Source organism: Panthera tigris, chromosome F2, assembly GCF_018350195.1.
Source record: "Panthera tigris isolate Pti1 chromosome F2, P.tigris_Pti1_mat1.1, whole genome shotgun sequence".
NCBI classification, from domain to species: Eukaryota; Metazoa; Chordata; class Mammalia; order Carnivora; family Felidae; genus Panthera; species Panthera tigris.
Genome location: NC_056676.1, coordinates 5,071,972 through 5,144,060, shown reverse-complemented (window position 1 = coordinate 5,144,060; position 72,089 = coordinate 5,071,972).

Genomic DNA, 72,089 nt, shown 5'->3' with positions numbered 1-72,089 from the left:
ACTGAGAGCTATTTTCTCAAGTCAGCAATTGCCATTATATTATGAAAAACCAACTTTCTGCCTTGTTTAATTCTAATCTGCTTTAATGTAATAGAAGCAGTCCCAAAAAGTTATGATTAAGTATAACTTTTGTCAATTAACCATATTTAAAGTTAAGAAAATAACTCAATATTAATTTTTTATTCCGTTTGTCTTTTTTGTTGCTGTTTCATTTTTTAAAATGTTTACTTATTTTTGAGACAACGAGAGACAGAAACAGAGCACGAGCAGGGAAAGGCAGAGAGAGAGAGGAAGACACAGAACATGAAGCAGACTCCAGGCTCCAAGCTGTCAACACAGATCCTGACGTGGGGCTTGAACCCACAAGTCGTGAGATCATGACCTGAGCTGAGTCAGATGCCCAACAAACTGAGCCACCCAGATGTCCCTTTATTCAGTTTGTCTTAAAGTTAGATTTAAAAATAATCTAGCACCTTTTCCAATTTCTTCTTATAATGACACAGAAGGGGGCTGAGGACCAATTCATGTGGTACACGTACGTGTGAGCGTCATGTATTTTATGTGCCAGTTGACGGGTCAAGTTGTGCTTTTAAATTACTAGAGTAAGAGTCTTAATTGTTTCTTTGAGTGAGAAGTGAAGGCAGGAATGAAGGTAGAATAAAAGTGAGAGATGGAGAGAAGAGATAATAACATAGCATGTTATTGGGCAAAATAAAATGTGGTGGGAGGGGGATGCCCTTAGGATAACTGCTCGGTCAGTCTTGTATCATTTTACTGAAAGGAACTTGAGATTTACAAGCAGAGTCCATTAACTGGACTTGTAACTCGGGTTTGGGATGAAGTTTGAGGTACTCATGGATCATCCCAGGGAATATGCAGTTATCTGTTTCATAAAGGAGATGTGCAGCTCAGCAGAGAACTTTATCAGGCCAATAGAACTGAAATATTGAAGAAAAAAAAACCACTCTTACATACCTCAAGGGGAAAAGCATTTGTGATATTGAATTACCTAACAAACTGCTAAAGTTACATGTTACTTTGTATAAATTCTTTATCATTGGAAAATATTCAGATTACTTTAGCAGTATTTTTCTTTCATGAAATCTAAGTTTATTTATATCTAATAAATTGAGGCCTGGCGTTGCCCACATATTGTAATTTTGTTTTGGCTTTCCATATATAAATTACTTATAATAAAAATGTTTCACCCTTGTTACTGATTGAGTTGTGCACACCCCCACCCCCCACCCCCGGAATTCATATGTTGAAGTTCTAACCTCCAGAACCTCCAGCTTTATGTGGAGATAGGATCTTTAAAGGTAATTGTTAGCCTGAGATTAAGTTAGAGTGGACTCTAATTCAATATGACTAGTGCCCTTATAAGAAAAAATTAGGACCCAGGCACACATACAGGGGTGTGGGGAAATAGGCTTCTACTTACATAAACGGATTAGAAAAAAAGATTATGGTGGAAAGCCGCCACCACAGGGTGAAAGCCCCTGAGGTTAGCTGGTGAAATAAAATATTGTGATGGGATCACAAGTAACTTGTTATAACCTGCAGGGAACTACTTTCCATCTGGTGCCAATGTACTGTGATGACAAACTCCACTTGCCCCCCAGACCCTTTGCTTCTTACACAAGTTGATGATTACTGTCTGATTGTTTTCTTCACCTTCACCACGTGGGTAATATCTTGTGAGCTCAACAAATACAAAAATGAAACTCTTGATCTGGGCTCTTGTCTCCTCCCAGACATCAGCCTCTCTCATATTCAATTCTGCGTCCACTCTCTTGCTGGACAAGGGAGAACTCCAGACTCATAGTCTGTGACACAGGGGAGTCCCATGGGAACATGGAGATGGCCATCAGCACGCCAAGGAGAGAGGCCCTAGACGGATCCTTCCCTCACTGCCCTCTGAGGGAACCCACACCTGATTCAGATTTCTGGCCTCCACACCGTGAGATAATACATTTCTGTTGCATACTTTCGAATGACAACCCTAGCAAACTAACATAACTAATATAACCTCCTATGCTCTGTTTATACTATAATGGATTAAGGAAAAATAACCTTTAGGCCAGTCCTGAAGTTGACTGTCATCTAAAGTCCATGCTGGCTGGGATACAAGCAGCAAGCTGACAAACCAATTGTTGTGTTACTTGCCCTAGTTTTAAAAGCGTTTAAGAGGAACATCTGTGCACTACTCATGTGTAGTTGCTGTTTCACCCACAGGCAGCTGTAGGACCCCCAGACAAACGTCCCCACATGGAGGTAACTGCAGTGTGCAGTATAGCCACAAAAGCAGGCAATCAGCATGTGCTTTTAATTTTCCCTGTGCCAGTGCTGGGGTGCCAGTTCTGAAACTACTATACCAAAAAAAGAAAAAAAGAACACGTTTCTCAGTCCATGTAAAAGAGCATTTGATCAGTTCTGAATAAGCTTGCCAAACTTGCCTGATGTAAGAGACACATTTTTTTTTTTGCAGGAAAAAATCTGTTTTGATAAACTTTCAAAACCAGTGAGACGTTGTTCACCATCATCCTTCAACAGTCCATCCTGCATTAAAAATTATTAGATCAGGTAAAAATGTGAAATAGTGAAGATTCTACCATTTTGTGATTTATGGCGTTCTCACTCATGTCTTCTCAGTGCGATAAATTTCATTAAATACTCAATAGTCACTAAGGAGTTGAAATTTGACAATTTTTCCAAATTCCCATTTCCTGCAGGCTGATTACTGCTGAGAGGAGGACATCCTGTAGGTATGAAAATTGATAATACTGCCCAGCGAATTTGGAAGTAGGTTTTCAAATAATTAAAATAACAAAAACAAATATGGATTATCATCCCTCCTTGCTATTAAAAGTATGTAATTCTTCATGTAGAGCAGATTTTTAATGACGCAAACTACTAAGAGTTGCCATATGTAAAAGAATCTCTTCTTTAAAGAGATTAGAGGGACGCCTGGGTGGCTCAGTCAGTTAAGCGTTTGGCTCAGGTCATGAGCTCACAGTTCGTGGATTCAAGCCCTGCACTGGGCTCTGTGCTGACAGCTCGGAGCCTGGAGCCTGCTTCAGATTCTGTGTCTCCCTCTCTTTGTGCCGCTCCCCCACTCATGCCCTGCCTCTCTGTCTCTGTCTTTCTGTCTGTCTGTCTCTCTCTCTCAAAAATAAATAAGCATTTAAAAAATGTAAAGAGGACAAAGGGCTAGTATCCAAAATCTATAAAGAGCTCACCAAACTCCACACCTGAAAAACAAATAATCCAGTGAAGAAATGGGCAGAAAACATGAATAGATACTTCTCTAAAGAAGACATCCGGATGGCCAACAGGCAGATGCTCAACGTTGCTCCTCATCAGGGAAATACAAATCAAAATCACACTCAGATATCACTTCTGACTGATGCCAGTCAGAGTGGCTAAAATGAACAAAACAGGAGACTATAAATGCTGGAGAGGATGTGGAGAAATGGGAACCCTCTTGCACTGTTAGTGGGAATGCAAACTGGTGCAGCCGCTCTGGAAAACAGTGTGGAAGTTCCTCAAAAAATTAAAAATAGATCTACCCTATGACCCAGCAATAGCACTAGTAATTTATCCAAAGGATATAGGAGTGCTGATTCATAGGGGCACATGTACCCCAATGTTTATAGCAGCACTCTCAACAATAGCTAAATTATGGAAAGAGCCTAAATGTCCATCAACCGATGAATGGATAAAGAAATTGTGGTTTATATACACAATGGAATACTATGTGGCAATGAGAAGGAATGAAATCTGGCCTTTTGTAGCAACGTGGATGGAACTGGAGAGTGTGATGCTAAGTGAAATAAGTCATACAGAGAAGGACAGATTCCATATGTTTTCATTCCTATGTGGATCCTGAGAAACTTAACAGAAGACTATGGGGGAGCGGAAGGAAAAAAAGTGGTTACAGAGGGAGAGAGCCAAAACATAACAGACTCCTAAAAACTGAGAACAAACTGAAGGTTTATGGGGGGTGGGAGGGAGGGGTGGGTGGGTGATGGGTATTGAGGAGGGCACCTGTTGGGATGAGCACTGGGTGTTGCATGGAAACCAATTTGACAATAAATTTCATATTTAAAAAAATGTAAAGAGATTAGAATATCACTAGTAATTCAAGGACTTGTACTTTCTCCTGTGGTCTTTGGTGCAGTATCATATTTCTACAGTTGTAGAGTGCAGTGTTTCACACTTTCCAAAATTACAGTATATACTTTATAATAGTTGCTATTAAGTAGATGCTTCTAACACTTTCTTCCTTTTTACACATATTCATAAGTTTTCTATCTCCATATTTCTCCCTCTGTCTGTCAATATAACTGTCTCCTCTCACTCTCTTTCTCCCCACCTCCTCTTTCATTTCTGTAGTTAAATAATCTCATCTAACTGATTTGCTTCATAATCTCGTATCAAGTTGTGTCAGGTCGAATTGGGCTGCAACTCCTGTGCTCTGGTTATGCCTATGTTAAACGATAGTGATGTGTGCTATCTCACATAACAGTATGTGTAGACACAGGGCAAGCTTCAGGTTGGTTAGCTCATTAGCTCAACTAGTCAACCAGGTGTCAGGTTCCTCCCATCTCTCTGTTCTGCTCTCCTAAATATCATCTTTATCCTCAACAGTTCCAGGCTTAATGCCATCCAGGGGATGGAGGCAGTCCATTTTTTCCTATGGCACTCCCTTAGGAACAAAAATGCTCTTCCCAGAAAGTCTGCTACAGAGTTCTCCTCACCCCTCTTGTCCCCTTCCCTGAATCAACTGTTAGGGGGAAAATGAGAGATCAATTGGGGTCACCTCTCTATCTTCTCCTGCCTCTCTCACTGTGGTCTTCCAGGGCTGAACAGATTGTCATTATTGTCCTGATACTCTTCATGCCCAAGCTTCTAGTTCTTTGGCTTCCTGGCATTCTTCCAGCCTCCAAGACTAAGACCACTGGGCTATCGCAGTGAGCTGATGTCAATTTCCCCTTGTGTCCACAAATGCCTTAACAAAAAGATCTTCCCAGCACCTTCCCTCAAGTCCCGATCACTGTACTTCAGACTAGTTAACTGCCTTGCCCATAAATATAGAGTTAATTGCCAAGGGATGTTCAGCGAAACACAGGAGTTCACCCAAACCTAAAGGTTGGCAAATTATAGCAGCCACAGATGTGAGGAGATGGACAATTCAGTGGTAAACAGAGAGGAATAAAACATAGAGGGCGTGGTACTTCTAGAACCCTCTCCCCAATAATTAATTATCATTCCTATTTGAGCTTATTTGAGTTTTGGGGTTCTCTTGCTTCAACTAAGAGTCCTGTCTAATCAATCACCCACTAGCTAAATCTCTCCAAGTCTCGTGTGCCTGCTGGAATTAACATCCTGTCAAGAAAAACTGCACAGAGCTGACAGACCCAGTTCTCTACAGACCAAACTGAGCAACTTGTAGGGCAAAAGCAAAATCCTTAAGAAGCTTCAAGGCAAGCCGAGAAGACTCAATGCTAAGTCCAAAATGGTGAGAGTGGGAATATAAAAGGAAAAGAGAGAAGAACGAGAAGAGAACAGGCAGGAGCTGAAAAAGCAAGCAAGGAGGTGCATGAGTATGCTAAACTGTCTTAGAGATACAGACTCAGGTTAAATGGACTTTCTTTTTAAATTAGGAGAAAACAGTGTTTTCCTCCCAAAACTGACGTGAGGTAATAAATAAGGTGCTGGAAACATTGAAAACTAGTAGATTTTTTTTCTTCTCTAGCTTTTGTCACAGTGAGATAACACATAAGGGAGTTGTTGAGGGGTAACGAATTCAACCTTCTTAAATTAATCAATGCTTCTCATTCCTTCTGCCTTTGTACAACATGGAAGCTGATGTTCTCTAGCATTACCAATGAGATTACCAGTGAAGAATGTACCAAAAAAAGAATGTCTCTTCAATAAATAATGCTGGGAAAACTGGACAATTACATGCAAAAGAATAAAACTGAACCACTATCTTATATGATAAACAAAACTAAGTTCAAAATAGGGGTTCCTGGGTGTCTCAGTCAGTTTAGTGTCCTGCTCTTGGTTTTGACTCAGGTCATGTTCCCATGGTTGGTTTTTGAGTTCAAGCCCTGTTTCTGGCTCTGAGTTGACAGCATGAAGCCTGCTTGGGATTCTCTGTCTCCCTCTCTCTCTGCCCTTTCCCCACTCATTCTCTCTCTCTCTCTCTCTCTCTCTCTCTGCCCCCCCCCACCTAAAAATAAATAAATAAATATTATTTTTAAAAGGGTAAAAAAATAAGCTCAAGATGCAATAAAAACTTGAATGTAAGACCTCAAAAAAACAAACAAACAAAAACACCTAGAAGAAACCACAGGCAGTAAGCTTTTTGACATCAGTGTTAGTAATATTTTCTGGCACACTCTTTTCAAGCAAGGGAAATGAAAGCTAAAATAAACAAATGGGATTGTAGCAAACTAAATAGTTTTGCATGGTAAAAGGAACCATCAACAAAACAAAAAGCAACCTACTGAATGGGAGAATATGTTTAAAGATCATACATCTGATAAGGGAATAGTCCAAAGTATATCAAGAACTTACAACTTGAGAGGAAGATGGTGGAGTAAGAGGAACCTAGGCTTGCCTCATCCCATGAACACAACTAGATAACTGTGAAATCATCCTAAATACCCCAGTAATATACCCAAAGACTGACAGAACAAACTCTACAACTAAAGAGAGAGAAGAGGCCACACTGAAGAAGGTAGGATGTGCAGAGATGTGGTTTAGGGAAGAAATAGATCACAGCTGCTGTGGAGGGGAGAGAGCTATGGTCACAGACAAGGGTGTGAAAGACAGAAGCACACAGGAGAATGTATAAGGATAACGTTTCCCCAAGCCATTGGCTTGGAAAATGAGAGGGGCTGAATTTCATGAGTTCTTGCAACCAGCAGGTCTTAAAGTCTAGAGTTTTAAAGGTCAGCAGCCTTGGCTGGAATAGATCCCAGAGGGCACTGCCCTGTTCCTGGAGAGAAGGCAGCCAACCCAGGGAGAGACAATGTGGAAACACTGAGCTGAAGAGTGCCTACAGCACACAGTGGGAGATTATTCACTCTTCTGGGAGCATGTCCCTAAGAGGTAGCATTCATGACGCACCTCTCTAGGAACAAAGGAGATGGCCAACACCATTCCCCTCCCCCATCCTTCAGCATAAACAAAGAGCAACTTGCAGGAAACAGTGCAGCACCAACAGTGGCTGCCCAACTTGCTTACACCAAGCCCCACAACCCTACACACCTTTGGGACAGCCATTCTCAGTCAAGTTTGCCTCAATCCCAGTGTGGCCGGTCCCACCGCCCAAAGACCAGCACAAACCCCTGCCCACACCATGTCTCCCAACCAGAGAGTTCTGCAGGGCCCCAGTTCCAGTGGAGGTGGTGACAGGTCTTGTTTCACAAGAGGACCAGAGCACCTAGGTAAAACTTGCCACACTCAGTCCAGGGAACAAACACTGCCCACTGCAGGCAAGAAGAGCCTTGCAGATGACTGGCCTAAGGATAGAGCAGCCACAATACCATAGTGCTCACATGACACACACCAGACACACTCCCTGAAGTGCTTAGCCCCGGGCACTACATGACCTCTTCTTCATAAGGCCATTACATTCAGGAGCAGGAGACAAAACTGGATTTTCTAATACAGAGAGGAAGGCAGAGACTTAGACAAAATGCAGAGACACAGGAATTTATCCAAAACTAAACAACAGATTAAGGCCATGGCCAGGGAGCTAAATAAAACAGATAGAAGTAACATGCCGGATGGAGAATTTAAAGCAACAATCATTAAGGATACACACTGAGCTCGAGAGAAGAACAGAAGATATCAGTGAGACCTTTCAAACAGAGAAAAAAGAGTTAAAAGGAGTCAGTCACAGATGAAGAGCACAATAAATGAGGTTAGAAACACACCTGATGCAATGAAAGGTGGCTGGAAAAAGCAGAAGAACAAATTAATAACCTGGAGGAAAAAGACATGAAAAACAATGAAGCTGAACAAAAAGAGAAAAAAAACAATTATGCAAAATGAAAATATACTTAGGTAATTCCGGGACTTCATCAAACATAGAAACATTTGTATTATAGAAGTCCCAGAAGATGAAGAGAGAAAAGGGGGCAGAAAACTTATTTGAAGAAATAATAGCTGAAAACTTCCCTAATCTGGGGAACAAAACATACATCTAGATCCAGGAAGCACAGAGAACTCCCATCAAAATCAACAAAAGCAGGCCAACACCAAGATATATTGTAACTACATTTGAAAATACAGTGATAAAGAAAAAAAAATCTTTAAAGCAGCAACACAAAAGAAGTCATTAACTTACCAGGGAAAACCTATAAGGTTAGCTGGACATTCTTCACCCAAAAGCGGCAAGTCAGAAGGGGCGGCATGATATATTCAAAGTGCTGAATGGGAAAAATCTGCAGCCAAGAACACTCTATCCAGCAAGGCTATCATCAGAATAGAAGAAAAGATCGTTTCCCAGACAAACAAAAACTAAAGGCATTTGTGATCACTAAACCAGCCCTGCAAGAAATATTAAAGGGGACTCTTTGAGTGCAAAGGAGAGACCAAAAGTGATAAAGACAAGAAAAGATCACAGAAAATCTCCAAAAACAATAACAAAACAAGTAATAAAATGGCAATAAATACATACCTACCAATAATGACTTTGCAAGTAAATGGACTACATGTTCTAATCCAAAGACATAGGGTGTGAAAATGGATTAAAAACAAAAACAAAAACAAAACCCAAGATCCATCTATATGCTGCCTACAAGAGACTCATTTTAAACCTGAAGACACCGGCGGATTGAAAGTGAGACAGTGGAGAATCATGTATCATGCAAATGGATGTCAAAAGAAAAGCAGAGTAGCAATATTTATACTGAACAAACTAGACTTTAAACAAAGACTGTAACGAGAGACAAAAAGGGTATTATATAATAATAAAGGGGACAATCCAACAATAAGATATAAACATAAATATTAATGCATACAACATGGGAGCACTCATGGCTTTGAATGACACACTGGACCAGGTGGACTTAACAGATACATTAACAACATTCCATCCTAAAGCAGCAGAATACACATTCTTGTCAAGTGCACATGGAACATTCTCCAGAATAGACCACATATTAGGTCACAGAACAGGCCTCAATAAACGAAAAAGACTGAAGTCATACCATGCACCTTTTCTGACCACAAGGCAATGAAACTAGAAGTCAACCACAAGAAAAAATTTGCAAAAACCACAAAAATAAGGAGGTTAAACAACATACAACTAAACAATGAATGGGTCAAACAGGAAATCAAAGAAGAAATTAAAAAATACATGGAAACAAATGAAAATGAAAACACAATGGTCTGAAATATTTGGGATCCAGCAAAAGCAGTCCTAAGAGGGAAATATAGGAGAGATCCAACATGGCGGAGCAGCAGGGGGACCCGAAGTCCCCTGGTCCCTCAAACACAGCAGTGTTGAGGCCAAAGGACTTTGAATTCCAAGAGCCCAGGCTGTAGAGTGACAGAGACGTCTCCGGGGCCCACGGGGACAACCTGGTGGGCCATAGGTGCGTGATTGCGAGTTGAAAGAGATAAACCGAGCTGCGTAGGCACGGAGGGGAGGGATCCCCTTCTGCAGAGAGACAAAGGAAGAGGAACGGAGGCTGGGGAAGCACAGGACTGTATCTGGGGGAGAGAAAAACCACCGACCCGGCGACGAAGACCCAACCCCTGACTGCGGGGCCTCCTCCGGACTGGGGCCGGGCGCCCTGCCCTGTTCGTGCACCTGGGGAGAAGGGGGGCCAGCCCGGGGCTCGGGAACTAGTTCGGAGGCCCAGCCCGCGGTGGGAGAGAGCGGTCCCCTGCCCTGGAGTGCCGTGGGAAGAAGGGGCTTAGCCGTTCAAAGGCAAGCAGCCCTGCCTGCACCCGCCAGCCAGAGGCCATAGATCGGTGGCGCGGGGCAGCACTTGCCCAGAACGGGGGCACATGGAGCGGGGTCCTTTAAGACACCGGGGTTTCGATCCCAGCCAAGCACCAGGGAGGCTCGGGGGTCAGCGGAGCAAGACAAACCGCCTCGCTCGATCCCGCAGCACTGCGAGGACAGCCTTGATCCAGTGGTTTTGGACACCGGGTCTGGAGAGAAGAGACTGGGTGGTCACTGTTTTTCTCCCCGTCACCAAAAAGGCGGGGCCGCAGGGAACAGACAGCGCGCCCACCGTGGAGGCGGGCCCCGCCCACGCCAAACCACGCCCCTCCGCACCTGCTAACTGTGGATCTACCGGAGCGGGATTGTCGCCGAGGCACCAGACGGCCCCTCCTCCAGACCAGCGCTGCCACCGCTTCCAAGGCACCCAGCGGTTTTGCATTTCCTGACTTAATTCTTGGACAATTCTTATTACATATACATTTTTTTCTTTTCTCTTTCTTATTTCTTCCCTCCTTTAGTCTGGGTGTTCTAGTTGGTTCGTTTAGGCAGACACCTTTAATTTATTTTCTTTATACCTGTTCTACACCTCCTTCTTTATCTTCCTTTCTTTCTCTCTGCATTAGGCTGTATAGTCTCTCTTCCTGGTCAATTTTCTTTTCCTTCCTTTTTCCCTGTCCCTATCATTTCACTCTTTGTATGGGATAAGGCCTCTTCCATCAACAATGCTCCCACCCTGTTGTTTGGCTGTAGCTGGTGGTTTTGGTTTTTTTGTTTGTTTGTTTGTTTTCTTTTCCAAGGCTACTTCAATGAACAAATCAAAGCATGCCTGGTGAAGGGTCCAACACATCACTACCAGCAGGGAGATAAAGCAACCAGAGTCACAACAACAGAGAGCAAATAACATGTTCCAAAAAACACTTCCTGAAGGGCCAGGCCCTGGAGAATGTATGATCCCTCTTTAATATATTAGCGCTTACAGGTGCAGGACACATAACAAGCTTGTAAAACTCATAAGGAACAGAAAACTAGCCAAAATGATGAAACAGAAAAATTCTTCTCAAAAGAAATTCCAGGAAGAAATGACAGCTAAAGAATTGATCAAAACAGACATAAACAATATAACTGAACAAGAATTTAGAATAAAAGTCATAAGATTAATCTCTGGACTTGAAAAAAGCATAGAAGACAGAAGAGAATCTATTGCTGCAGAGATTAAGGGACTAAAAAATAGTCATGATGAATTTTTAAAATGTTGTAAATGACCTACAAAATAAACTAGAGGCGATGACAGCGAGGATAGAAGAGGCAGAGGGGATAATAAGTGAAATAAAAGATAAAATTATGGAAAGAGATGAAGCTGAGAAAAAGATTAAAAAAATCCTGGACCACAAGGGGAGAATTAAGAGAACTAAGGGATTTAATGAAATGTAATAATGTCCGTATCATACGAGTTCCTGAAGAAGAGAGAGAAAAAGGGGCAAAAGGTGTACTTAAAGAAATCACAGCTGAGAACTTCCCCAATCTGGGGAAGGAAACAGACATTGAAATCCAGGAGGCACAGAAAACTCCCTTCAGAGGTAACTTGAATCAATCTTCTGCATGACATATCATAGCGAAACTGGCAAAATACAAAGATAAAGAGAGAATTCTGAAGGCAGCTAGGGACAAATGGGCCTTAACCTACAAGAGGAAACACATAAGGGTAGTAGCAGACCTATCTACTGAAACTTGGCAGGCCAGAAAGGAGTGGCAGGAAATATTCAATGTGTTGAATAGGAAAAATATGAAGCCAAGAAGCCTTTATCCAGCAAGCCTGTCATTCAGAATAGAAGGAGAGATAAAGGTTTTCCCAGGCAAACAAAAACTGAAGGAGTTCATCACCACTAAACCAGACCTACACGAGATCCTAAGGGGGACTCTGTGTGTGGGATGTTGCAAAGTCCTAAGAGGGAAGTATATAGCAATACAGTTCTATATCAAGAAGCAAGAAAAATCTCAAATAAACAACCAAATAATACACCTATAAAAGCTGGAAAAAGAACAACAAATGAAGCCTAAAGCCAGCAGAAGAAAGCAAATAATAAAGATTAGAGTAGAAATAAATGAGATAGAAACTAAAAGAAATGTATATATATATCATGGATCAATGAAACCAGGACCAGGAGCTGGTTCTTCATAGCATTAATAAAATTGATAAACATCTACCCAGACTTATCGAGAAGAAAAGAGAAAGGACCCAAATAAACAAAATCACAAATGAGAGAGGAGAAATAACAACCAACACCACAGAAATACAAACAGCTATATAATGAAATATTATGAAAAACTATAACCCAACAAATTGGACAACCTAGAAGAAATGGATAAATTCCTAGAAAAATATAAATTACCAAAAATGAAAGAGGAAGAAATAAAAAACTTGAAAAGACTAATAACCAACAAGGAAATGGAATCAGTAGTCAAAAAACTCCCAAGAAACAAAAGCTCAGAGCCAGGTAGCTTAACACATGTACTCTACCAAACATTGAAAGTAGAGTTAATACCTCTTCTTCTCAAACTATTCCACAAAATAAAAAAGGAAAGAAAACTTCCAAATTCATTCTATGAGGCCAGCATTAGATAAAGATAAAACCAGATAAAGACATCACTAAAAAAGAGAACTACAAACCAATATACTTAGTGAACATAGATGCAACAATTCTTAATAAAGTACTAACAAACCTAATTCAACAATACATTTAAAAAATCATTCACAATGATCAAGTGGGATTTATTCCTGGGTTGCCAGGGTGGTTCAATATTTGCAAATCAATCAACATGATACATCACATTAATAAAAGAAAGGATAAGAGCCCTATTATCATTTCAATAGATGCAGAAAAAGCATCTGACAAAGTACAACATCTATTCATGATAAAAAAGAAAAAAAAAACACTCAACAATGTAGGTTAGAGGGAACATACCTCAACATAATAAAGGCCATCAATGAAATCATTCAATCAGGCAATATCATCCTAAATGGGAAAAAACTGAGAGCTTTCCCTGTATGGTCAGGAACAAGGAAGGGATGTCCATTCTTACACCACCTTTATTCAACATAGTACTGAGAGTCCTAGCCACAGCTATCAAACAACAAGAAATAAAAGCCATCCAGAGCAGCAAGGAAGAAGTAACATTTTTCACTATTTGCAGATGACATGATGCTATATATATAGGAAACCTGAAAGACACCACCAAAATCTGCTAGAACTGATAAATGAATTCAGTAAAGTCACAGGATACAAAATCAACATACAGAAATCTGTTGCATTCTACACATCCATAATGAAGCAGCAGGGAGAGATATTAAGGAATCAATACCATTTATAATTGCACCAAAAACAATAAGATAGCTAGGAATAAGTCTAGCTAAAGAGGTGAAAGACGTGTTCTCTGAAAACAATAGAACACTGATAAAAGAAACTGAAGAAGACACAAAGAAATGGAAAGACATCCCATGTTCATAGATTAGAAGGACAATTTTTTTAATGCCTATACTACCCAAAGCAATCTACGCATTGAATGTAATCCCTATCAAGATACCAACAGCATTTTTGACAGAGATAGAATAAATTTGTATGGAACCACATAAAACCCCAAATAGCTGAAGAAATCTTGAAAAGGAAGCAAAGCTGGAGGCATCATAATTCCAGTCTTCAAGTTATATTAGAAATCTGTAGTGATCAAGACAGTTTGATACTGGCACAAAAATAGACACATAGATCAACGGAACACAATAGAAAACCCAGAAATGAACCCACAACTACATGGTCAATTAATCTTTGACAGAGCAGTAAGGAATATCCAGTGGGGTGGGGGGAACATTTCTTCAACAAATTGTGTTGGGAAAACTGGACAACAACATGCAAAAGAATGAAATTGGACCACTTTCTTACACTATACACAAAATTCAAAATGGATTAAAAACCTAAATGTGAGACATTAAACCATAAAAATCCTAGAAGAAAATCCAGGCAGTAATTTCTTTGATACCAGCCTTGGCAACTTCCTTCTAGATATGTCTCTTGAGGAAAGGGAAACAAAATAAAAAATGAACTATCAAAATAAAAAGCTTCTGTACAGTGAAGGAAACAATCAACAAAACTAAAAGGCCACCTATAGAATGGGAGAGGATATTTGCAAATGACACATCATACAAAAGGTTAGTATCCAAAATCTATAAAGAACTTATCAAACTCAACACCCAAAAAGCCAAGTAATCCAGTGAAGAAATGGGCAAAATACATGAATAGACACTTTTCCAAAGAAAACATTCAGATGGCCAACCAACACATGGAAAAATGCTCAACATCACTCATCATCAGGGAAATACAAATCAAGACCACACTGAGATACCACCTCATACCTGTCAGAACAGCTAAAATGAACAAATCAGGAAACAACAAATGTTGGCAAGGATGTGGAGAAACAGGAACCCTCTTGCATTGTTGGTGGGAATGCAAACAGGTGCAGCCACTCTTGAAAACAGTATGGAGGTTCGTCAAAAAAATTAAAAATAGAACTACCCTATGATGCAGCAACTGTACTGGTAGGCATTTATCCAAAGGATACAAAAGTGCTGATTCAAGGGGCACATGCACCCCAATGTTTATAGCAGCCCTGTCGACAATAGCCAAATTATGCAAAGAGCCCAAATGTCCATCGACTGATGAATGGATAAAGATGATGTGGTATATATATATATATATATATATATATATATATATACATATATATACATATATATATATATATACATATATATATATACACAATGTAATATTACTCAGCGATCAAAATAATGAAATCTTGCCATTTGTTAACAATGTGGATGGAACCAGAGTGTATTGTGCTAAGCAAAATAAGTCAGTCAGAGAAGGTCAAATTCCATGTGATTTCCTCCTTACGTGGAATTTAAGAAACAAAACAGATGAACATAGGGGAAGGGAGGAAAAATAAGATAAAAACAGAGGGGAAGGCAAACCAAAATAGATTCTTAAATACAGAGAACAAACTGAGGGTTTCTGGAGTGGGGGGATGGGCTAAATGGGTGATGGGAATTAGGGCGGGCACTTGGGATGAGCCGTGGGTGTTGTATGTAAGTGGTGGATCACTAAATTCTACTCATAAAATCATTATTACACTATATGTTAACTAACTTGGATATAAATTAAAAAAAAAGAAAACTCAATATGCAAAAAACAAATAATCCAATTAAAACATGGGCAGAAGACATGGATAGACATTTTTCCAAAGAAGACATATAGATGGTCAGCATATACATGCAAAGATGCTCAACATCACTTACCATCAAGGAAATGAAAATCAGAACTACAATGAGCTACCAACTCACACCTGTCAGAATGGCTAAAATCAACAACAGAAGAAACAACACATGTTGGCGAGGATGTGGAGAAAAGGTAACCATCTTGTCCTGTTGGTGGGAATACAAACTGGTGTAGCCACTCTGGAAAACAGTATGGAGGTTTCTCAAAAAGTTAAAGCTAGAACCACCCCATAATCTAGCAACTGCACTGCTAGATATCTACCCAAAGAATACAAAAATACTAATTCAAAGTGATACATACTCCCTTATGTTTATAGCAGCTTTATACAATAGCCAAATTATGGAAAGAGCCCAAATGTCCATTGACTGATGAATGGATAAAGATGTGGGGTGTATACATATAAGGGAATGTTACTCAGCCATAAAAAACAATGACATCTTGTCATTTTCAATGGCATGGATGGAGCTAGAGAATATTATGCTAAGTGAAATAAGTCAGAGAAGGTCAAATGCCATGTGATTTCACTCATATGTGGAATTTAAGAAACAAGACAAATGAGCAAAGGTACGGGGAGAGAGAGAAGCACACCAAGAAACAGACTATCAAGTATAGAGAACAAACTGATGGTTACCAGAGGGGAGGTGGATGGGGGGATGGGCTAAATAGGTGATGGGCTTTAAGGAACACACTTGTCGTGATGAGCCCTGGGTGTTATACGGAATTGTTGAAACACTATATTCTATACCTGAAACTAATAGAACACTATACCGGAATTAGAAACTTAATAAACAAACAAAAAAAGAGGTACAAAGTTTCACTTATAAATAACTCATGGGGATGTAATATACAGCTTAGGGAATATAGTCAAATTGTAATAAATTTGAATAGTGACACATGGTAACTAGGCTTATCCTGGGGATAATTTTGTAATATAAAAATATCAAACCACAATGACATACACTTGAACTAACAGCATACTCTATGCCAACTATACTTTTTAAAAAGATAAATAACTGAAATATATTCTAGTCTTTGCTCTGCAACTAGCATTGGATAAACCACTTAGTTTCTCTGACTTAACTTCCTCCAACAATAAACTAAGAGTTGGATTCTGTGATCTCTCTGGTATCTTTTTCTTCTAAGGACACGTTATTAAAATTCTAATGAAACAATGTCAACCCCTGCATTCATCTTCTTGCTAGTCTGTTGTTTCTTGTACCTCTCCCAAATCTACTTGTTCTTAACACTGGCTTGAGAGCAGAAGGTACTACTCTAAAAGTCATCTGGTCAAGGCTACAACTTATAACGGATAAGTGTGATCAAAATGAAATTAAGATTAGAGTTGGTTTTTTAACACCTACTGGGACAAACTAAAGAAGTTCTATGTCCATCAAGAAACATTTTCTGAAACTAGTAAAGTCATTTAATCCAATAATTCCACATTAATATAATTTTCTATTCAGGGCTGAGCCATATGAAGGCTTATTTATGCATAAGTAGATCAAGTAAGCCTCTTCACTGTAGATTTTCAGACACTTCTCTAAGATGACCTGAGAGAAGTCACTTTAATAAAAACAGCCTATATTAGAATACAAAATTTACATTAGAAAAAAATTGCAATATGTGTTGAAATTCCTGAAAGGTGGCCATTTTCTAACATTAGAATGGATACACTTTAACAAATGGCACATTTCTTCTGATTCATACAATGAGTAAGAAATTTGGTTTTGTGACATTATCTATAGGGAGAAAAAATAATATTTGTATTTTCACTCAACTACCACGAGTTTGACTTTTAAAGTGCTATGGTAGACACCTTTGGTATTGGTCAAAGTTAATCATGTCCCAATTCTCTCAGGTAGGTAAATATTCTTTGAAAACAAACAAGGGGGTGGACATTCTGTGACAATGAGATACTAAAGGCATTCAAGGGTTTTGTATTAACCATTCATCTTCTACTCAAGAACCTACTAAATATTTAGATATTATTTACATTAGTTTCAGCCTTCTGCTAGACTCAGTTAAGCCATCTGCTGGAGATTTCTTATTCTGTTTTGTTTTTTTAAGTCTAAGCCGATTCTAGCCCCACCCTCTCTCAGAGGGCAAATACAGAGTTTAACATGTAACCATACGGCTGTTTAGGTGCTCTGAACACCCCCATATCACCTCTCCTAGGACGTTAGGGATGATCTGTTGTCCAGTTAATTATTCTGTATTTGATTGGTGTTCAGCAGACAAATCCCTATTTTTGGTCTAACAACATTTAGAAGCCAGAAGAATTACAAATTTTACTTTGGCACTATGCGCAGTGAATATTTCAGAGAAAGGTGTTAACAGCTCTTGATGTGATTAATTGAAGGTATATAACAATCAGTTTCCCAATTTCACTGGACTGTTTTCTGTGAGGAAGAGAAAACAGTCGTGCCTATAAAGGATGTCCATGGGTACTTGGTAATATGCGTTTTACCATTGTTACTGGTGCATTGAAATGATGAAGGGGAAAGTGGAGGGATAAGAGAAGCTACTTTTGTCTTGGCCAGGATTTTCTTTTCTTTTTTTAATGTTTATTTATATTGGAGAGAGAGAGACAGAGACAGAGAGTAAGTGGGGGAGGGGCAGAGAGAGAAGGAGACAGAATCCCAAGCAGCTCCAGGCTCTGAGCTGTCAGCACAGAGCCCGACATGGGGCTCGAACCCACAGACCGTGAGACGCTAAATCGACTGAGCCACCCAGGCGCCCCTTGGCCAGGATTTTCTTGTGTTTTCTCACCTGCAAATCTGTGAACAACAATCATTGACTTTTCGAGGGTGTTTCTTTGTTCATTGGCTTGGCAGTAATAACTCTCCCCCAAAAGAAACTGTGTTTTTCCTCCAGGTTGGAGGCTGGCTTCAGACTCATTGGAGGCTCCATCCTGTCACCCTGGAGTAAATTCGCCCTTATGCACACTCTAGTATGAATACAGGAGATGTTTGTTTAACTCTCACATTCATGTCCTGTGGACCTCTGGTTAGGTCCACTATTCTTTACTCAGCTTTTTTCAGTTCTCTATCTCAGAAGGGCGAGCCACCTTATCTTAGGTTTATTGTGTGTAGACTGAAACCCGTGTTGATGGCAACATAAAAATGCTTATAGAAGAGCATTTTTATTGAAGTATAATTAACATACAGTGTTATATTAGCTTCAGGAATACAGTACAATGATTCGACAATCCTACACATCGTTACTCAGTGTTCCAGTTAAGATCCGGTACTCTTGATCTCCTTTATCTAGTTCGCCCATCCCCCCACCTCCCCTCTGGCAACCAGCGGTTTGTTCTCTCATATCTTTGTTGTTGTTTGTCTCTTTTTTTTTCTTTGCTGGCTCATTTGTTTTGTTTCTTAAATTCTACATATCTGTGAAACCATACGCCACTTGTCTTTCTCTGCCTGACTGATTTTGCTTAGCATAACACTCTCTAGCTCCATCCAGGTCCTTGCAAATGGCAAATGTCATTCCTTTTTAGGGCTGAGTAATATTCCATTATAGCTATATCTTCTTTATCCATTCATTTATGGGTGGATACTTGCTTCCATATCTTGACTATTGTAAATATAATAGAATGTTTAAAAATAAGCAACAAATAACAGGTTATCGGTGAGTCTTCCCTTCACAGACCTCAGTAGCTGAGATGTCTGAAGGAAGTAGAAGGACAATGGTTAGAGCTATAAAAGCATCAGAATAGACTCGGGTACACTTTCTCTTTTAACTTCTGGGAGTTGTTACAGTGGCATTACAATTAGCTCCTGTAATAACGTCCTGTTGGACTTCCATCCCCGTGTTTCTGCCTCCCCTCACTTGCATTCTCCTTCCTCAGGCAGTTCTTGACAATTCATGCTAGGATTTGCCAAAACTCCTTTATTCTCAAAGATTCCTTGTTAAGCAGGCCCAGTGCTGATAATAACCAAAGCCTTTACTCAGCCTTGGTGAACCTAATCCTTAGCGTGTCTCAACTCATGTCTGGTATGAAATCAGAAAAAGCTTTCATTCAAGTCATAATGTTTAATTTTCCCTGTTTTGTGCATCTGTGCGTAAAACTTAAAAAAATCATTTTGGTGCACCCGGGTGGCTCAGTCAGTTAAGTGTCCGATCTCACTGTTTGTGAGTTCGAGCCCCGCGTCGGGCTCTGTGCGGACAGCTCGGAGCCTGGAGCCTGCCTCCGATTCTGTGTCTCCCTCTCTCTCTGCCCCTCCCCTGGTCATGCTCTGTCTCTCTCTTTCAAAAAATGAATAAAAAAAAATTTTTTTTTTAACGTTTATTTCGAGAGAGAGCGCGAGTAGGGCAGGGACAGAGAGAGAATCCCAAGCAGGCTCCGTGCTGTCAGCACACGAGGTTCAATCTCACAAACCATGAGATCATGGCCTGAGGTGCAATCAAGAGTCAACTGCTCAACCAACTGGGCCACCATGTGCCCCCAGAATATTTTCTTTTAAAAACAATGAGTTACACTTGGCCATCACATTGGTAAAGTAAAAAAGGAGATGAAACTAGTCTTGACCAGGGTTTTTGGAAATAAGTTTTCTATTACACCACTGTTAAAAGCATTAGTTGCTACTCTTCTGAAGGAAAACTTGTCAACTTGTATCAAAAACTGTAAAATGTTGGTATCGTAGATCCAGCAATATTATTTCTTTTTTTTTTTTAAGTTTATTTATTTTTGAGACAGAGAGAGACAGAGCATGAACGGGGGAGGGGCAGAGAGAGAGGGAGACACAGAATCTGAAACAGGCTCCAGGCTCTGAGCCGTCAGCCCAGAGCCCGACGCGGGGCTCGAACTCACGGACCGCGAGATCGTGACCCGAGCCGAAGTCGGACGCTTAACCGACTGAGCCACCCAGGCGCCCTTCCAGCAATATTATTTCTAAAAACGGCACCTAGTATAGATGTGTGCAGAGAGGTTCATTGCAGCATTGTTTATAAGGAAAATATAGAATTATCTTGTCACATAAGAGGATGGCTAGGTCACTCATGGTACATTCATACAATAAAACACTATAACCCATTAAAAGGTAACTTAAAATGATGTGCGCTAATCTAGAAAAAAAATTTCCTGATACACGCATAAGGAAAATTACAAGCTTAAAACAATATAAAACTGTAACAACAATTTACCAATGGTTAGCTCTGCTTAATGAAATTACCGTTGAAACATACTTCTTTTTTTAATACGGACATTAAGATTTTACTTCATAAACTTATATTTTGATATCTTTCAAGATAATCTTTAAAACTTTCAAGTTTGTTCCATTTTTTAAAGAAACATCGGGACTGTCAACATTAGCTACTCCATAATAACGTTGAGACAGATTATTGGGAAGACAGATATAACAAAAAAAGGAGACAACAAAGGCATGCAGAGTTGGAATTCACAGATGATTTAAGACTTATTTTCATATCTTCTCTTTTTAAGCAAACATGGAAATAAAATCAGTTGCTGAGTTTAATTTCAGCAATTTCTTGTGTTCCCTAACAAAACTGGAGGACTATGGTGAGTGAACCAGAGCAAGAGGAATCATATATAGCCCCAAATAACTCACCGATTACACATTTATTGACCTACTGACTTGGTCAAGTTTGGCTATAGGCCCTTGATTATCAACATTCATGTTAATCAAAAGATAGTGAGAGGCCCCAGTAATTTTGCTGGGGTGGTCACTGGAGCACATTGTGAAGGAGTGAAATGTAGACATCCACAGCAGTTCCTGTCACAGTATTTTCCACACCGCATTTCACCTTCATGATTATTCTCTCCGACTAGACTGTAAACTCTTAAGAGAAGGACACATCTGTTCTTCCCACAGTTAGAGCTCCGTTTCCCTCCATATGCCTAGTACGGCTACTTTGGCAGTTCGCTGTATTTGTTAAGGGAATGAATCAATGAATAACAAATGATCGTTGCCGCTCTTCCACCCATAAAACAGATCTCAAACACTCGGTTTCTGCTGCTTCTGATCCTGTGCTCTCGCCAGGAATCCCAAAGGTCTCAGAGAAGACCACGGGCAACTTCCTGTCCCTTCCCTCAGCCTCAGTGACTTCATCCAAGAGCAACTGTATCTGTCTGGGGAACTGCCTTGAGGCAAAGTAGTTGCATGAGCTCCTTGAGGACAGGGATAGTCTCACCATTCCCTTCAACCCTTATCTACCGACTGGAGGCCCCCCCGCACCCTAGGCCTGGATAAACATCACCTCCCTCTGTCCCTTCTCCTCCAGCTACAAGATTCAGCCAGAATGCCAGATAAATTTATTTGCAACAGAGAAGAGAAAATAAGTTGCCCTACCAGTGTTTTAATTCAATTCCACATATTTCATAGTCCCAAAATTGTCTCAGATGGAAAAATTGGTCTGAAAGTATTCTTTCAGCAATTCTCCAAACTACCATTTGGAGCCTGGATAATTATTAACGCCAATCTAATAATAAGAGGACAATCTGTTTGTAGATATTTTCCTGGCAGTAGTTCGATGGTTTCAGTCCACTTTGGATCATTAAAAAAAAAAAAAAAAAAATGTTTCATGCTTTTACGTTATTATCAAGTTGCTAATTTTTTACAGATACAAAATTCAATTTCATAATGACAGACTTTGGGAAATTTTTTGTTTTTCATTCTCACAATCCAATTTTCCCTGAAAGAAAAAATTGCATATTTTCCATAGAATTTTATAAGGGCTTTGGCTTCCTTAGATTTTAGGGTATTTTCCCCCCAGTACATTTTGAACTATTCTTTTTAGTGAAGCAGTATCAAACTAATTTTTTTCTCTGGGTTTAAGCATTGATATATGCATTTTTCTGTTTTCTGAAATTTTGTTTTATGAAATGAACAACATTCATAAAGTTACACCCTAACAATAAATTATACAAGGGTAAAATAAGTCATCTGAAACTCAGATTATGGTTCATCCTCATGATTAAACATAACATTACTGACATTGTTTTTCCAGCTTTATGCCATAATACCTTTCCGATTATCTCCACTGTGAGGAGAGTGTGTAAGTTCATAAAGCAACTATTTCTGCAGTTGGTAATTGTGATAATTGCACTCCCACTGGCTTTCTCCCCTACCTTGTATTGTTAGAGCATCACACCCACCCACCACATGATTATAGTTATCAAACACTTGTTATGTTTTATTCAGAATCCAAAGTCATTTAATACCACCTTTGCTGATGACTCCCAATTTTATGCCGTTAGTCTTGATGTAACCCTAAGCTTCGCATGTAATTCAATTGCATACCTGATATCTTACTTGACTATGTAATGGGTATTTCAAATTCAACAAACCTGAAACACAGTCCTTTACTAAAGATGTTATCCTCCTAGGCTTTCTGACCTCAGTACCCACCTTCCTCTCAATTACTAAACCTAAAAACCAAAAACTACCATAAACTCCACCTTATTGTCCATTCCCCTCACCCAACCTGAACGAATCTCAAGTTAACCCACTTTTCTTCTTGGCTGGATCACTAACAAGCTTCTATTTTTCACCTCTTCATTGCATTCTGCTCTCAGTGGACAAAATGACCTTTAGAGAACATAAATCAGATCATTCCACCCCCAGCTGTACCTTGAAACCCCTCAAAATCTTCTCATTGCAGTTAAAAAATACTAAGTGATTGATGTTAGCTTGTCATGGGCTGATTAAATGATAGTTTTGCATCCTAACAGACCCAGGAGACAGGCATCTAGCGGGCAAAGCGCAGAGTTTACTTTTGATAACACTGTTTAGAGAATGCTGCTGAGTATCGGCCAAGTAGGCTGCTGCTAGCCCAGCCCTGGAGTAGGCAGGGGCACTTCCAGATGGCCATGGGTCTGATGACAAGAGCAAGCAAGCCCATCACACAACACAGCACAGACGTGACACGTGCCTTCTGCAGGCAAGAGTATTCTCCCACCAAAGAGAGAGCTCAGAAGGGGCACGCTCTGCTACTTTTCCGAGTCTCACCATTCAGCAAAAGCGCTGGTTCCCTGGCGATGGAAAGAAGCAATTCCCCTCATGGAGACACGCTTCTTGGGACACAGAGTCTCCCAACACTCAGCATGGCTGTAAGACCATTCTCTGCCTCGCTCCTGTCCTACTCCTCCCCAGAGAACTCTTTTGCCAGGAGATCAGCCACAGTGATCTCCTCACGTGTCCTCAGTTATGTCAAATTTTTTCTTCCCTGCTTCCATGTCTTTGACTGCTTTTTGCCTGCGAAGGGTCCATCTCAAGCCTGAACACTTTTCATCCTTAAGGTCTCGTATCAAGTGGCATGTCCTCAGAGATGGCAAACAGAACCTAAAACAAAACCTTAGGAATATGCCCAAATCCATCAGAACTGCTTACTATTGGAATTATTCTTTTTAATCCAGCAATTTGATGCTTATGTAATACAGGCATAAAACATAGAAGCAGAAATGTTGAAAACGAAGAATTGGAGGGCGCCTGGGTGGCTCAGTTGGTTAAACGTCTGACATCAGCTCAGGTCATGATCTCACGGTTCATGAGTTCGAGCCCCATGTTGGACTCTGTGCTGACAGCTCAGAGCCTGGAGCCTGCTTTGGATTCTGTGTCTCCCCCTCTCTCTCCCCGTCCCATGCTTGCACTCTGTCTCTCTCTATCTCTCAAGAATAAATAAACTAAAAAAAAAAAAAAAAAGAATTGGAAAAAGATGTTAGGGAAACAAAAAGGTAGTGTAGAGATCTTTATACTAGACAAAAGGGACTTTGAGGATAAAGCATTAGGACAGATGTTGGGAGATGATACATAGTAATAAAAAGGAACAATTATGCTAGTAGATACAATGAAGTCATGAACTTGTATGCACAAAATGGCCCTGAGATATATATATATATATAGGGATAAATATTGATATAAATATAGATGTATAGGTATAGATAGGCTCAAAATCCAATGGAATCTTATGGAAAACTGCCAAAACTATCATCTTGGTAGGAGACTTTAACACATTCTCATCAGAAACTGATAGATCAGGGTTCCTGGGCGACTCAGTCAGTTAGGCATCAGACTCTTGATTTCAGCTCTCGTGGTTGTGAGATCAAGCCCTGCGTTGGGCTGTGTGCTGAGTGTGGAGCCTGCTTTGGAATCTCTCTCTCTCTCCTTCAAAATAAATACATAAACATTTAAGAAAAACAAAAAAAGAAGAAGAAGAAACTGATTGATAAACCTGGAAAAACTAAGCCATGCCACATTGGCTTCAAGACCATGCAGTGAGACAGGCTTTAAGGTGCCCCCGCAAGACCGTGAAGGCTGGAAGGTCAGTGAGGAAATGGGCAGCTGATTTGTGTCAGCACGGCAAGAAAAACTCTCGCTCTTAGTAAATGGACAAAAGCATTCCTAATAAAATTAGAGATGTGGCTAAGGAGATTTCCATGGCGAAATACCCCTGGCTTCTATTAGCTGTTTATAATAAAATATGAGAGAAATAAAATGAGCTAAATAAGGAAGTGGTTCATTTTCAAGTGAAATTTAGAGAAAATATAGAAAGACCAAAACCAAAACTGTTTTTCGTCCCTGGTCTTTTTTGTAGTGAAAGAGTCTCCACATTATAAATTTCCTGAGAGCAAAGATCAGACCCAGAAAATAAATAAATAAATTAATTAATTAATTAATTAAAGAGAGTAGCCCCAGGAACAAAACCCTGTAAGACATTTTGCTAAGACTTCAGGAACGTTAAGGCAAAACCTCATAGACTCTGTCAGAGTCACAAAAGAGCTCCATTTCCAAGTATCTTAAGACTGTACTTCATAGACTACCCAGGTAGATAGTAGGGCTTCTAAGAATTTTAATACGTCCCTCACCACTCTTTCAGCTCAAAGTAGCAAAAGACCTTTCTTGAAGGGATTTATGGGTATGACTGTTATTCAATGGAATAGATTTATAATTTGATATACTGCAAATATAATGACTTTTAAAAGGACTTATAATATATTGGACTAAAAGGGCCAGAGATGGTTCAAAATGAAAAAGAGGCTTCTAGGCCTCCAAGCTCCCATGGAAGAAAATAGGCTGTGTGGGAAAGGGTTAACTTAGCAGATCTGAGTTTCTCAAACACATCACATTCTCAGGAAATACCTGATTCACAACTTGACCCTGGCTTGCTCCTAGGATATGAGCTCGGGGTCCCAGAATATTCTACTTCAGAGTGCTTTTGTATACCTGATGCTTTGGGGATGGTTTTGGAGTGGCTAAATAGGTTATGCAGGCACTATATGCCTACATGACTGACCCCAATAAAAACAGTAGATGTTAAGGCTCAGATGACCTTCCCTGATAGTCAACACTCCTGGTATGTTGTTACATATCACTCCTGGAAGAATTAAGTCTGTCCATGTGACTCCTGGGAGAGGACACTGGAAGTTTGCATCTGGTTTCTCCTGGATATTGCCCCTTTACTGATTTTGATATGTATCAGTTTACTGTTATAATCCATAATCATGAGTATAACACCTTCTGATTTTGTGAGTCCCTCCAGTGAATCATGGAGTGAGGATGGTCTTGGGGACCTCTGATACAGTGGGCAGCAGAAGTGGGATTTTCTAGAATGACACTCACTCACTTGAAATATGGTGAAAGCATTGCTTGGGGAAAGGCAGGATGATAGTAGGAGGGAATGACAAAATTCTGATGTCCAAATGGCCACCAAGTCACCTGTAAACTAAGACAACTGCTGTGCTACAATCAGTTATTGGAAGTGAAAACTATCAATGGAATTTAGGAAGATAGACCCGACTCCTGAAGCTTTGGCTCACTGGATATGGAAGGCAATGCAAAACATGAGTAACTAAATATGCAATCTTAGTTGTGTTTATCTGTAATAGCTAAAATGAAAGCAAAGGGTTGTGTTGGGTCAGATCCTGGCCCTGTGCCAAACTCAGATGGTAACTGGTTTGAGCTACAGCTTTTAGTCTCAGGGTCACACTGAAGGGACAACTTATGCTGGAACAATAGATAGCACCTCTAGGACAGAGGCTAGTCTTGGTGGCGAGGGGAGGCAAAACCAACAAACTACTGATACTGGCAGCTTTCCAAAGAGCTTTTACTAAAATGGATCGTGACAGTGATTAACTTGGGAAAGTCTGGTTTCGAACACTGCAGAATGGAGGAGCATGTTTGGGTTGATTCTTTTCTGGAAATATCTAGGGAGGAAGGTATGGAAGAACAGGCTTACACAGCTATGCAGTTTTTCCCAACATCCCCTCAATGGGTCTAGGACCCAAGTGACAATGGGGGTGCTAGAAGTAAGAATGATCCTTAAGCAAGAACTTTAGCCAGAATTTCTAAGGGCTTATGTGGTGGATTGTGGCTTCCCTCTTACTGTCAAATTTAGGGTTGGCAACGAATACAGCTATATTACCTAATGATCGAGACAGCCCCCTAATTCTATACCTAACCTTACGCCATATCAATGTAACCTTACCCCATGTCAGTGGGAATAGACTAAGCGGCACTTAGGAGGCACTTGACAGACGAGCATCACTGCTGGCAACTCAGCCAGCACAGTGGTGGGACCTATGTTCCTTCCAAAATTGGAAAAGGTTGGGTAAAAATCAATGACAAATGGAGAAAAGGCAAAAAAAAGTAGCTAAGGGTAAAGGAATGCATAATAAGCTATGAAACAATGGAAGCCCAACATTACTTTGCTGCCTCAAGAAAAGCTCAGAGGAAGAGATGATATTCTCGGAGTTTAATTATAATAGATGCCTGAAAGGGTAAAGCTACATACTGCCAAGACCACACCTGCTTTTGAACCTGACAGGGTTAAAATAGAAGCCTGCAAACACGAGAGGGCTCACTCTAGGAGACATTTTGACCATACAATATGATCATGAACTAGACCACTTTTTAAATAATGATGAATGGGAGTCTAGTAATATGTCAGTAACTTTTGACTCTTATTTTTTAGGTCACATTTATTACAAAGGATATCATTTGGCAAGGAATTTCTGGAAACTACTCGACACAGAGCCATTGGGCCACATAGTGTACAATTCTTGGCAGACTGATCTATGTAACTATAAACCTTGATGACCAGATGCTTAGAAAAGTTCCTGGTTACAGTGGATAAAACACAGAGACTGCATGCCTTACATGCTAAAATGTGTTGTGCACAAAAAACATACCAGCTCTGTTCTTGTGGATGGAAAACTTGAAACAGAATAGAAAGGATAATGGGAATTAAGCAGTAGGCATCACACAGTGGATCTCAAATTCCCTAGGAAATGGTCCCACCCTGAGACAAGAAAGGCTGTGGTGGCCTCATAGCATACTCAGACTAAATTACATTTGGTGTGACTACCATTCACCTGACCCTAGCATGCAGAACCTAACATTTTTGGGCATAGAACTAGTGTCTAACTGCACTTAAGCCATTAGAATGCAGTAGCAACATGCATGGTGGAGGAAACAACACTAGCCCATGAGATAGGAAAGGGCTTTAGAGGGAGACTGGTGCTGGTCTAGGTAACCCAGGACAAATTGAATTTCCTTTAAGTGAGGAGAAGCACTCAGAAATGAAAAGATTTATTAACTAGAATAAGCATACTCAAGGGTATTCTCTTCTAGGAAGAAAACAATGGATGAAAGTCACCTGGGAAGATAATGAGGTTTTAGTGAAGTGGTCAAGCAAATCCAGCAGACAATGCTTCATAAAGTCAGGACCCAGCATTGGCAAAGGCTTGTCCCTGGCCCAACACGGTCTCTTGACTATTTTAACACAGAAGGAGTCTGAAGTAGCCATGGGACAACGGCCCTCCATCCTAGCTGCTGAGATCCAAAGGGCACACCTATGAAAAACTTATGGACCTTTACAATTATCGAAATTCTCTGAGGGCACTTGTAATTTACTTTGATGCACGATGACTGCCTTCATCCCAAGAATAGATCAAAATAAGACGTATCTTGTAGTACAGTTAGTTGGATTAGGAAACATTCTGAATACCACCTGTTTCCTTTCTGTAGAAAGGATGTGGACCCCACTATATAACAGCACACAGTGGAAGCCAGTCTCAGTACAAGGCTTTTAACTGAGACAGAAGGACAGGCCTTGCCCCCCAACTGACTTGGAATCCAATAATACCAAATCACATCCAACTATAATCATGCCTGTTCATTATAATTTCTTGTATATGAGCAAGGGATTATTTACTCTGTTGAGAAGGCATAGCAAATACATCTATAATTCTTACTGATGTGTTCTGTAATAAAATTGAATTTTACCATGACCACATTGCAGTATGGTGTAACATTGGCACTGTTGATAAAATTCAAGTAACTTCTGTAAATAATTGATCCAATAATACTGATACTGATGATCAAATGTGTTGGGAGATCAAGTTAAAGCCCCCACAAGACGTAATGCCAATGGAAAACCACTTGCCTAGGGAAGAACTGTATTTAGCAAACCATCAGCTGAATTCTATATGAAATAGTTCTGTACAAGTTTATCACAAGATACAAATAATAGATCAAGGGGGAGAGCAAATAAATCAATACAAAAATATGAAAATGTATGTAATGGCTTTAAAGGATGGATTAGTTGTTTCTTAAATCTATCCCTATCTCACCCTGGCCTCTCCAAATGTTAGTCATATTTATACTTATATTACTACTGTATCTCTTGTATAAATGTTCTACTAAATGTAGGTGCTCATAAAAATATGATTGCCTAGGGCAAGGACCAGGACAGGTGGGATATGCAGAAAAAGGTTAACTTAGGAGGTCTCGGTTGCTCAAAAACTGCACATTCCCAAGAAATATATCATTTCAGAACTGGACCCTGACTGGTTCCTGGGTAATGAGCTGTGAGCCCCTGGAATATTCTGCCTGATAAGAATAATTCTGTATGCCCGAGCCCTTGGGCCATGCTGTACCGGTTTGATCAGAGAGTTCATACTGATGATGTGATTTCTGGTGTGCATCTGATTTTCCTCTGGAGTCTGAGTAAGTGAGGTGTTGTGTGCCTAGATAACCGACCTCACTAAAAACTCTGGACAGCAAGGCTCAGGTGAGCTTTCCTGGTTGGCTACATTTTACTCATACTGTCACACATTATTGCTGGGAGAATTAAATGCATTGGGTCAGTTCACTGGAAGAGAGCGCCTGAAAGCTTGTGTCTGCTCTGTCCAGGACATCATCCCATGTCCCTCTTCCTTTTGCTGATTTTACTCTGTATCCTTTCACCATAATAAGCCATAACCATAAATATTACAAGCTTCCAATCTCTGTGAGTCCTTTGAGTGAATCGCTAAAAGTGAAGGTTGTCTTGGGGGCCTCCAACACACGAACTGTGAAAGCTGTCATGCTGTAAGCAAGGGCCATTTCTCATAGAAAAGATATGACTAAGAGTGGGGTGCCAAGGTCCATGGAGAAACACCCTCAGGTGGCAGAAGGGGAACTAGCAATCTGTGCCTGTCAGGGTTTCAGAATTGCTATGGATCAGTGACTGCCAGGGGCCTCTTATTTTCCTCTTTTCTGATTAGAGGTATCCAATTTTCCTTATCACAGCCTCGCTGAAGTCTGTTGGTAAGTGGACGACAGAGAATATGAATCTTGAGTTCACAGGTCTTCAAATTGAGAGGGTCCACTCCCAAGGAGCCTCACCTGCACCTGGACCTAATTTGGATAAGGAGATCAGTAACCTCAAGCATGAGCCCTAGATCGTAATAGAATGAGACATCTGGAAGACATTCTAGGGGATAAGTGTATAAAGTATATGGTGGAAACATGAATCATTGAGGGTCAGGAGGCGGACTGTGGTAGTCTGTTGAGTTGGTACCTCCACTTAACCACATTTCCCAGTATTCAGGCTTCCCCTTGAATCCAGGCTGGGTCTATGACTTGATTAATCAAAAGAATAGGACAGAAAGATATTGTGCTCATTTTGTGCTGACTCTTAAATTCTGGAAGCTTTGACTTTTGCACTTTGGAGATCCCTGAGCTTCCATGTGAGAGGTGTGGCCAGCCTGCTGGAGAAACCATTTGAGGAAACTTAGTGTGACACCATGTGGACAGGCCACAGGGAACAAGAGTGAGAACAAGAGCAAAGGACACAAAGGCTACACACAGGGAAACTGATAAACACAGCCAACAAAGAGATCTTGGTCTGAGGGTCCCAGCCAGCCATTGATGCCATCTCAGCTGAGAAACTAGAAACGAGTGGAAAGAACATCTTAGACATTCCAGTCCCAGAAGATATCACATGGAGTTGGATGAACCACCCTGCTGAGCCTTGTGTGAATCCCCAACCACAGATTCATGACTACATAAAACGGTTGTGGTTTTGAACTGCAAAGCTTTGGGGTCATTTGTTTTGCAGCAACAGATATACTTTAACAAATGCTCCCCCAACATTCCACTCTCATTTTACCAGCCAGTTCTTTCTTCTTGTCAAGAGTTAAAGCTGTCCATTTGATTGGTAGAGTATGGAACCTAAGTGCGGGTCCATTTCTGCCACACCAGTTCTGTGATCCAGTCCCTAACCTTGAAGTTCTATTTTCTCACACAGGAAATAGGAATAATATTGCCTTGCTGCCTCATGGTCACAATTAAGTAAAATTATAATAGTAAAACATCTTTGAAAGAACTAAGCTTATTCTTAAGTTCTTCCCACAATGGAAACTATTAATTTTTATATGAAGGGACTTCTTCCCCATGTGCCATTGTAGGACAGTGAACATGGTGACTACATGGGCCATGTTCAATAGGTGTCTGTTAGGTACTACAAGATGTCAATTATCCTGGCCATAGAATAAGAAGCCACAGACTTCCAAAGGATACAGTTTAGACCTACATATATTTTAAAGTGACTATTTTGACTACCATTGAGACCATAGGGTCTTTAGGCAGCTGCTTTTCGACAGCATGAGCAGGAACTTTAGAATTAGACGAACATGGACTGAAATCCTGACTTGGTTACTTTACGCATGATTTTGGATGTCACTTCACTTCTCTGCAATATACTTCCTTTTTCTGTGGAATGAGACTATAACAATACACATTTCACTATTGATATTGCTTATTTTGTTGATTAGATATAACATTGTGTTATTTATCAAGCTTCTATTCAGTTTTTCTTTAGTTTTGTCCAAAACTTCCATGAAAACAAAATATTTCTTTTTGTTTTTAATTTTTTTAACATTTATTCACTTTTGAGTTACAGAGAGAGACAGATCACGGGCAGGGGAGGGGCACAGAGAGAGGGAGACACAGGATCCGAAGCAGGCTCCAGGCTCTGTGGTGTCAACACGGAGCCCAGCGCAGGGCTCGAACCCATGAACCATGAGATCATGACCTGAGACGAAGTTGGATGCTTAACCGATTGAGCCACCCAGGCACCCCATAAACAAAATATTTCTAATAAAATAATTGTACTAATTACTAGCACTAAAATTTATATTCATCTACTCATCATAGGGACTGTTTTAAAAATTTACATAATTCCACAAGGAATGCACCTATTTTCCATTCCATGAATAGAAACACTAGTGGTTGTTTTTTAATTAACGTTAGAATAAATTCTTATTGCATGAATTAGCCAATAGATGGCAAGACTTCAGAGAAAACTGAACTTCTGCTGCTCCTGTGCAAAATACTATCTGCATATCCAAAAGATCCTTAACAAAGATATACTAGCTCCAGTTTGGAGTTTTTAATTCCAGCTTTGCCTATTTATATTTTAAGTGTTATGGTATCTTCTTTCAGTCTAATAATAATTTGTATTTTTGTATAATTTTAACAAAAAACATTCCATTGAGCATGAAAATATGATGATATGCTGTAGTACTATGTTAAAAATGCTTAGTGTGTTAACACTAGAGAAGATACATAATTCATCTCAGAATAGATGGTTCTTCGTTCAGGAAAATATGTTTTTTTTAGGAAAAAGATAGTCTCCAGAGTATAATCTGGAAAGAGATGGAGAACAAAGGAAGCTGATTTTTTGCATCTGAATTAAATGTTAAAGACACCAGGAGAGAGAGATTGAGTAACACAGGGACCAAGAGAAAAGACAAGCCTGTGAGGACCCCATGAGGAAGAGCTATTTAGGCAGCATGCCTCCCCCTGCTTCTTTTGGCCATTTTTGAACCCCCCTGCAAAATCTGTAGCCCCCGGAAGCATCTTGTCTTTTCAAATATTATATAATGTCTCCCTCTAGACCATGCGATCTCAGGTGTTTTAACGTGCTATAAGCCTGGGGCTCCGTTCTGATGCATATTTGCATAGTTTTGCAAATGCTGTGCTCCTTTTGCAGAATCTGCCCTCAAGTTTAAATCTACAAACAGCAGCTTGAGTAGGGTTTTGTAAATTAAAATAATTTTCAGGCACACTGGGACATTCATATCCTATATTATCCTGGCACTCTTGGCAAGAGCTCAAAAGTAATTGTACACTACATTAATATTAAACAAGCCCTTTAAAAATCTTTCTGAAGGTGGTGATACAGTTTCAGTGGCTTTCCCCCCACCCCCAGGCATTTATAAATATCAAATTGGTTTAGCAAAGAAGCACTATTAGAAGGCTTCATCATAAACTGCACCTCTTAAAATAATCCTTCAATATACCATGTAGTAATACCCAAATCTATGGCATTGAAACAGATGGCACAATTGTGCTATTTAGTACCAATGCCACTCTTGGACTGTTAATTCCTATTATAAAATTTGAGTCATGGAGGGGGAGATTATGCGACTGGTGCTGGTCAGAAGTGTGTTTTCATAAGGTCACATATTTATTATTTTTTTAATGTTTATTTATTTTGAGACAGAGAGAGAGAGAGAGATGACAGGCAGGGAAGGGTCAGAGAAACAGACAGAGAGAATCCCGAGCAGGCTCCGCACAGTCAGTGCAAAGCCCGACATGGGGTTCCATGTCACGAACCATGAGATCATGACCTGAGTTGAAACCAAGACTTGAATACTTAACCAACTGAGCCACCCAGGTGCCCCCAGATCACACATTTTTGACGTTAGCTTGTACAGTAGGAAACAGGGATCTTATCAAACTTATAGCATAGCACTGTCAGAAACACAGGAGCTTAGTTTTAGGAAACTCTGGGTTTGCCTCGGGTAAAATCAAAGCCTCCTGGGATAGGTGTCAAGAAGTTGGCTGACGGAACCCCAAATTTGCACCAACCTTCTGTTATTTGAGAGGCTCCTCTGAAACAAGAGGGCAGAATGAAATAATGAAATAATGGCAGAATGAAGCTGGAAAGCAATATCTTGTTTTCTGAAACTGGACAATATAAATAACTCCAATGCTTAAAAGTGGTTAAAACTATGCAAGAGCCTCTTACAAAGGAAGGGGCACAGCTTCATGCTACTTGTTATCCTGAAAAGAGAATATCAAGAAAGAAAGAAAGAAAGAAAGAAAGAAAGAAAGAAAGAAAGAAAGAGAAGGAAGGAAGAAAGAAAAGAAAGAAAGAAAGAAAGAAAGAAAGAAAGAAAGAAAAGAAAGAAAGAAGGAAAGAAAGAAAAGAAAAAGAAAAAGAAAGAAAGAGAAACAAAGAAAGAAAAGAAAGAAAGAGAAAGAAAGAAAAGGGAGGAAGTCAAAAGATACTAAGGATTTTTGAGTAGTTAACATTCGTCTTCTTTTCCAACCCACAGAAATGGTGTGTGTATGGGGGAAGAGAGTGAGTTAACAAACCTCAAAAATCTTAATACCACCAAATGTGCAGAAAAGAGGTCCAATGGGTTTAGTTCTTTGAGGAGTTAGCCCAAAAAGACGCAGAAAACATCTGAAAGCACAAATGCTCCTCACCACTTCCACTGCATGCTGGGGAAGACTGCCAGGATTTGTCTTATTTCATTTGGTTTGGTTTGGTTGAGTTTGGTTTTGGTGGAAATAGGAGGAAATGAGAAGATGTTGACATACCAATTATGGAAGACAACATTAATGTAAAAAGGCTAAATTATCACAGTCCTTGTATTCGTTTGCTAACAAAATTCCACAAAGTGGGTGGCCTAACCAACAGAAATGTACTTCCTTACGGTTTTGGAGGCTGAAAGTCCAAAATCAAGGTGGCAGCGGATTTGGTTTCCTACGAAGCCTCTCTCTTTGGCTTGTGGGTGGCTGACTTCTTGCTATGTCCTCACATCGCCTTTCCTATATGTGTGTGCATTCTTGGTGTTTCTTCTTCTTATAAAGACAAAAATCATATTGTATTAGGTCCCAAGCATATCATCTTATTTTAATTTAATTACCTCTTCAAAGGCCCTGTCTCCAAATACAGTCACGTTGTGGAGTACTAGGGGTTAGGAATTCAACATATGAATTCGGGCATGGAGGTACAATGAAGTCCATGATGGTGGTCTAAAATAATCTGTGATCTATCAATAGAGACTTAGTAAAAGGTGAAGACTTAAAGGAGCGTGAACAGAAGGTCTACTTTGGGCATGGATATGTGAGGAGCTCCACAGACCCATCCCACAGTGGAACTGGTGAAAAACCATAAAAAGACGCCATTTAAATTCTCTGGAAATAGTCCTAAGGTGAAACACTGAACGAAGGGACATTTATTCGAAAAAACCTACTAAAACTCGGTCAGAACAGCAAGAGTCTATGGCATTTGAAACATGACCCATTCCTCTCTCCCTTGTTTCCTTCCACTGAGATGGCAATTCCACTCCAGATGCAGGTAGCCGAGACCACAGGGCTCCTTTCTTCCCAGCAACCCTGCTCGATGGCTCAGGTATCTTCCTGGTAGAGGCAGGTTTCAGCATTTATCCTCTCAGAAACCTGGCAAAGAAGCTAAGTTACAGAAGGGCACAGCCATGACATTGGGGCTCTCTTTTGTGGAGTGGTGGCTCTAGCTTGATTGCAGACAATGGATGTGCTGGGAGCTGGATGTCTCTCAGCCCATACATGGCTCATGAGGTGGAGACTTCCCACCTGAAGAGACGAGCTACAAAGACCAGAAGTGACTGGTAAGACAAAAACAAAGTTTTACTCAGAAGGGGACCCTAGGAAGACTATAGCAGAGTTCTCACCTGAACCATCAGAAACAATGGAGGTCAGAAAAAAATGGGTAACACTTTCAAAGTGCTCAAAGAAATAAACATCAACAAAGACTTATAACCAGCAAAGTTATCCTTTAGAAACAGAAGCAAAATATAGACATTCCCATATAAACAAACACAGAAAAAAAATGTTGACAGAAGATCTACCTTACAAGAAATACTTCAGAAAGTTCTTTGGGGGGCGCCTGGGTGGCTCATTCGGTTTAGCTTCCGACTTCGGCTCAGGTCACGATCTCACCCTCTGTGAGTTCGAGCCCCGCGTCGGGCTCTGTGCTGACCGCTCAGAGCCTGGAGCCTGCTTCGGATTCTGTGTCTCCCTCTCTCTCTAACCCTCCCCTGCTCATGCTCTGTCTCTCTCTGTCTCAAAAATAAAATAAAACATTTTAAAAAAATTAAAAATAAATAAATAAATAAATAAATAAATTAATTAATTAAATAAAAAAGAAAGTTCTTTGGACTGAAAGCAAATGATGGTAATTTGAATCCACATGAAAAACAAGGGTTTTGGTAAAGGTAAGTATGTATCTACAAAAGACAGCATAAATGTGTACTTCTCCTTTCTTCCATTAACTGATCTAAAAATCAATTATATAAATCAATATGTATGTAGAGGTTACATATTTGGACCTATAACATATCAAGACATTTGCCCAAATTGTGACACAACAGAGAAGAACGAGAGCAAAGCTGCATTAGACTATGGAAATTACCACAGATGGTGATTCACAACCGCAGGAACAAATGAAGAGAATCAGCAATGGTAAAAAATAAGGTTAATATAACAAAAGCTATAAATATACACTTACTCTCCTTTCCTGTCTCAGCTCTTTAAGAGATATGAGCTTGTATAATTTGTAACCATGTATTGTTAGGTTTGTAACATTTATAGATGCACTAGGTACAACAATAATAACACAGAAGGCAGAAAAAGGAAATAAAGCTACATAGGAGTAACATTCCTTTATCTCGTTGGAATTAAGTCAGTATAAATCTGAAACTGATTTTTATAATCAAGTCTAAAGCAACCACTAAGGAAACAACTCAAAAAAACTGTGAAAAAAATATTTAAAAAATCAAAATGTTATGTTAGAAAATATTCACTTAATGCAAAAGAAAGTAGCTAGGTCGTAATAGAGGAACAGAAAAGAAATAAGACACTTAAAAATAATAAAATGACACACATAAATCCAACTATATTCAATAGTAACATTAAATGTGAATGGATTAAATAATCTAATCAAAAAGCAGAGATTGTCAGACTAGATTTTTAAAAAACATTCAACTAGGGGCGCCTAGGTAGCTCAGTCAGTTAAGCATCCAACTTGGGCTCAGGTCATGATCTCACAGTTTGTGGGTTCGAGCCCCATGTCAGGCTCTGTGCTGACAGCTCGGAGCCTGGAGCCTGCTTTGAAGTCTATGTCTCCTCTCTCTGTCCCTCCCCCACTTGTGTTCTGTTTCTCTCTGTCTCTCAAAAATAAATAAATGTAAAAAAAATAAAAAACATTCAACTATACGCTGTCTATAGGAGACATACTGTAGATTCAAAAATACAAAAATATTAAGTCAGAAATGAAAAAAAAGGACCTTACTTCCAGCCTTATAAAAATAAAGAGGATTATTAAGGAGTAATATGAACAGTTTTGTCAATAAACTAGGTGATTTAAATAAAATGGATGCATTCTTAGAAAGACAAAAACTCAAAAAGAAATAGAAAATCTGAACAAACCTATACCAAGTAAGGAGATTAAATTACTAAAAATATATTAATTTATAAAAAACTATGTTGAAAGAAACATGCAAGGTCAGATAGATGCACTAGTGAATCCTACCAAACGTTTACAAATCAATACAAATTCTTCATAAACTATCCACCAGGAGGGAACACTTCCCAACACATTCTATAAAGCCAGTGATTACCCTGACACCAAAACCAGACAATCATAAGATGTCTAAGAAAACTAGAATGATAAAGAAAAAAAAACTATGAACAAATGTATCTTATGAATATAGATACAAAATCCTTCAAAAAAATACTGGCCAGCTGAAACCAGAAACATAAAAAACATTATACATCATGACCAAGTAGGGTTTATCCCAGTAATCCAAGGTTGGTTTACCAGGTGAATATCAATATAATACACTATATCAAGTGAATTATAAATAAGATTAGCCAAAGGCAAAAAGAATGGACACCTCAAGTGGAAACCACCAGATTTTTATTTAGATTGAAGTTCTCTATTCATTGTCTAGTATAAAATAGGTTTTTGATAATTGTGGAATAACAAGATTTAAACATCTGCATATATATGGCAGGGCTTTAAATTTAGGGCTTCTCTACCCAAATGTTTCTCATGGTCTATATTTATTAAGAAGCCCCATAATTTCCCATATTAACACTCCTTTTTTCCCCAACATTCTAAACAAAATAAGCTGTTTTAACCAATAACTAGTAATGGGTACTTCCTGACAGTGGCTGTTCAAAAGACTCCCTTTTTTAAAACCTCTAAAATCCCACAAGAGTTCCCTGAAGTAATGAGATTCCCATCATCAAAAAACTATTTTGATTCCCTACTCTGTGCCTTTCAAGGCAAGAGAGTGTCCTAGCATATTTAAAAGTGGTGCACACACAGAAGAAAAGTCATGGGCACAACATAGCCATGCTGGTTCGTCTAATTGTACACACCGAGGATGGGCCAGCTTCCTTTTTGCTTCTCCAGCTATAAGGACCCACCACACAGAGGGATGGTGCTAAGAGTCATCATTCACAAAAGAAGGAAAATTGAAAAAGATGGAAAGATATTACTCTTGTTTCTGTCATTATGACATATTTCAGACATGCCAAAAAGTCTTTTTTAAATTTTTTTTAATGTTTATTTATTTTTGAGAGAGACAGAGACAGAGACAGAGACAGACAGAGACAGAGACAGAGAGGCGAAGGGCCAGAGAGAGAGGGAGACACAGAATCTGAAGCAGGCTCCAGGCTCTGAGCTGTCAGCATAGAACCCGATGCGGGGCTCGAACTCAGGAACCGGCAAATCAGACCTGAGCCGAAGTTGGGAACTTAACTGATTGAGTCACCCAGGCACCCCAAGACAGGCCAAGAAGTCTTAAGGATAATTTAAAAAACACTCATGTATCCTGAATCCAGCTTAAGAAATCAGCTGATACAGACACATGTCGTTCTTATATGTTGTAACACTCGTTTCATTTGTTCATTGGCCTTTATTTTAATTACATGACAAGAAGCCTGAAAAAAATACCTGGGTAAGAATTAGAATCACAAGTTCAGGTCACATTCTTTGGCTGAAACAGAGACATCTTTTGTACCTCGGGCCAACTGAAATCTTCTTGTCATAATTGCCATTAGCTGCCATGGGTTTTGATTTTTACTTGTTCAAAAGTAAGCAATCAAAACATCGCCCCCCCCACCAAATCCCTTTAAATCAGTCTGTATAAAACTGTTCAAGGGTGCCGGGGTGGCTCAGTTGGTCAAGTACCCAACTTGAGCTCAGGTCATGATCTCACAGTTTGTGAGTTCGAGCCCCATGTCGGGTTCTCTGTGGTCAGTGCAGACCCCATTTTGGGTTCTCTGTCCCCTTCTCTCTCTCTGCGCCTCTCCCACTTAGGCTGTCTCTATCTCAAAAATAAATAAATATTAAAAAAAATAAAACTGTTTAAAAGTCTCTGACATATGCAGGTGAATGTACATTACAGGAAGATTTTAGGGTATCGCTGTTAATTACCTTTATAAAAAATTTTAGGCTTCTTTTGTCACTCATTAGATATTCAGATAATTAATACCCCTGCCATCTGTTTTTTAATAAATCCATATAACATTATACATGAGTATGGAAAATAATCACTACTTATTTGGGCCATTTTTAGGCTTTTTGAATCATGGTTACAGCCAACTTCAGCCAACGGAGAGAGAGCATTGTTATTTTATGAGCCAGGCACTTCTCAACATTCCAACAGAAAGAGTAAGTTTTGAAGTATAGTCATTTCTGATTGTAATCCAGTCTGGAAGCTGAAATAGTCATCTAAGTATATATTAAAACCTCTCGTAAAATCATCTTGTGAGAAGCAATTGCAGAAGTTGAATCAAAGTGAATTTACATTCTAATTTATGAACACTGCTTGGTTTTATCTTAGTAAATATTTCACTAAGGTTCTTAAAACACTTTCTCTGTTAAGAGTTCTGCTTCAATACATTGGAAGTGGTATTTCCAAAGACTAAATTACTCCATTCTCTGATTTAGTGGAATGTATATGCCATGTTTATTTTTTGAAGAATTACAGAAGAATCATAGTGAATTTTCTTTTAAATCTTGGAAATGACCCAGAGCTATGACTTATCCATTGCTATTCTCATAAAATATAACACTTGGTAGGAGAAAAGGATTCAGAGACAGATCTAACATATTTTCTCCCTAGTGTCCTGGGAAAAGGGAAGCTATGAGGTTAAATCAGGGTAAATAATTCACTACCTATTGTTCACTCAGAACAGAAGTGAAAAGTCGAGTATGTGTGTTGCTGTGTTCGTCTCTGAGGGATGCCGTAACAGAATACCACAGCCTGGGTGACTTAAACAACAGGAATTTATTTCTCACAGTTGCAGATTCTGGAAGTCTGAAATCAAGGTGTCTGCAGGGTTGGTTCCTCTGGATCTCATTTCAACTTAATTAACTCTTTAGAGACGCTGTCTCCAACTACAGTCACACTCTCAGGGACAGGGGGTTAGGGCTTCAACATACGAATTTAGGGGACCCAATTCAGCTCATAACAATTACATAGCACTTCTGCAAAGCCCACACTCTCACCAGCGGGCAGAGGCAGGGCGCTCATACATGGTGCCACTTTCCGAAAGAAGCCCTTTTGTTTCGATTCAAGACGATAATTTTCATCCCCGTTTTCAATTCTGACTCAACGCTAACTGCTCTAGCTGACTCAAAGAATCTGATAAATATTTACAGAGAGAGAAATAAATTATTGGACATCCAACTGAAAAGAAAACACTCACCTTGAGTTTCTAAGATAGCCAAGTTTAGACTCCAGCGCGTCTTCTGGCATTTCTGAAGTCGCTTTGGCAACTGTCAATAATGGAAATGCTGCTCTGCTAACAGCAAACATTTCCAATGACCCCACCAGCAGACTGAAAGCACTTCAAGCCACAAGGCACAGCCATCAAGCATATGGCCCTACTGTCCTGGTCACACTTCCGTCTCCAGGAACAAGCCGAGTCCTGCTTCAGTGAGGTTCGAGGCACCAAGACTCTTTGCCCTTTGCCTTGACACTGTTTTCTTCTGATGGACTCAAATTTAAGTAGAATGATTCTAGTCCTTCTTATACATATAAAATATATTCTATCACTTTTATTTTTGTGAATGCAGAAATGGAATATTATACATACTGTACTTAAGGAAATCACGTTATATCCTGGGCACCTAGCTAACACTCCTAATCTCTATGGCTTGGGAACTTACTACCAAAGAACCTCTGTAGCTTAAGGATTCATGCTCTGTAAGGATTCATGCTCTGAATTCAGAGCATGAATCCTTAAGCTGTGGCTTAAGATTCATGGCTTAAATAATTCATGCTCTAGCAGCCCCTGGAGCTCAGTGGTGAGTTAGTTCTAGGCCTGATGTAAGAGGAGAGAGCCCCTGGATAGGACTGTCCTAGGAGAAATGTCACAAGGCCCAGCAGACCCACTCAGCCTCTGGGTGAAAGGAGAAAAGCAATCTGGGCTGAATGCCTTCTTACAAGGCTCATGCTAGATTGTCTCCATCTTACCTGTTTACTTCATGTTCAAAGCCTAGAAAAATGTACATGTTCATCCTTCCTTCCTTCCTTCCTTCCTTCCTTCCTTCCTTCCTTCCTTCCTTCCTTCTTCTCTTTCTTTTCCTTTCTTCCTTCTTCTTTTTCTCTTTCTTTCTTTCTTTCTTTCTTTCTTTCTTTCTTTCTTTCTTCCATTTTTTCTAGTTTTAGGAAACTAAAACTCAGGGCTGTTGCTTTCCTATTAGCAAATAGCTCCTAACTAGAAATGCCAAAATTCCATCACATGGTCATCATCCTCCAAAACCTGCGGTCCTTAGGGGTCTCATGCCTTCAGTTAGGTGTAGAGGGAAATGCCTGGCCCCTATTGGCCATCAGAGTGGGGCAACCTTTTATGAGATGTTCTGTCAACAACTTAGGGAAACCTAACTAGCACAAAAGAAGTTCTATAGAGTTCTCAAGTTTTTGAGAATATAATTTCAAACAAGTATATATATGAGTTCTTTTTATAGGATTAAACTTGGCTCAGAAGACTAGTTTCTGAAAAAAAACAAAAATTTAAAAAATAATTAAAAAATAAAATAATTTAAAAAAAAATTTTAAAAGACCAGTTTCCAAGGACTTAGTAAATATTTGTTGAGACAAAGAATAGAGACGTGTCAGGAAGTAGGTCAACCAAAAATGAGCACATTTCCTTTGATGATAAGCATGACTGCACAGGCAGTCCAAGCCCTGCCTCTGTCTCCCACTAACTATGGTGTCATCAGGTAAGTTGTTAATCCTTCGTGTCTCATCTTTTTCATCTGTAAAATGAGTATAAAACTAATAGGTGAATGCATAAACTGTAATACATCCAGACAATGGAATATTATTCAGTTCTAAAAAGAAATGAGCTCTCAAGCCATGAAGTCACATGCATATCACGAAGTGGAGGAGGTCGATCTGAAAAGGCTACATACTGTATGATTCTAACTATAAGACATTCTAGAAAAAGCACAATTATGAAGACAGTAAGAAAAAAAAAAGTAGTTGCCAGGAATGGGGAAGGGGAGGGACAAGACAAATGAGTATATAATGAGTACCTATGTCAGTCAGCCTGTCGGTCAGTAAGACCAATGGGTTACTCTACATAAACCACTAGAACTGGTTGGGGCACAGTCAGCTCCAGACTCCTACTACTACCGCTACCTCTGTACTAGCAATCTGAAGAAGAGGGGCTGTCACATCTATTAATCCCGCAGACTACTTCAATATGGCCAAGAAAAGGAGGAAGGCCGTTCTCCAAAGCCCACATGAATGAGTTATTCAGAACCTGAATATTGTGTAAAGAGATTGTTCACAAAATTGAGTGCGAAGGACTAAATGTTTACGTCCTTCAAAATGTATATGTTGAGGCCCTAACCCCTAACGTGGTGGTGTTTGGAAGTGAGGCCTTTGGGTAATTGGGTCTTGAGGGTTGAGCCCAGATCAATGGGATTAGAGCCCTTCTAAGAAAAGACATTAGAGATGTAACTTCTCTCTCCTCCAGGGGAGGACACAGCTAGAAGGTGGCCATCTGCAAATCAGTAAGAGAGCTCTAACCAGGAACTGAATCAGCTGGCACCTTGATCTTGGACTTTCTAGCCTCCAGACTGTAAGAAATAGATTTCCGTTGCTTAAACGAGACAGTTTGGGGTATTTTTCTTATATCAGCCTGTACTGACTAAGACATTGAGTGAGTGTCAACAGCACCTGGAGGGCTTGTTTGAACTCTATGGCCCTTCCCCACAGAGTTACTAATTCAGTAAGTATGGGGTAGGGCCCAATAATTTACATTTCTAGAAAGTTCTCAGGGGATATGATGTTGCCGGCCTGGGAACCGCACTCTAAGAACCACTGGTTTACTGAAAAGCCTGGCTCTGAGTTGGAGATGAGTAGAATGGCAAATGACCCAGGTGAGAGCCTAGTTGGAATCAGCACAAGTTGTTTTTTTTTTAAATTTTTTTAAATATTTTATTTATTTTTGAGACAGAGAGAGACAGAGCATGAGCAGGGGAGGGGCAGAGAGAGAGGGAGACACAGAATCTGAAGCAGGCTCCAGGCTCTGAGCTGTCAGCACAAAGCCTGACACGGGGCTCGAACTCACGGAGTGTGAGATCATGACCTGAGCTGAAGTCGGACACTCAACCGACTGAGCCACCCAGGCGCCCCGGGATCAGCACAAGTTGTAAGCTAGAGCTGTTGAAATAATTGGTACTCCAGGTAGATCCAGAATTCCTTGACATCATTTTTTTCCGATGAGGTAAAATCTAAGAACACATGGAAAATGTAAGTCTAAAAATAATGAAAATATAAAAGAAATGAAACACTCAGTTCCAGCAAAATTGCCCAACATAAGAGGAAAGGGAAGGGATCCACTTTTATGAAGTGAGTTAAACTGCTAAAATTTCAACAAAATTTTTCATCAAATAGCAAGGGAGGAGGGCTCAAGATGGTGTCATAGAAAGATCTTGAACTCAGTCTTCCCACAAACAGAATAAATCTATGGCTACATATGAAACAATTCCCTCGGGTAAGGAGCTACTTGAACAGCACATCCACAAAAGAGGATAAAAAGGTCACATCAAGTTGGGTATGAGAGGTGGAGATGCGGTCTGGCAAGAAACTCCACTCCAGACTCCAGAGACCCACAATCAGGAGGGATCTCACAGTATGAAACTTGCCCCTGTAGAGTGAAGGGTTTATGCCCCACATTAGGTGGGGACCTACACCAAAGGACAAGACCCCATGGCATCTGGCCCTGAAAAACAACAGGGCTTACTGCCAGGAGAACCACTGGGTTGTAGGAAATAGAAAATCCACTCTTAAAGGGTTTGTGCACAGACACGGTCACTTCAGGTTTCAACACAAAAGGAACAATTTGACCATATGCAAAGGAGACCCATTTCTTAATCTAAAAGCACCTGCTAGAGACACAGGCACATGTTGTGTTGGGACTCTCCCTGGGGACAGAGGTGCTGGTGGACACAATTCGTGTTCTCCTTCTGCCTCGCTGGTGCCAGTGCTGGCAGTACCATTTTTGTACCTTCCCCTGCCATAATCCATCAGCAGGAGTGCCCTGCCCCCACATGCCATGGCCATAGCTCACCCCATCACAGCCAGCAGGCATGTGCAGCATATATAGGGGATGCCCTCTGAGCGCCTGGCTGTGGTGGCCAGGGAGGATTGTGTTTCGGACACCATGGGCCTGAAGTAATTGGAGAGACTATCTTTGGCTGGCCACCACCCCCAGGGCACTGCACAAACAGCAGACTGACACACGTCTCTAGTCTTCACGTGCAACAAGCCTTTGTGCCCTCAGCTTCATTGTAAGGAGCAGGTTTCAGGTTTGCCACACAACCAGAAGCTACAGGGGTGTCCCCAGGGAACGTGCACAGGAAGACACTACACAGTGCCCTTCCCTGGCCCCACCATGGCTTGCTGATACCTCCCAGAAAGGAGTTTATTCGCTTATCTAAAGCAATGATGTTTCCAACTGTTGCCTAAGGGACACCTCCAGAACTCCTGATCTGGAAGCCAGCAGAGTTTACAATTATAGGCAGGCCCATAAAACTATATATATTTACATACCTTAAAAGCTGCACGCACGCACACACACACACACACACACACACACACACAAAAGCTGCTACCTGAGGATCTGGCTTACAATTAGCCTGAACTAGGCACTATCTGAGATCCCTTCTTTTGGAACACTGGAAGGTCTTGGCACACCCTTGACAACTGGGACCTATGAAGAACAAGTCAGGCTACTTAGACAATCACAAAGTTCTGATTAAAAAAAAAAAGCTAGGACAATGTTAAATAACAAATTTCATCTCCTATATAAAACCACACCTTCAAGATTGGGAGAGGTAGCTATTTAGCCTGATATATAGAAACAAATGCAGAGAATCTAGCAAAATCAGGGAACATAAGAATATGTTCCAAACCAGACAAAACCTCACAAAAAGACCTTAATGAAAGAGGTAAGTAATGTGCCTGATAAAGAGTTCTAAGCAATGGTCATATAGAAGCTCATCGAACTCAAGAGAAGGATGGGTGAACACAGTGAGAACTTCAACAAAGAGATAGAAAACATAAGAAAATACCAAACAGAAGTCACAGAGCTGAAGAATGCAATAACCGATCTGAAAAATACACTATGCGGGTTTAACAGCAGACTGAATGAAGCAGAGGAATGAATCAGCAAGCTGGAAGAAAGCGTAGTAGAAATCACACAGATAAAGTAGCAAAAAGAAAAAAAGAATTTTAAATATTTAAAATAGCTTAAGGGACCTATAGGACAATATCGAGTGGAATAACATCTGCATTACAGGATTCCAATAGGAGAAAAGAGAGAGAGAAAGAGGCAGGACACATATTTGAAGAAATATTATTAGCAAGGAGATTGAATCAGTAATTAAAAACCTTCCAAACAAAAGTCCAGGAAACAGACAATTCTACCAAATATTCCAAGATTTAATACCAGTCCTTCTTAAACGTTTCCAAAAAATTGAAGAGGAGGAAATGCTTCCAAATTCATTTTACAAGACTGGAATTAAGCTGATACCAAAGCCAGACAAAGATCCACACAAACAAAAGAAAGTTACAGCCCAATATCTCTAACGAACATAGATGCAGAAATCAACACAATGTTAACAAACCAAATTCAACAATACATTAAAAGGATGATACATCATGAACAAATAGTGTTTATTCCAGGGATGCAAGGACGGTTCAACATCCACATATCAATCAACAGGATACACCACATTAGCAAAAAAAGGATAAATTTCATATCATTACCTCAAAAGATGCAGAAAAAGCATTTGACATAACTGAACAACCATTTATGATAAAAACTCTCAACAAAGTAGTGATAGAGGGAATGTACCTCAATATACTAAAGGCCATATATGACCAGCCCACTGCTAACATCGTACTAAATAGTGAAAAGCTGAAAGTTTTTCCTCTAAAATCATGAGCAAGGGAAGTACGCCCACTCTCACGACTTTTATTCAACATAGTATTGGAAATCCTAGCAATAGCAATTAGGCAAGAAAAAGAAGTAAAAGCCATGCCAAATGGGAAAGAAAGAAGTAAAACTGTCTCTTGCAGATAACAGATTTCTTTATATAGAAAACCTTTAAAACTCCACCAAAAAACTTTTAGAACTAACAACTCAATTCAGTAAAGTTACAGGATACAAAATTAATATACAGGAATTTGTTTCATTTCTTAAACTAACAACCTACCAAAAGGAGAAATTAAGAAAACAATTACATTTATAATCACGTTAAAACTCAGAATAAATTTAACTAAGGAGGTGAAAGACCTGAACACTAAAAACTACAAGACATTACTAAAAGAAATTGAAGAAATAAATGGAAAGATATTCCATGCTCATTTATTGGAATAATTAACATTATTAAATGTCCATATTACCTAAAGCAATATACAGATTCAATGCAATCCTTGCCAAAATCCCAATGAGACTTTTCACAGAACTAGAACGAATAATTCTAAAATTTGTCTGCAACCGCAAAAGATGCCAAATAGCCTAAGTGATTTTGAGAAAAAACAAAGCTGAAAGTGTCATGCTCCCTCTTTTCAAACTGAACTACAAAACTATAGTAATCAAAACAGGTTGGTGTTGTCATAAAAACAGAAAACAGACACATAGATCAATGGGACAGAATCAAGAGCCCAGAAATAAACTCACACACATATGGTCCATTCATTTATAATAGAGGAGGTAACAATATATCATGGGAAAAGGACAGTCTCATCAATAAATGCTGGGAAAGTGGACAGCCACATGCAAAAGAATGAAGACCCCTGTACACATAAATTGCACAAAACCACACCATATACGGAAGTTAACTCAAAATGAATTAAACACTTAAATGCGAAACCTGAAACCATAAGATTCCTAGAAGAAAGCACAGCAGTAAGCTAGTTGACATTGGTTGTAATCATTTTTTTTCTTTTTTTTTTGAATGTGACTCCGAAGGCAAGGGCATCAAAGCAGGGATAAACAAGTGGAACTATATCAAACTAAAAATCTTCTCCACAGCAAAGGAAACCATCAATGAAACAAAAAGGCAACCTACTAAATAGAAGGCATTTGCAAATCATATATCCGATGAGAGGTTAATTATCTAAAATATGTAAAGAACTCATACAACTTAACAATAAAAATATTCAATTAAAAAATGGGCAGAGGACCTGAACAGACATTTTTCCAAAGAAGACATACAGATGGCTAATGAGCCCATGAAAAGGTATTCCACGTCACTAATTATCAGGGAAATGCAATTCAAAGCCACAATGAGATATCACCTTACACCTCTTTGAATGGCTATTATCAAAAAGACAAGAAAATCAGGTGTTGGCAACGATGTGGAGAAAAGGCAACCCTTGTGCACAGTTGACGGGAAGTAAACTGCTGCAGCCACTGGGGAAGACAGCATGGAGATTCCTCAAAAAACTAAAAATGGAACAACCGTATGATCCAGTCATTTCACTTTCGCTTATTCATTCAAAGAATACAAAACTACTCATTTGTAAAGATCTACGCACCTGTATGTTCGCTTATCATATTCATAATAGTCAAGATATGGAAACAATCTAAGTGCCCATTGATGGATGAATAGATAAAGAAGATGTGGGATAGATAGAAAGATGATAGATAGATAGGTAGGTAGATAGATAGATAGATAGATAGATAGATAGATAGACAGACAATGGAATTCTATTCAACCATATAAAAGAATTTAATCTTGCCATGTGTGACAACATGGATGGAACTTGAGGGTATTATGTAAAGTAAGTCAGAGAAAGATAAATACCATATGATTTCATGTGTTGTGGAATCTAAGAAACAAATTAACAAACAAAAACAAATTCATAAATACTGAGAACAGATTGGTGCTTACTAGTGGGGGAGGGGTTAGGGGTAAGAAATAGGTGAAGGGGCTCAGCTGTGTAGTGACGGATGGAAATGAGACTTACGGTGGCGATCACTACACCGTGTATACAAACGTCAAATTATGATGTGGTACTCCTGAAACTTACATAATGTTGTATACCAATTTTACCTCAATAAAAAACAAACAAAAGAATCAAGGCAACAACAATGAAAATAGAACAAAGAGGCATGTGTCACTAACTTAGATATCAGAAGGAAGTATTTATGCTGTTATTAAAGAATCACGAGAGGGGCGTCCGACTTCGGCTCAGGTCAGGATCTCACAGTTGGTGAGTTCGAGCCCTGCATCGGGCATCTGTGCTGACAGCTCAGAGCCCAAAGCCTGATTCAGATTCCATGTCCCCCTCTCTCTCTGCTCCTCCCCCACCCATGCTCTGCCCCTGCCTCTCTTTCAAAAATGAATAAACATGAAAAAAATCTTTTTAATAAAATAATAATTAAAAAAAAAAGAATCACGAGATATTCAATACCTGGAAAATCAAAGAGAACAGGAAACATTCTGAGGACCAGCCCCTGACAGGGAATGGTCCTCTCTCGGAACCCCAGGGCTCGAGGTCAGCGACGTCAGCTCATTCCTCTATCTACCAAAAGTGATTCTCTGAGGGAAATGAACACGCGGAGCGGGGAACACCAGCCTGAGGGGTCAGTCGTCGCAGCGCCAACCACAAGAGGCAGTGGAAGAGGTACAGGAGGAGTAGACTGTGTCACCTGTCCGAGTCCTATCCTCAGCTTGACCCAGGAGAGCATGGCCACTTGGAAAACAGGGGCACTCAAAACAGGGGTTTGATTACACTGGATGGGGAAGAAACACACATCAGTAAGGTCTTGGGTCTGTGGCTGCAGCCGGTGCAAATTTCTAATGTTTGCGATGAACTCTGCGAACTACTGGGAGGAAACACTATGCAGAGATGAGCTGTGGTCCAGCTTGACGAGCGAATTCTCGCAGCGAAACCTACGTCCGAACAGTAGTGGACACTAACTGACCTTGCGTTGAGATTGAAACAAAAAACGGTTCGATCTCCCTCCTTCCATCAGAAGTCACCGGATCTTTGCCCGGGTCTCAGCTTGCTACGCTCCACACTGCATTCACTGCTGCTTCGGCGGACGTCCTTTTGTTTCAGCTAACGGTGACACCAACAGTGATTTGCTTGCGTATGTGTCTATTGTGTGCGTGCGTACATGTGCGTCTACACTCGTGCACGTGTACTGCGCCCTGTGTGCATGTGTGTGTGTCACGCGTTTGCGTGCACGTGTGCCCATGAATGCACGCGTATGTGTACATGTGCATTTGACGGGAGTGGAGCGCGTAGTGTGGTGTGTGACCTACTGGCCTTCTGGATTCTCCAGAAGGTGAAACAGTCAGCGGCTTGCGTTGCCTTGGCTGGACTTCTGAAATCCTGAAGGAAGCGCGGTTGGCAGAGACGGCCACGCAGCTCCAGCTGCCGCCAGGAGTCACAGGGAAGACTTTTTGGCTGAAGCTAAAGGAAGTAAGAAACGGGAGGGTCATTTGGTGCTTTCTACTTTCTCCCTGGAAATCTATTAACGTACAGGAATTCGCCGTGGTCAAATACGGAACATTTTTACTTGCTGGTCCTTTGGAAGGACGCGCCTTTAGTTGGCCTTCTAGTTATGTTGCAAGGACGCGCCTTTAGTTGGCCTTCTAGTTATGTTGCAAGGATGCGCCTTTAGTTGGCTTTCTAGTTATGTTGCATAATGTCTGGAGACCTATACTGTCAGCTGGGCAGGCCCGGAGCGGGAGAATAGAACAGGAAGGGGGTTGTCACCCTGAGGACGACACTGTTCTGGAGCAGAAAAGGGGTGCAGGGCACACGTGGGCTGGAACAGCCAACGTGATCCAGAGGGCTGCGGGCTAACCCGGATGTCAGACCGCCCATCTCACGGCAACTACCCCAAAACTGATGAGGAAACATTCAACCGATGACTTCCTCCATCTGGAAATCAAACTGCAGCCTGTTGCAGAAAATGAAACCCGGAGGAATGTTCTCGTGCCCTGACCACCTTTCCCAGAACACCCTTGGCCTCTCGCCTCTGCCTGCATCCCATACTCAGTGTCCCTGCAGGTGGCATGGCTTCTCTGATTGCAGGATTCTGAGGAGACATTGCCACCCCCTCCCCTCCCCTGCCAGTGGCTGCCCGACTTCCTGGTATGCAGCCTGCATTCAGTCAACCCTCATTCATGCAACCCTCATTCAGTCAACCCTCCAGCCTGCAAGGGAAGCTTCCAGCCTGGGAGGTGGAGTCCATGTGGGCGGGAAGGGAGAGGGTGAGAAGGGGGGGAGGGTGGTTATTGACCAGACGCCATCTGCGTGAATTGGTGCATTCGTGCATCAGTGGGACGGAAGCTATCATTTTGACCACCTGTCGGATTCCTGCCTCTACTTCTCCAGTGGTTCCGAACTTGGAGAAGGGTCCGAAGAGTGTGGGACTATCACTGCTCAAACCCCAGCCGTGGTAGCAAAACCCTTTATTGGATATGGCTAGATTGGCCGTGAGGTATGAAGACCGGCGTCTGCAGCTCTCTCATTTCTGTTTGAAACTCTGCCACCCCGGCTTTCCCACGGGTGAGCCCCCCCGCCCAGGGACGCGAGATCCAGGGGAGTCATGATGTCTGGTTTTCACGGGCTATATCGCTGAAACTCCGCTAACCGTGATGCCTGGGCTGGGAGAGGGCAGGAAAGGTGAAACCCCCACCAGTACAGAACTCCAGACTCTGGCTCCAGCCGGTCCCCCACCAGCCTCTCAACTGCTACCAACCGAGCAACACGCAACCAAAAAACTATGCAGCACGAATCCTACCTTCTTCATGAATGTTTCCCTCTGCATCCCAGTCAAGAGTGTTTCTCGGCCTTCTTTGAACCCCTAGAGATTTTAAGCCTTCTGTAAGGCATTCACGATGTTCTAACCTATTCTAGTACTCCCGGCTTCTCTGCCACTTGACTCTAAGCCATTGGAGGGTAGGAGCTTCATCTTCTTCATTGCGTGTCCTTAGGAGAGCTTGCAAAGAGCAGTTGATACAAGTTTGTTCAATGAAATCAGTTTTACCTCCTGTCGAAAGTATTTAAAGTGCTCGGCGTTACAGCTTTGTACATCCGTCCCAGGGGGAATTATTCTTTACCACCCAGAAATTGTGAATTGCATTTCAGATGAAAGCTTTTGATTAAAACAGGCCTTGCTGGCAAAAGCCCCTCATGTCACTAGCTGTGAGTGGTGCCAGGATGCGAAAATGAGCCGGGTCCCATCGGCTTTCAGATTTCAATAAACATCAATACTCATACGTTTAAAACGGAAGCAAAATCCTTCAAAAGATCTTAAACTGTGCTGGAGTAAGGATGAAATATACTGCTGATCTGAGAGTTGGCACGGCAGGCAGAATTTCTCAGTCTTTGATCAATGCTGAAACGGCCGAGAGTCTCACAATGGAAAATAACCATGTAGGTTACGCAGCCAGATCCCTCCTTTCGTGGATGAGGAAACTGAGACTCAGACAGGGCCGCTGATGGGACCGGTGACTTCACCGCTGGTCAGCTGAGGTGCTCGGGGCAACACATCCCCCTGGCTCCCCGCGAGGCTGTGGAGATTGCCAGTTAGTCCAAACCCAGCTGCTGAGAGAGCCACCAATGAGGCCACGATCCAAGTTGTAGGAGGAACAGTCTGGAGGCCATGCTCAAGGCTAGACAGAAGCAGAAAAGCAGGGGAGAGGGGACACCCTGGGCCAGGAGGAGGTGACGATGGCATGTGCTTTAGGGGATGTACTGGGGAGAGAACATTTTATAGAAATAATTTGTTTGATAAACTACTTTCTAAATTTTTTTAAGTGTATTCATTTTCGAGAGAGAGAGAGAGAGAGAGCATGAGCAGGGGACAGGCAGAGAGAGAGAGGGAGACACAGAATCTGAAGCAGGCTCCAGGCTCTGAGCTGTCTGTCTGTCAGCACAGAGCCCAACGTGGAACTCGAACCCACGAACTGCGAGATCATGACCTGAGCCCAAGTAGGATGCTTAACCGACTGAGCCATCCAGGTGCCCGGTTTGATAAACTACTTTCTAAATAAATTAAGGAATGTTAGTCCCCGATATTCTTTCTTATACTTATTTTCCAGTGGTTCCTGCCAGATTGTCCCTCTGGGCAAGACATAAGAAAATGGTAACGTTAGAGCTCTTATCCACAACACAGAAGACATGTCTCTTTTTTATCCATCTCAGAGGAGGAAACAAAAAGACCTGAATATGCAAAATAGAATACATTCACACTTTGGACTCTCATGCAGCTATGAAAAGACTAAGGTAGAGCTTCTGTAGTGATGTGCCAGCACTTGAAGAACACCCAGGTAATTCTGTGAGTAATACAAATCAGTGAACAGCCTTATAATACCAGCCCACTTATTTAGAAAGCAAATGGGGCAATAGTCAGCAGGTGCACAGCCCTGTGTTCATAAATACAAAGGCATCTCCCTTGAATCATCTCCACAGGAAAAGGAAGCATGGCCTTGCCAGTCTATATCCATCCACGCTGTCCAAACGTTTGCTAACAAGGATGTATTTGTGTGATAGTTTTGTTAAAAAATAGATTGAAAGTGTGCTTTACTATACCAATTATGTTGGCATTGCAGACAAAAAGGACATTTCTACCCAACTTTCTTGGCTTGTAGAGATAAGCAAAAGCTGCAGTGAGAAAGTTTTGGGAAGATGTGGCTTTAAAATTTTTTTTTTATTTTTTTAATTTGTTTTTTAATGTTTTATTTATTTTTGAGACAGAGAGAGACAGAGCATGAACGGAGGAGGGTCAGAGAGAGAGGGAGACACAGAATCTGAAGCAGGATCCAGGTTCTGAGCTGTCAGCACAGAGCCCGACGCGGGGCTCGAACTCACGGACAGTGAGATCATGACCTGAGCCGAAGTTGGACACTTAACCGACTGAGCCACCAAGGTGCCCCTAAAATTTTTTTTTAATGTTTATTTATTTTTGAGAGAGAAAGAGAGAGAGAGAGAGAGAGAGAGAGAGAGAGAGAGAGAGAGCATGAGCAGAGGAGGGGCAGAGAGAGAAGGAGACACAGAATCCAAAGCAGGCTCCAGGCTCCGAGCGGTCAGCACAGAGCCCGATGTGGGGCTCAGACTCACAAACTATGAGATTGTGACCTGAGCCGAAGTCAGACGCCTAACCGACTGAGCCTCCCAGGCACCCCGCGAAGATGTGGCTTTTAAAGGGCCAAGAGGAGCAGGTCCAGAAGCCTGGGACCGGGTGAACCCTGTTGTGGTAAAGCATAAACCTGTCCAGAGAGGCATCAGCTGCTGTCAGTGCAACAAGGCAGCACGCCCGGCTGGGTGGCCTCAGAAAGCCACACGTGTACCTGATATTTTCCTGTAGGGACTCTGTCAGCGATTCGAATATATGGGTTATAAGAATTTATCACACAGTCTACTATACAGTTTAATCAACAATGTGTGTCTGTTTCTTTTCTTGATATTTTTATAATAAAAGTCTTTTCCTGTGCACGACGTTAGCTTTAGCAGATCGAATGAGACAACCTTTCGGCAGTAAGCACACTCCTCTGACTCAAAGAGTGGCTAAAAATGACATTAAAACTTTCCCCACATTCTCCTTTCCCTTCTTTTCTTTCACTTATCAAAATGATCTGAGGCCTCACTGTCTGTTTTACTGTTGTTTTGAAAATTGCTTGGGCTTCTAAAGAAAAAGTGATCCAGTGATTAAACAATTGATTATCTTTAAGATTGATTAAGGATTGCCTGGGGACCATAATTTTATTGCAAATACATTACCCATAAACTACAGAAAAATCACCAACTAACTTGAACCTGCAGAAATATTATTACTATAGATCCTAACTAATACTCAACGTGCCCCCTTTTAAAATGAGAAAATAACCTTCAGCTCCTTTAAAATGTAGAGTTTGGCATTTTACTAAATTTCATAGGGAGAAAATGTAATGAGTCAATAAACCCAATTTGGAGGCTGGTTATTGTCACATAAATTAATTTGCCTGCTAAATGATCAGATTCACATCCACCTTTTTCCCCACCATCTGCCTCACAACAAAGTTGGCATTGTACTCCTTTGAGGACGGACTATAAAAATGTCATTACTTAAAGGCTTATTATCCACCAAGTCATGTTAAACTCCAATTTCCCTGTGCTTGCTAGCTAACCAGGTAAAGAACGGAGTTTAGATTTTTTTTTTTTTCCAAAAAAACTATATACACCAGTGGTATGCCTCGAGGCATTTCTTTTTATCGGGCTATTGTCCAAAAGAGCAGTGCCGCCATGTGACCTTGGACTCCTGCTTGGCAAGCCACCCCCATTTAGTGGGAAGATGGCAGGCCACGTTTCCATGGCTCGGTTTTGACTTGTCTCTCCAAACACTTGTGATCTGTGAAATCTCTCCTGACTGTCACACTGAGTGATCCCATCCCATTTCTCTGCGCAATCAGGCACCTGGCAGGCTTTGCCAAACAGAATGCTGGTCAGGGAGGGGTGTGCGGGAGCCAGATTTTTGCTCTAGCCAAGTTCTAAATATGACCCTGATGGAATCCAAAGGCCAAGATAATCCTGACCAGGGTCTTCATACAATCCTTGTTTGATGGTAGAAGGAGAAATATGCTCAGTAGAAAAAACAAACAAACAAAACATGGTCGATATAAAAGAACTGTTTAATATTTAAAAGTTTTTTAAAAGTCAGACACCAAATCCAGAGTCACTACTAATAGCCTTTTTTTTTTTAAATAGCTAAGCTACAACACCCAGTGGTCAGTGATGATTTTGTGTTTTTATTTTTTGCTTTTTCATTTGTCTTCCCTAGCAGTCAGGGTAGCATTAAATATACCAAGCCATTCTGTGCTGTATAACTCCTACCGTTTAAGCTTCACCATAATGATATAATGTGGATTTCTTGTTTGATGACTCAAATTTTTTTGGAGCTATGTGACATGTAGATAATTGCAGCTATTCAAAAAAATGGCTGATAATTATATTACTTGAGGAAAGAATAGTGGGGAATATATTTCGACCTCAGCTTTTCACAAATATATTCTTAATCCACTAAAAATTTTGAGAATTTACTCTATGTTAAATATGCAAAAATAAATACAATATAAAAAATAGACGGCCCATGCCCATAGGGCATAGAGTGTCTAGACTCTAGCAGGAAAATCGGAAAAGTGAAAAGTAATCTACTCAAGTATGTAATACAAGAAAATATTGTATTAAGTACAATAGAGGGACGGAGTAAGCAAGGTCCCTGGGAGCAGCTGGGTCTAGCATGGAATGTGACTGGCCAGATCCAGGCAGGAATTCAGTTCTCAAGTGTTTCAAATGTCATGCAAAAGACTTTAGAATTTGTCTAGTTGGGAGCCATTGAATAATTTCAGGCAGAAGAATGGTACAAGGTATGAGTTTTGGAAAGCGCATGTATTCCAACAGAATCAGAGCAAATGTGCTGGGACCAGGGTGAAATTCGCAGTGTGGACACCAGAGGAGGCTGCTGTGGGTCAATCCAGGGGAAGATTCTGAGTCAGAGTCACATAGCAACAGCAGGGACTCACAGAAGTGTGGGTTCAGGTGATGAGAAAGGACCATGGTTAGCCATCAGTGGGAACAACACAGTGAGGAAGGGAGAGGTCAACTAACTATGACTCCTAGATGACTGTCAACGACAGCTCACCACAACCACGTGGGATGAATTTCCATGTCCAGTACAAGTGGTAAGAACGAAAAACAATGAGACACACTGATCACACAATTTACCTGAAGGGCAGGCTGTTTGGAGGGAGGTAAGGAGATTTTGCTGTTCCAACAGCATGAAGACGAAGCAGAAGGAAAAGGACAGAAATCTAGTCATCAAAGATTAACGCCCAGCCATCCAAAGAAGCATTTGGGGATAGTAGAATGGGAAAGGAAATGGGGTGGATTCAAGTTTTAATTTTAAAATTTGGGTTAGAAAGTGGTGAAAAGACAGACAAGACCTTGAAACATGCTAAATATATTGGTGGCAGTGGGAAGGGGAGGGATCCAGAGGTCAGTTGGAAAAGGAAAATGGTGACAAGGGCACAGAGGACAAGGAGTAGACACCCATATGTGACACCTCCGCCCACACCCAGAGAGAAGCTTCTAGTCTCAAGGTTGGCAGGCAGCCGAAGCCGCAGGAGGTGCTCGCCCCTCCTGAGCTCCAGGTCGCCTTTCCTGAGCTTGCCCTGGGCACTGTCAGTCCCTGAATCTACTGGAATCTTGTCTCCATAGAAGATTTGCTAGTCGGTGGGTTTTCTCTGCAAGATCCCGAAACATCTGGCTGAGTGTTGGGACAGCTTGGGAGGAACCAAAAACACTTAAGCAACAAAAGAACCAAGTCAGCTTCCAAGGGTTGAGGTTTCTGGGCCAACATGAAATTTGTCAGGTTAATCTAAATTGTGGAAACTAAGTCATACTGCAGATACTTGCCTTGAGACTTACATTATATGAACCTGCTATCTTTCTTCACTCAAAATCAGATAATTTCCAGATAACGCTTTCCCTCAGTACTGCATAGCCTCGGCTTGGAGGCTTCATTTCCAGAAGAAATTTAAAAAATTCAATCATGGCCTCACCATAGGAAAGTTAAAGGGAATCCTTCCCAAGGTTAATGTTAAAGAAGCCCGAACTTCATTCTACACCGTGGCATTATGGAAATGATCCCAACCTCCCGAATATAGTTTGAGTAGACAAGAGTGCTATTAGAAATCAAAGTATTATAGACAACAGAGGAATTACATTTACAAATTGCCATTTGTATTCAGAAAATATAACATCTATTGCAAAGATACCCTGTGCATTATTTACATTATTTGAGACCACTTTTTCATACTAATGATTTCAGTACCACATAGCAATTTAAAACCTTTTTATCCTGTACTTTTTGGGAAGACACTTTTGGTCATTTTCATACCATGAATGTTAGTGATAATGGCAAAAATCCATCTGAATTAGTTACTATCTGATTTTTGTTTTATTCCTGTATACTCTTCTAATTTTCAGTTTAAAAATCAAACATATTTGACTTGAGACTGCCAGTTCAACATCACCAAACTTTTCAAAAAATTGGTGCTAAGTTACACATTAAGTTCATTGAAAATTTAATTCTATTTTAAGTGTGCTGAAAAATAGGCATATTTATTTCCTCTAGAAGAGAGCCTTTTGTCTCAAAACACCCTTTAGTAGTATTGACTCATTTTAACTTTTGGAACCAGGTTAGGGTGCCTGGGTGACTCAGTCAGTTAAGCGTCCAACTTCAGCTCAGGTCATGATCCCATGGTTCGTGGGTTCGAGCCCGGTGTCAGGCTCTGTGCTGAGAGCTCAGAGCCTGGAGCCTGCTTCCGATTCTGTGTCTCCCTCTCTCTGTCCCTCCCCCACTCACACGCTGTGTCTCTCTCAAAAAATAAATAATAAACGTTAAATTTTTTTAAATTTTGGAATAAGGTTAATTTTAACTATATCAGTATAATATGGGAAGTAAATTTTATTCAGATTTTTTTCTAGAAATTGGAATTTCTGAGCTCCTATAAAATTTATTGGTCTCTCTTTTTGATATTCTTGTTATTATTATTCCTGTTCATATGCAGTTAATTTTCATTCTCTCCCATTGTTTCTATAGAGTCAAAAACCACAGGTCTAACATGTCTTAAATATTATGTTATGATTCAGTAATAATAAATTGTGACAAAGATGTTGGTATAGAATCAATACCCAAATCTACGCACATCATTTCATTTTTCTTCCTGAAAATTATGACAAATTTAAGTACTAGTTTACTAAAAGAGGTCTGCTATTGGAATAGGACTTACATTCTTTCGACAGAAATAAAGTAAAAGCGAGTCAAATGTCGGGGATATACTTAATGCTGAGTGCACACACATACAAGCACACACGTGCACAAAGCACTCGTACATTAGAAAGTCTGAAACCTATGGGTATTTGCTTAGAGCAAGAGATGCCAGAAGATCTATACTACACATTCATTATTCAGATCTCTGCTAGCAACTCTGAACTGGGACTATTTAAACTGAATTTTGTTAACTCACTTTGATAATAGGATTAAATAGCTGAATACCATTTGTTCACCCCAGAAGCAAGTACTTTCATCATGCACAGCTGTTTTAACTTGAAAAATACATAATGTTTCCAGGCCCTGACTATGTATTTCTTAAAGAATGTGGAAATATCTATTCTACTGTTTGAAATAACACATAATAATGCATTTTAATACATAAGCAATGTAGGGGTGCCTGGGTGGCTCAGTCTGTTAAGCGTTCAGCTCTTGATTTCAATTCAGGTCATGATCTGGCAGTTCATGACCTTGAGCCCCGCCTCAGGCTCTGTGCTGACAGCCTGCTTGGTATTCTCTCTCTCTCTCACTCTGTCTCTCCCCCACTCACGCTCACTCACTCTCTCTCCCTCTCTCTCAAAATGAATAAGTAAACTTTAAAAAATACTTAAGTACTGTAAAAAGAATATCTAATGAAAAACAACAATTTGATCTTAAGAGATTCTGGAGCATTTTCTGAAAAACCCAGAAAGTCATAATTGATGAGCGTCGTAATGCGGTATTTTTGTCTCCATCTTCTTATCACCGCTGTAGTAAACATAAATGCTTTTAAGGAAAAATGTTCTTGGCTATTCTTTACAAAATTAATGTAGACCTCTGTGTTACAATCCCTGTGGATCTCTAAGGAAGCCAAATTAACAGGTTGAGAAAGGGACAGTCCACTGTCTGGGTCTGATTTAAGAAGATTCTTCAAAGAATTGGTTAGTGTGTGGTCGTTCAAAGACTGTCTTCCTTTACATAATGCCACAGCTATTTTTACAAATATGACAATAAGCCCCCAAAAGATGGGGGCATCTCTATCATTAGAGCCTCTCTCCCCAGACTTACAGTACCTGGTGTATAGCAGATACTCAATAAATATTTGCTGAGTGAAAGTTTCTACCCTTTCTAATATAAGGGTGAGAACTGAAAGACAAGAAAAGATCCAGGCAAATAGAAGATGCCGTGAATATTGTGAATGTACCTCACCTTCTCTTTATATTGAATTCTACTTCATAATTAGAGGTAAGGCTAAATATATAGTGAACATATTCACCAACATGATTATAGACCACTCATCACCCCAGCCAGGAGCACACATGGCTCGTAAGGACCAAAGAGATCAATGGACTATGGACAGATGGAAACACATCATCAAAGAAATCAGAGAATGGCAGAGATAACTGACCAAAGGGTAGCCTAACGGATGAACTGCCCAGCTTGTTTGGCTAAAGACATATTACTGAGCTAGCCCACTGCACTGAGACATAAGGCACAGAACTAGAGACAGAAGATCTTTGGAAATGTACAAGACAACTGGATGCCAATGGGAGCCTACAGATGCCAATTTTTGAGTCAGAAAAATTGTACCTGGACCTCCTGTCAGGTAAGCTACCTAAAGCAAGTTTTTTCTTGGTCCTCTAAAAATTGAGCTTCTTTCCTTCCTTTCTGCATACTCCTCTTCCCAAGGAACATTCTTCTTCTCTTCTCTCAATACTGGCTATGGGACTATTCTTATTTGTCCAGTTCCCATTCTCCTTGCTATCTCAGAAAAAAAGAAACACACTGCGTTAATTGGGCTTTTACTACTGCTTTACCAAAAGGCAACGGGAGATTTGGAAAATAGCAAGCCAGATCTCCAAAATTTGGAAGTTTCAAAGGCTCAGGAAACCACCTGAAAATAACTGGCATGAGTTTTTATGTGGGCGCATCCTTGCTCTAAGCACTTCGCATGTACCAGCACATCGTTGTCATGGCAACCCCAGCAGATAGGTGCTATCATGATTAGTCCTTAAAATACAGAAACCAAAGTTTGCACAGTAGTCATGCCATTACCTGGGCTGTAATACAAAATAATCCAGGCCTTGCTTCTCACAGCATTTTCTTTGACTCTTTTCTAAAAAGTCTGGAAGTTTCTCTGCCAGGAAACCTCTCTTGATTCCTGGACTTCCTCGCATCTACCCACCTCACCCCCCTGAAACATTCTCTCAATAACTTGTAACTTCTCTGTGTGAAATAAGGGGAAATAGCACTCACTCTCGAGCACTGTTCTACCTGCTTTATGTAAATGTCTTCACGCAACCTTCAGAGACAAGGTAGGAAGCATTTTCCCCAGTCCGTAGGAGACAATGAGACTCAGAGACGTGAACGGTTTCCCTAAGTCAGGAAGCCGGTGCTCGCGGGCAGGGTTTGATCCTACACTGTTTCAGCCTTCCATGCTGCCCGCCTTTCGGCCAAGCAGGTCGTGGTCACTGATACGGTCCACAAGGAGACACTGATTAGCAGAGAAGGCAAAACTTCCCCCATAAATTCAGAAACGGCAGCCAGTTGCCCAGGGACGAAAGTCTAGAGGCCTGGGCTGAGTAGGAAGAGACAACTCCCAGAAGAACACAAATGTCACCGATGTCACCGTCCTGATTCATACCGCACCGGCAGGGCTCAGCGGAGGAACCTGAGCTGAGCTGGATGTGCTGGTCAGTGGGAGCCCAGCGCTTTCCACACCAGTCTTGCAGGTAACTTCTGTGTGCTCCTCCCAAGGCTTTTTCTCTGCCCTGTACCAGCCCTACATTACCTCCCGGGGTTCCTGAGTCCCAGAGGAAGATCAGAGAGGGGCAAGAAGCAGAATTGTCACTCCTGGCCCCTCCCCAGCCTGCCAGCAGGTTCCTCCCTTAGGTTCTAGGTGTCCTTAAGGCGTCTGACTTTTCCCTGCAGCCTGGGGACACCCCTGCTGGTTGCTTACGCCTAGCCCACTCCTTAGGAAGCAGCTGTCTCGGAAAGCTTCCTAAAATGGTCCTCACTGGAGCGTGTCATCCTCTCTCGGCGGATTCCGGGACTGATACACACACACAACTACAAAACCAGTTTGAGGAATATTTTTATCGTAGATTCCTACTTGAAGAAATTATAGAAAATATAGAAGATATAGAAAGATCACTTTAAAATATATAAGAAATTGTACTTTTGTCGCGACCTGTATCTATTTAAAATTCATTTTGGAACCATCGAAGTGATGAATTTACACGTTAAGACGTCTAGTCTTCCGCCCCCGCCCTCCTCCTTTCTTTACCTCCTGGGTATCTTTCTCAAAGGCTACCACATTCAATTCATTTAACCATTTCCTCAACCTTTACCTCTATGCTTCCAGTTTTAGAGATGTCTACAATGTCTTTTTTTATTTGTTCAACTCTGGTCTACTGACATCTGGTTGTGAAGGACAGGATTTAGCCTCTATCCTGGCTACCCCTACTTTTCTCCTGCTTTCCTCCCAGTATAAAAACATCACAGTGTTTCATCATTCACACTATGTGTAAATACCATCATTGGCCTGGAAGTATTTTTTCGCTGCCGAGCCCATCAGCGTACTATAAACACATTTTCTTTTCTATACAATTTTATTAATTGACTGATCTTTTTCATCAGCTTGATTTTGCCACATCCCTATTATTGTTCATTCTTAAGCTTTCCAACAGTATCATTTAAACACTCTGAATACAACTTTCCATACCGTCCAGCATATCCAGTAGCTTATCAGTTCATTTTCTTTTTCCCAGGGAGGGCCCTGTTCTTGGGCTCCAACAGAGACTGGATATCTCGCTGTCCTGTACAGCTCCCTCCCTGGGACTTTTGCTGCCTTCTTATCTGTGTCCTGTCACTAGAACCCGAATCTTACTCTATTCTGACTTACACCTTCCCACTGGGGGAAGACCTCCTCTTTTCTTTGAAAGTGTATTTGAGTGGTCAGCTTTTTGAGAAGTCCCTTGTATGGAGTTGTCTGCTCTGTCCTCACATGGTGGAATTATTGTCCTTTGTCATGTGGAAAATATGTCTCCATTGTCTTCCTCAATTCCAGTGTGATTTTCAGAAGCATCAGAGCATCCTGATCTTTTGTCTTTGCTTCAAACATTTATTTTAATCTCATGATACATTTAGATTCTTTTCTTTATTGATCATTGTCTTGGGGAGTCAGGTTAGTGGGAGGAGATGCTAGACCCACCCAGAAATTAATTTTCTTCAGTTTGAGGGGTGGGGGGAGGCGGCTTTAAAAAATGATTTTTCTCTCTCCTAGAGAAAACTTCTGTTTTAAGGAAACTATTTTAAGAACGCAGACTACTTTTCCTATTTTTTTTTAATCCTTCCTTTACCAGTTTTCACTGTTTTACCATCTTATTTTCATTTCTTCTGGTTTGGGCTTTCTCCACTCTATCTTCTGAATCTTCAACTGAGTTTTTAGTTTGAGTTCTCACATATTTTGCCATCTAGAGTTCTTTCTTATTCCCTCTTTGTTCCTTCTGATATTTTTACATGAATAAATATTATCTGTTATTTCTCTGAAAGCATTAGATATTATTTTACTATTTTATTCTAATGTCTTTATTATCATATCCCCACTGAGTTCCTTTATTTTCTTCCTATTTTCCTTTTTTTTAATCATTGACTTTATGACTTTATTACTCTTTTTTTTAATTTAAAAAAAATTTTTTTTAATGTTTTATTTATTTTTGAGACAGAGAGAGACAGAGCATGAACGGGGGAGGGGCAGAGAGAGAGGGAGACACAGAATCGGAAGCAGGCTCCAGGCTCTGAGCCATCAGCCCAGAGCCCGACGCGGGGCTCAAACTCACGGACCGCAAGATCGTGACCTGAGCCGAAGTCGGACTTTTAACCGACTGAGCCACCCAGGCGCCCCAATTACTCTTAATTCATAATTAAGAATGAGACACTGATAACCCAATTGAGACATCCTGCAGCTGGGAAGGACTTGTAAGGAGTCGGCTTCCTTAAAGATGAATCAGCTGGGGAGCAGGGGCCTTACAAGTCCCTGATCTCAGGCATTTCCCCTGAGGCCGCTCTGTTTCTCTGGAGGAGAGGCCCCCAAGGTGCCCCCTGGAAGGGAATGCCAGGAGCCAATGGGGAGAGGAGTATGAACATTCCCCCATGGACTTCTGTAATCTCTTAGGTTGCCTGATTTCTTCTACTCATCCCCGTCCCTAATCTGTGTTGGTCCTGGTGAGTTTGGGGCTGATATGACTCATTTTCACCAGGGACTAAACTTCTAAGGTCATTGTGGGAGAGGGCTTGTGGAACAGAGAGGAGAAGGGGAGAATCTAGGGCCCACCCTTTCCAGACGCTCCTCCTGTCCTTGGCCCTGGCCACCCTCCTACACCTGGTGGCTCCCCTTCCAAGGTCCTTCCAGAGATCCTGGGCAGGGCCAGGCTGTCCTCACCAGCACTCCCTCCACAGATTCTTCCAGTTCTGCCTCTGTTCTGCAAGCTCCCCTTTAGTCACCTTTAGTCACCTTTAGTCACCACAGTGCTCCCTGTGACCACTCGTCACTTGTTCTCCTTATGACGAACAAACTAAAAGTGTCCATTCACTTGGAGTTTGTGGACTTAACACTTTTCTGAGTTTTTAACCTTCATTTCGTTGGTGAAGGAGCCAAATAGTTAAAGTTCACGTGATTGACAGTTATCAGAGGCCACCTGGCACCTGATATGATGTGGGCCAGGAGCAAATGGTCAAGGAAAAATCTTGAAACATTTTCAGTGCAAGAAGGTGTTTCTGTTAAAGCACTGGGGCTGGACTCCTCGTGGGCAGAAAGAGCTGCACTGGGATTACGAGGAGTGATTGATTATATACTTTTCAGTTGGGAGGGACAGAGATAAAGAATTTTCATATGTTAAAGAAGACAGGATCCTGGAGTCCTGGCTATTGTCAAGCTAAGGTTGTTTTTCCCTCTAGCAAAGCATTAACTTTGAGACATGAGAGCTCCTGGAGGAATGTGCCTCAAGTATCTGTGGATGGGCAGCGAGTTGTAAGGAAATTTAATTTCATCTACATTTCCTTTTGCCTTTGCTCCTCCCCTCAGCTCCCCTATCCCATTGCGCACTGCCCTTACCCAAAGCCTTTTTCCTTCCATTTCAAACTTTTCCTTTTATTTCCAGGGGAAAAAGAGGAACCTAAGACTCTTGTCTTCAATTCAAATGGAAATATGGAATTGAATGTGATTCACGTGGAGATATTTTTTGCACGATGTTTTTTTTATTCTTCTCAGGAGTTAAGTAATTTTTTTCCCTTTTTTGTTTTATAGAACATTTATAGTGGAGGAAATACATCCAGAGAGGAAGCTGTGCTTAGCCAAAGGCTAATAGTCAATATTTTGACTGGACACATAGGAGAGACTCTGTAGAGCTATTACAAAGGAGACCCAAAAGCTGGCAGTCATGGTAAATAAAACTTTTGTGTTTATGTCTGAATATGAAGAACATATTCATGGAATTAAATGGAATGAAAACAACACGAGAAGCACAAAGCCCAGTGATGATACGTGTGACAATGTGGTGGTTACTTTCATGTGTCGACTTTACGGGGGTGCCCAGATATTTGCTCAAACATAATTCAACACGTGTCCATGAGGGTGTCTATGAGGGATGAGATTACTATTTAAGTTGGTAGACCAAGGAAAGCAGTTTGCCCTCCCCCACAGGCCTCGTCCAATCAAGGAAGGCCTGACTAGAACAAAAGTGCCCCTCGCCCAAGTAAGAGAGAGTTCTCCTGCCTTAAAGTCTTCAAACTGGAACATAGACTCTTCCTGGTCCTACAGCAGCTTCCAGCCCTTGGACATGAACCGGGACAGCAGCCATTAGCTCTGCATGCTTTGGACTTACCAGCCTCCATAATCATGTGAACCAATTCCATACAATAAATCTCTTTTTATCTATCGGTTGATCAACTGATTGATTAATAGATATGTGTGTATATATGTATATACACATCCTATTGGTTCTGCTCTCTGAAGAACACTGCCTAATACACATTGTTGGTATTGTACTGACGACCCCCCTACTCCCATCCTTGTGTCTGAATCACAGTCACTGAGTTAGTTAGCAAATCTGGGATATCGTTAACTCAGCAAGCATTGGAGGTGGGTACTTTATTCTTTCATTTAGCAAAAATATAGTGATTACCACCTGTGTGGCAGTCCCGGTCCTAGGTTCTGGAGAAATAACATCTGCCAAAGACAGAGGCCCTTCTCTCATGGGGTTTACATTGTCTTGGGGGGCAGACAGAGCAAGCATGTCAGATGGCAATCAATGGAGAAGGAGGTCAAGCTAGGGAGGGTGGTCAGGGAAGCCTTACTGATAAGTTGGCAATCCATGAGAGTCTAAAAGAAATAAGAGAACCAATCAGGCAAAGGTCGGGAAGACAGCAAAGATTCCTGGCAAGTGCCCAGACCTTGGGGTGGGAACGTGTTCGGGACATTCAAGAAATAAGGAGGAGGCCAAGGTGGCTGAAACAGAGACATCAACGATGAGATTGGTAGAGTCATCCAGCAGCAGCCAGGGGCCAACTCAGGAAGAACTTGGAGGTCACATGAGAGCTTTGGATCTTGTTCCAAGGAAGAACAGAAAGCCTCTAGACTGTTTTGAGAAAAAGAGTGAAATTATCTTATTTGGGTCACTCAGGCTCCTGATGAATGTTAGCCTAAAGGAAGGACGGGGCAAAAATATTATTATTATTATTATACTGTCAATATTATTGTATTATCATTAAGATTATGGTTATTATTATGTGGAAAACTATGAAAGCTTATGAAGGAAATTGAAGAAGATACAAAGAAATGAAAAAACATACCATGCTCAATGAGATACCACCTTGCACCTGTCAGAATGGCTAAAATTAACAAGTCAGGCAACAACAGATGTTGGTGAGGATGCAGAGAAAGAGGATCTCTCTTGCACTGCTGGTGGGAATACAAACTGGTGCAGCCACTCTGGAAAAGAGTATGGAGGTTCCTCAAAAAACTAAAATAGAACTACCCTACGACCCAGCAATTGCACTACTAGGCATTTATCTAAAGGGTACAAAAATGCTGATTCAAAGGGGCACATGCACCCCAATGTTTATAGCAGTGCTATCAACAAGAGCCCAATTATGGAAAGAGCCCAAATGTCCATCGACTGATGAACGGATTAAGAAGATATGGTGTGTGGGGCACCTGGGTGGCTCAGTTGGTTAAACGTCCGACTTCAGCTCAGGTCATGATCTCACAGTCTGTGAGTTTGAGCCCCGCATCAGGCTCTGTGCTGACAGCTTAGAGCCTGGAGGCTGCTTCAGATTCTGTGTCTCCCTCTCTCTCTGCCCCTTCCCCACTCATGCTCTGTCTCTCTCTGTCTCAAAAATAAATAAAAATATTTTAAAATTAAAAAAAAAAAAGAAGATATGGTGTGTGTATGTATATATATATACATATATATATATGCATACACGCATATACACACACACACATACACACACACAATGGAATACTACTCAGTGATAAAAGAATGAAAATTTGCCATTTGCAATAACGTGGATGGAACTGGAGGGTTTTATGCTAAGCGAAATAAGTCAGTCAGAGAAAGGCAAATATTATATGATTTCACTCATGTGGTATTTAAGAAACAAAACAAATGAACATAGAGGAAGGGAAGGAGAAATAAGATAAAAACAGAGAGGGAGGCAAACCATAAGAGACTCTTAGTGATAGAGAACAAACTGAGGGTTGCTGGAGGGGAGGTGGGTGGGGGGATGGGTTAAATGGGTGATGGGTATTGAAGGCACTTGTTGGGATGAGCACTGGGTGTTATATGTAAGTGATGAATTACTGGGTTCTACTCCTAAAACCAATACTACAGTGTATATTAACTAACTTGAATTTAAATAAACAAAATTCTTAAAAAGATCGTTATTATTTTAAAATAAAGAACTACATTTGGCATACAGAAGAATAACTGGACTACAAAAAATAAAAACAAGAAATAAACTATAATATGTGAGCTGATAGATGTGTTAACTAACTTTGCCACCATATTGTGGCGATCATTTTGCAATAATATATGTACCTGAAATCCATTAGGTTGTACACCTTAAACTCATACGATGTAATATGTCAATTATATTTCAATAAAGCCAGAAAAATAATTAATTAATGAAATGTTTTTTAAATAAGGAAGTAAGAGTAACTGGAATGGGAAGGTCTGAGCCAGCGCATCCCCACTTAAGTGGACAACAGAATTCCCTGGAAGCCTTGCGAAAAGATTCCTGAGCCACAGCCCAAGGGCTTCTGACTCAGTCCATCTGGAGTGGGGCCAGGAATGTGAACTCCAAGAAGCTCCCAACAGAGTAGCCTCATGTATAAATGACACTGATCTACAGATTTTCTCACTGCTTTCACTCTCCCTCACGTCCCGCTAAAACGTATATACTTAATACTGACAGAGCGTACCATATATTTTTTTTACTTGCATTCTGTCAATGCTTTTATTTAATCTCTGCTTACATGTTCTGTCATTCATCCCATAAATATCTGACGGTGTACTACATGTAAGCACATGGTAGGCATTGGGGCACAAGTTCTATTTTTTACGATCAATCATAGAATGTCCTAGAAAAGGAAAGCAAGAAAATGTATTTAGCGAAAGGTAATCCTAAGATGGCTGAGATGTGAACGGTATTAAGTAAACGTTTTACTGTAAGCAAGCGATAACTGTTGATGTCACCCGAGGATTTGAGAGCGCTTAGCACTTTAGAAGGAACCCATGATCTCATTTGATTCTGTCTTACACCATAGTACGCATTAGGTTTGTTTAGCAGATGAGGGAAAAGTGTAGAAAGATAAACGGGTTTTCTCAAGACACAAAGAATGAAAGAAGGAGCCTGGACTGGGACCTGGGTGCTCTGGTTGACAACCACATGCGTTTTCCCTTGTAACTCGCTGCTCTTCTAAAAGGACAACAATGTGGATGGAGGTTACATTTCAACATAGAAACTAAAAGGCCAGCTGGAATCGCTCATCAGTACAATCTTACGATCCTATTTTTTTCCATAAAATTCTATTATATTCCTCCTCAAGCACCTCCCTTAAAATGTCCCTTCAACATATACCCCTTATTATGTGGACTCATTGAAATGAAATGAAGGAATACTGGAGGTTATTGGAAACTAAAAAAAGGTGAGGAGCCATCGTACCTGCTTAAGATATCATCAATGTTCAGACACATAGATGGCACGCTTTAGAGAAGAGTTGACTCTTTTCTTAAAATATACACTATGAGCACCAAAATAACCCCATGGTAAAAAATATTTTTTCGTAGTAGGAGATGTTTGTTAAAAGAATACATGAAGAAAATAAATACCCTACCTTATAGAGTGCTTTGTGATTTGTTACTTGTTTTTGTTGTTTTGTTGTTTTTGTTACAATTTTGTTACTTGTTTTTAATTTACCATCATAGTAGAGGTCTAAACAAAGTATGTCTAGTAGCTTTATCATCATTGTTTTGCAAATGAGAAAGTCAAGCCTCAGGAGAGCCACCTGACCGCCCATGGTCACATGGGACCCATCTGTTGTTAGACACGCAGTATGGTCCAGGGGATTGACATAGCTACTTGACATTGATTAAGATGATGCTAAGATGAAAATATTTCCCTCTAAATGTAAATTGTCTTAAATGTATTACTTAAGGTTCTCTGGTTGTATCAGGAACTCACTGTGTGTGACAAGTAAAAAGGGACTTACTGAAGGGCTCTCAGGCAATCTCCAGAGCAGAAAGGAAACTGCAGAATTCAGCTTTGAGCTGATTAGAACCAAGGGCAGCTCTGGAGACTGGGTGGGGTGGACAATTTGACATCTGGGGACAGATTGTGCTTTGGATAAAGAGCCGACCAGGTCACCACTGACTGCACAAGAAACACCTTGATTTACAGTCTTAGCAAGACTGAGACATCGTGGGGGAGGTAAATCCCTATTGTAAATGTGGGTGCTGTGACCTAAGGAGAAACAGACACTGGGCAGGCAAAATGACATCTGTCCACTCTTCTTGGTTCACAGCTCTGGCTTATTTATGGTGATGCCAAATGGAGAGCAGTCCAAACTAATCTGTGCAATTTTCCAATGCACCTTATTCCTAGCAAGTGGAAAAATACAGTTTAAAATGCAGAGTTGGGTAAAATCCCAAGGAAGTTGAAATTTCCAAGCCAACAGGAATAACTCTTTTATTGTTGCAGTTTTTCTCAAGAGAATAGAGCTATCAGAGCTGAATAGAACATTAGAAGCTCTGTAATTAATGGTCTGAATTAGGTTTGATTTTGTATTTAACCAAATTTTGAATGATTGAGGACCTCGGAGTTAAAAATTCTGAGTTGAAAGGACAGAAGCCGGTTGCTTCATCCTGGCAATTATTTTGTTCAAGTAAATCAAGGCAGTGGAATTTAGGTTTCTGGTTTCTCTTTCATATCAGAAGTTAAATTGAAAATATATTATTACAAAATGGCAACATGAGATTTTTCTCACTGCCTTAGCTGGACCTCATGTTCTGCTAGAGCTCATAGGTGATACCGATAGAGCACATCATAAATATTTAGTTGCATCCTTGTCAATTCCTATATTTAATCTCTGCTTACATATTCTATCATACAGTCAATAAATATTTGAGAGTATGCTGTAGCTAGGCCGGGATACAAAGACACAAACACGAGTAGAGACTCACAGACATCATAATGTAGCCAGTGCGGCTGGAGAACAAATGATGGGTCTCTTGATTGCTTTTTTTCTAGCAACAGCACCCCAAGGTAAGCACGGTTATGCCCACCGCATAGACAAGTTGCACCTAGAGTCTACGGACCTGAAGGTTATGGTGCCGGAATTCAATCCCTGTGCCCCACAACCTGTGCTGTTTTAATAAGACAAAGGCTTCCTCAGAGGGACCAGCTATGTACATGAGTCACACATGGATAAATGCTGAAGGGGTTGTACAGTCCGCTAGGGGACCCCAGAAGACTTCACAGTTCGTTCTACCTGGAGAGATGGTGACATGCGACTTGAGCCTTGAAGCACATGTGCAACACTGTGCCAAGCAAAAAGGGAAGAAAAGACATTTCACGTAGAGCAAAAAATTAGCAAAAGGAGCACAGACTTTCTTTTTTCTTTTTTCTTTTTTTTTTAACGTTTATTTATTTTTGAGACAGAGAGAGACAGAGCATGAACGGGGGAGGGGCAGAGAGAGAGGGAGACACAGAATCGGAAGCAGGCTCCAGGCTCTAGGCCATCAGCCCAGAGCCTGACGCGGGGCTCGAACTCACGGACCGCGAGATCGTGACCTGAGCTGAAGTCGGACGCTTAACCGACTGAGCCACCCAGGGGCCCCAATGGAATGACGAATAGCCAGGTGATAGGATACATGCTGACGGGGGATCCTGAACACCATGCTGAAAAGATCAGCCAGACCCAGTCATGAAACTCCTACAAGGCATCGAAATTAGTTTTGTTTCTCAAAATACTGATGACTGTGGCTGAATGTGGCCATGTGACAGGAACCATCACCTGATATTTCCATCTTCCCAGTGTGGAAACGATAGATATACAGGCCTGGGAGATGTATCTGTCTTGGTAGATAGATAGACAGACAGATGTGAAGAGAAATATATGTTCGAATTAATTGTTTTAGGGGCACCTAGGTGGCTCAGTTGGTTGAGCGTTGGACTGGGGCTCGGGTCGTAATCTCACGGTCGTGGGATCGAGCTCCGGGTCAGGCTCCACACTGAGCACGGAGCCTCCTTGAGATTCGCTCTCTCTCCCTCTTTCTGTGTCCCTGTCCCCTGCTCACACACACTCTCTCTCTTCTAAAATAAAATTAAAAACAAAAGAATTAATTCTTTTTTTAATTTTTATTAAATTTTTTTAAACATTTATTTATTTTTGAGACAGAGAGAGACAGAGCGTGAACGGGGGAGGGTCAGAGAAAGAGGGAGACACAGAATCAGAAACAGGCTCCAGGCTCTGAGAGGTCAGCCCAGAGCCCAACGCAGGGCTCGAACTCACGGACCGCGAGATCCTGACCTGAGCCGAAGTCGGTTAGCCCCAAGAATTAATTCTTTTAATTCAGAATACAAAGTGAATACATTCTCAATACAGTAAAAAGTATCAATCAGCAGATACAAAATTGCACATGTTAAACCACACAATATAATCACAACAGGGGCGCCTGGGCGGCTGGGTTGGTTGAACATCCGACTTCAGCTCAGGGCATGATCTCACGGTTTGTGAGTTCAAGCCCTGCATCGGACTGTCTACTGTCAGCACAGAGCCTGCCTCAGATCCTTTCTCCCCCTTTCTCTCTGCCCCTGCTCCACTCATGTCCTCTCTCTCTCTCTCTCTCCTTCTCTCTCTCTCTGAAATAAAATAAACATTAAAAAAAAGCGCAATATAATCACAATAGTGATAACCAACAATAATGTCACAGGGTGGTGTATATAGATTTTTTTTTTTCAGAATCCTGTTTAATTTCGTGAGAACATCAGACAATGTACTCTCTTCCCCCAACTCTGAGATTAGACTTCATTTAGAAACAGAATGTTAACGACGGCTTCGCTCAGAACCGAGAGCTCCCGGACTGAGAACAGAGAAAGCAGGAGCCAAGGAAAAACAAGAGAATGACAAATGTGAAATAGATGCATTTTATAAACATATATTTAGGCCCATGCCCGTCAGAAATACTCTCACAAAGTATGTCTCTCACGTTGGAAACTATTGCTTTATTAAATCATTCACATGCTAGCCATCCCACATTCTGAGTCTATTTCTCTCAAAGCAAATGAACATTAAAAAAAAAAAAAAGGCATATTTGTCAGTGCAGAATGATTTACAAATTTTAGGGGAGGAAGCTGCCGGAAGACGACTGTCACATTGGTCTGACTCGTGTCCTACCCCTGCATTGGCATGACCCAGGGACAGTGCAGCCTGGCACAAACCAAGTTTCCCTAAGTGCTCCTTTAATTCCAGAAAGGAGAGCAAGCCTTGTTAAGCCTGGAGACTTCCAAGTTCTGAGATGCTTTTCT